At 32.7% G+C, this 72,089-nt stretch overlaps 6 protein-coding genes and 1 non-coding gene across 7 annotated transcripts; 2 read left to right on the top strand and 5 right to left on the bottom strand.

Moving 5' to 3' along the window:
• Nucleotides 1–648: 648 nt before the first annotated feature.
• On the top strand, nucleotides 649–2,055 carry LOC133686751 (pseudo histidine-containing phosphotransfer protein 6-like). The gene is made up of 5 exons (XM_062106994.1): nucleotides 649–864; nucleotides 1,000–1,130; nucleotides 1,242–1,385; nucleotides 1,537–1,609; nucleotides 1,741–2,055. Exons 1-5 carry the CDS (start codon nucleotides 796–798, stop codon nucleotides 1,798–1,800), a joined length of 477 nt encoding a protein of 158 aa, XP_061962978.1. The 5' UTR covers nucleotides 649–795; the 3' UTR covers nucleotides 1,801–2,055.
• A 7,670-nt stretch (nucleotides 2,056–9,725) lies between these two features.
• LOC133681237 (small nucleolar RNA R71) lies at nucleotides 9,726–9,832 on the bottom strand. Its single transcript, XR_009836475.1, has one exon. It is a non-coding gene; the product is annotated as a small nucleolar RNA R71 (small nucleolar RNA).
• A 27,019-nt stretch (nucleotides 9,833–36,851) lies between these two features.
• Nucleotides 36,852–38,234, top strand: LOC133699557 (protein LURP-one-related 5-like). The gene is made up of 2 exons (XM_062122853.1): nucleotides 36,852–37,295; nucleotides 37,751–38,234. The coding sequence occupies exons 1-2, from the start codon at nucleotides 37,071–37,073 to the stop codon at nucleotides 38,129–38,131; spliced, it is 606 nt and encodes a 201-aa protein (XP_061978837.1). The 5' UTR covers nucleotides 36,852–37,070; the 3' UTR covers nucleotides 38,132–38,234.
• A 7,459-nt stretch (nucleotides 38,235–45,693) lies between these two features.
• LOC133681385 (uncharacterized) lies at nucleotides 45,694–48,238 on the bottom strand. Its single transcript, XM_062104425.1, has 6 exons — nucleotides 48,056–48,238; nucleotides 47,500–47,782; nucleotides 47,168–47,354; nucleotides 46,752–47,011; nucleotides 45,959–46,051; nucleotides 45,694–45,836 (listed from the first exon to the last, which is right to left on the bottom strand). Exons 1-6 carry the CDS (start codon nucleotides 48,236–48,238, stop codon nucleotides 45,694–45,696), a joined length of 1,149 nt encoding a protein of 382 aa, XP_061960409.1.
• Nucleotides 48,239–55,619: 7,381 nt separating this feature from the next.
• Nucleotides 55,620–56,635, bottom strand: LOC133681091 (cucumber peeling cupredoxin-like). Its single transcript, XM_062104188.1, has 2 exons — nucleotides 56,353–56,635; nucleotides 55,620–56,199 (listed from the first exon to the last, which is right to left on the bottom strand). Exons 1-2 carry the CDS (start codon nucleotides 56,531–56,533, stop codon nucleotides 55,739–55,741), a joined length of 642 nt encoding a protein of 213 aa, XP_061960172.1. The 5' UTR covers nucleotides 56,534–56,635; the 3' UTR covers nucleotides 55,620–55,738.
• A 5,722-nt stretch (nucleotides 56,636–62,357) lies between these two features.
• Nucleotides 62,358–64,981, bottom strand: LOC133670919 (glucan endo-1,3-beta-glucosidase 14-like). Its single transcript, XM_062091526.1, has 3 exons — nucleotides 64,351–64,981; nucleotides 62,746–63,782; nucleotides 62,358–62,644 (listed from the first exon to the last, which is right to left on the bottom strand). Exons 1-3 carry the CDS (start codon nucleotides 64,553–64,555, stop codon nucleotides 62,564–62,566), a joined length of 1,323 nt encoding a protein of 440 aa, XP_061947510.1. The 5' UTR covers nucleotides 64,556–64,981; the 3' UTR covers nucleotides 62,358–62,563.
• Nucleotides 64,982–65,248: 267 nt separating this feature from the next.
• LOC133670930 (methyl-CpG-binding domain-containing protein 11-like) lies at nucleotides 65,249–70,220 on the bottom strand. Its single transcript, XM_062091532.1, is given in 4 exon segments — nucleotides 65,249–66,352; nucleotides 66,354–66,474; nucleotides 66,535–66,607; nucleotides 70,040–70,220. Coding segments are annotated over 4 exon segments (543 nt in total). The 5' UTR covers nucleotides 70,047–70,220; the 3' UTR covers nucleotides 65,249–66,010.
• Between the last annotated feature and the right edge of the window lie 1,869 nt (nucleotides 70,221–72,089).

Raw genomic sequence — 72,089 nt, 5'->3', positions numbered from 1 at the left:
AATATTAAATATTTCATTTGATTATTTTTTTAATTTTAGTTTGATAAATTTAGTCTATAAAAGCTAAAACAGCTTGCTGTATATAATAACCTTTTTAAAATTAACACCACTTACTTCACAATTCAAATATTCATGGCATGATCATGCATCTTAATTCTTATTTTTAAATTAATTTTTAAAGTAAAACAATGAAAAAGTTGTGCGATTAGTCAAAAGTTTCGTCATCTTTAACGTATCCATAGTGAATTCACTTTAAATTCCTTGGTTTATATAAGAACATGAAAAAAAATTGAAAGAAAGAAACATGAAACAATCTTAATCCATCCAAGTAGGAGTACTTGATAGCGCACTAAACAATTTCATGGAAAGAGAGGAGATCAGAAAAGCGTAAACATTGAATAAAGATGAATATCCTTTTCTTTTAACACTAAGAATGTTCAAGGAGTAGTTAATATTTTTATACATGCGCCTTTCGCCTCGGTTTGAGAACATATTCTATTTGATATATAGTTAATTAATTAATTTACCATTAGCAAATGAAAATTCTTAGGAGCTATTTTACTGTAGCATGTGTTGGGGTCGAAGGCAGCAGCACCCTTTAAATACTTGTCATCCAAACTTCAGGCCCTCAATACATACAGACTTACAAAAACCAGATAAAACCCTAGCTAAACCCACCCCTGCACGTATTTGATTAATGCAAACTGTGTTCTAGGGATTACTCATAGCCATCAAGAATTTCAGCGCCTTGTGGGATCAACCAAGTAAGTAGCCAAAACGGGTCTTCCTCTGTGGATGCTTGGGTGGGGTGTGGATCGGTTACGAGCCGATATGAGCCGTTTGCTGGCAATACTATTCCACCAGGTAATTAACCTCTGTGTGTGTGTGTGTGTGTGTGTGTGTGTCACCACCTTTCCATGTTTCTTACAAATTTTCCTTAAAATTTGTTCTCATTTTAAGAGCTCGACCATGACACCAATTTTGGGTTTGCTGTGTTAGGGAGTGCTAGATGAGCAATTCTTGCAGCTCCAGCAGCTTCAAGATGAAAGCTCCCCAAATTTCGTATCTGAAGTTGTCACCATCTACTTCCATGAGTCCGAGAAACTTCTACGTAATCTGAGGGGCCTCTTGTAATCATATCCTCCTCCCCTCTCCTGCTACTCACTTTCTTCTTTCTTGCTCCAATGGGCTTTGCTTTAATGGGGTGTGTAGTGCAAAACTGATGGGCACTGCGATTGCAGGTTGGATAGAGAGTTCTCTGACTACAAGAAAATGGGAATCCATTTGAATCAGTTCATGGGAAGCAGCTCCAGTATTGGTGCCAAAAGAGTCAGAAATGTGTGCGTTGCCTTTCGCGCCGCTTCTGAACAAAACAACCGTGCTGGGTAGGCCCCCCCCCCCCTCCCCTCCAATTTCCCCTCTTTATTCGTGCTCATTTCTTTTTTCTTACCTACTTCCATAAAGTGCACGCACACATGTGACCTAGAGAGAGAGAGATTGTAGCTAACCAGATATGTTTTGACTTTGTTAATTCAGGTGCTTGCGAGCTTTGGAGTTGCTGGAGCACGAGTACTGCTACCTCAAGAACAAGTTGCACGAACTGTTCCAAGTACACTGCTAACATTTCCAGTACTTTTTAGATCTTTTTGTTTCTCACTTTGCAGTGTATGTCTTGTACACTGATGGAGACCAACAGAAACATTATTATAATCATGACTTGTATCGTTAATTTCTGAGCAGATGGAACAGCAGAGAGTACTGGCAGCTGGTGTCAGGTACCCACTGCATCAGCAGCATTAAAGCGAAGACGATGACTTTTGGTTTCAATCAAGCTTGTCCACCAGAACCATTCCTAATGCTGATGCTACTTATATATATAGGGAAAGAAAATCAAAGGGGCTATAGCCACTGTTACTTGTCTTTAATGTTTTTTTTTTTTCCTTCTTTTCAAATTTGAATCTGTTTTGGTTGGATGGATGTTTGACTGCACAAGAAATGGAGTTGAAGTTGCAGTTTTAGCTCTGATATCAAATCAATCTTCTTCTTTTCGTATTATTATTATTATTATGTACGTATTCTATGATGGGCTTTCATGGCAAAAGTCATGCATGAGAAAACGGAAATTAAAAATATTTTCTTTTTATTTTTAAAAAGTAATTATATCACTGTTACACATAACCTCTTTTCATGAAACTATGATAAATAACCTTTAAAGAATATATAAAAAATATTAACTTCTTTAACACCTGTCTTGTTTTATTACGTTCACATTTTACAATTTCCATCTCTCAATACATTATAAGAATATTTCAGTTCTATTATGATCAGTGCTCCTGCAATTAGAATTTTAAATTATTTTTAATGAAAGAGAAAAAAGGCATTAGTATTATAAAATGTAGTTTTGAATATTATGATTTTTTTAATTGAGAAATAGAGAGTTATTTATGTTTAATAAAATAAAAAAATATTAACTAATAAATCAAAAAGGAGTTGTTAACACTAATTAAAAAATAAATCCGTACAAAAATATTTAACCACAACATTCCTTCTTAATTTATACGTTTTTATTAATATTATGTTAGAGGTTAAGTCTAGTTGCTAAGTTTTATAAATTAATCAAGCAAATATAATTTATTTATATAAAATATAAAAGGAAAAAAAATTAAAGGTACATTACAATAATCTCTTTGAGGTATTATAAAATTAAAGAAAGAAATTAAAAATATTATTTATTATTTAAAAGGGTGAACTAAATAATTTTTAAAAAAAAAGACTATTAATTAAAATGTAAATTAAAATAATTATTCAAAAGAAAAGGAGAGAGATGCTTTTAATTAAAATTTAAATAAAAAAATTAATCAAAATTAAAAAAAAAGAGGTCAAGCGTTCTTAGGTCTAGGACGTTAGGAGGAGCATATGACTGATTATTTTTTTAAAAGGAGTTGCTCCAATATTCTTTGTCTAAACAAATGACATATCTTTCATTCTTGATCAAATAATAGATAAAGTACAATTTTAGGGAGTAAATTGAAGTTTTCTATACCAATATTCAAATGGGTTAGTTTTTTTTGGTTAAATCTAGTCCTTTCTTTTTCTAATTTATTTTCTAACTACAAATAAAATTTTTATTTTTTTAAAAATTGATCTTTAATTCATCATCAAAATATTCATTGACACTTTTGATGAGGTTCAAAACTTCCCCTTGAGATTGTGGGCCAAGACTTATGTCTTGGATAATTGGTTAATTTCTTGGTTCTGGTAATCTAATTTACCAAAGCGGCTGGTGGCTAGTGCTTGATCCATGTAAAAGGTCACATTTGATAAATTTGAACTCGTATTTTTAAGTAAATATCGTTTGAGAGAAAATACAATCATATTTTAGAGAAGAATTCTAAGAATAGATATGCCATAAGGAGTTGAAGAAAAAATCAAACCTTTTTGAAGGACTTTCATGGCCCCTTTTATATCCTATATGGCTTTTTTTTTTAAGGGGCAAAAATATAAGTAAAATATCTTTTGACTTGTTAAGGAGTAAAATATCTTTTGACTCATTAAGAAGTAAAATATCTCTAACTTATAGTCCAATTATGAAGCCTAAGAATTCATGGAGCCAAAAAAAACTATAGGCTCCACGCTTGGTTGAGCCTAGGGATGGTGGATCTGACAACTTGTTAGACCCACATATGCCTACGCCCAGCACTTGGCTATGCCTAAAAAAATGGGTTTATCACCCTATCTTTAGTCATTCCTTAAAAAAAAATGATCTAGGTAAATATATAAAAAAACATTGATCTATTAGTAGCCCCTCAATATATTTATGCATTAAACATAAAGATTTTGGGAGTCTCTATCAGTAGTAGATGAGATTCTTTTTACCATCTCCATAAGACCTTGTGTGTCATTTGGGATCCTCAAGTCTAGGTTATTCATCTTTACAAGGAGGAGATGTTCCTTGAGAAATAAAATGGTGACTAACTTTCAATGTAGTAATTGAATAAACTTCTTGAGATCTATGATGACATGAAAGGTTTTGCATCTGACGGTGGGATTGAAAAGAATATTTCTTTATAATCCTAGTTGTTCATGCATCTTGACTTTACTTTTACTTTCACTTTTTTGTGATTTCTGAAAAACTACTCCTACAAAGAGACCCCAAATCATCTATACTTTAATATGAGAGGAGAAAAAACCCACTTTAGACGTTACCTTTACCAAAACCTTTTTCATTTTATTTCTTTTAAATATAATAAATGGACCCTAGAAATGTTCGATCTGTCTCCAAAAAGAGAGATGCTCCTACCCCAGAAGAGGATTTCAAGTTTCAACCAGAGCCTAAATAAAACGATAGGGGATAAGGGCCAATTAGACCAGATCCCAGAACAAAAGGGGTGGTACATCAGTATCCTTTTCTGGTAGGGAAGCGAGTAACCCTTCTTCTAAAAGTTGTTCTCTTGCCACTGTTAGAGATGCTCAAGACAGAGGAAGGTTGATTCAGACTTTAAGGATGATATTCTTAGTAACATAAATGCTGAGGACATAAAATATGTCTCACAACCAGTAGAGAGAATACGTGACTCAAATACCCGTCTCTACTAAGTGTATTAGCCAATAGACCCTAAGTTGGACCCAAGGTTACTTTGAAATCACTACCTTATCTGTATGTATGCAATAGGGTATTCTTTTCCTCTTTAAGGGTTCGCAAAGGAGGTGTTTAGTTACTACAAGCTGGGTTTAGGTCAGCTGCTTCTTAATAGGTGGATAATTTTGTCCTTATTCGAAAAGTTTTATAAGTTCTTTAGGTTTAAACCTACGATTAATATTTTAAAAAATCGTTACCACCAATTGGTTATTGGCATTGATGATGGCAATGACATGCATTGATTTTTTACCTTCGCCAATAGACCCACTAGCACCATGAAGGGGATGTTGTCTGGAAAGCCAACACGTGTCAAGAAGTGGAGGAGGAGATGGTTGGTAGTATGATACAACAAGATAGTTAATCCTAGAGAGGGGCTACAAGAAGTCTAGGGATGTTCCCATTACTAGAGGGTCCCCCCTATGAAGTAAACAACAAGCTTTGTCTGAGATCGAATAAGGAGAAAACTTGTGTTGTATTGGCCTTAACTTCAACTAAATACGAAGTTAATAAGATGGCTATAGGATACTACAAGGCTACCTTGTATAGTATGTTGCTTTTCCTATCTTTTTGTTTCTTTGCAGCTAAGTTCGTTTTTTCCTTTCTTTGTTGTGTTTTTGTTTCTTAGCAGGACTAATAGCTAAAGGAGAAGGAGAAAGTTCAGGAAGGTATGTTGAAAAGAGTTCACATAGAAGGTCTTTGTGTCTTATCATTGATGCAGGCAACGATGAAAAAATGATGGAGGATTACCCCATCATAGTTGGTGAACCCCTCCTGCTGATGGTTTTATCTTTGAGGAGACAACGGTGAGAGCCATAACCCCCATAAAAGTTAGGGTAGTGATTTCTCCCCAGCTAGGAAAGAAGCTAATTTGACTCCTCTTACAATGATTACGGGTGTTATCACCTGCTTTAAAAAGAGGAGGGTTTATACCCTATGGAATCCTACGTTCTAGTCTCATCTATTGAGGTTCCCTTGGTGGAATTTTCTTTGCCTTATTTCTCTGTTCTACTGGTATAGAAAGAAGCAATTGGATCTTCCATTAGGGCTGGCCTTGAGGAGTTTAAGGATGTTTTTTCCTATTTAGCTCTTAGTCGTGTTACCTTTAATTTTCCCTCCTTAGAGGATAAAGAGAGGCAGGTCATGAAGGTTATTGTTGGTTGAAAGTTAGGTCTTAGAGAGACTGACCTCAAGGTGGTGAAAGTGCTAAAAAGGATCCTCATCATTGCGTCAAACATCTCTATGATGTCTAATGAAAGGTTTTATCGCCACTTGGCTTTAACTGGCCAAATTACATTTAACATAAAGGATCTTTCTTTTTTTGGTTTCATGATGTTCTTCCATTCTAGAAGGTGCTGAGTAGTTGAAAAGAGTCATATAGAAGAGGTCATGGTTGCAAAAACTACAAATCAAGCCGTCTTCGAACGACTTAAAAGGGAAAAAGCTATTATAAAGGTCGAACTGCAGAGCCTTGAGGTGGCCTATTCTATGTTAAAGGACCAAGTATAGGGCATTTCCCTTTAGCTGAGCTCTACTTAAAAATTGCTTCAGGCTTCCTATAACCAAGTGGATCTTCTAAGATAGGAGATCCTTGAAGGGAGGACCACTTAAGCTAGTCTGCGGACTAAGCTTACTGTTGCAATGGAAGAAACCCAGCGTTCCCAGGCTAAACTAGAGGCTTTAAGGGACTCTCTTCAGGAGTTCTAGGAATTGTTAGAGGGTCAGTGGCTTTAAACGAGACAGTGGAAGATAAGATATTTCTTGTCATGTTCAACATGTATTTCTTGAACCTGTCAAGGGGGAATGCAAGTGGCTTTTAGTGTAGCCTTTTATCTAGTCTTGGTTCTGGATTTTGCAAATGTGTTCCTAGTCAGGGCCGCTGCTGCCTAGTGTAGGGAATATCTAGCCGAGGTGCTTGAGCTAGATTATTAAACCCCTATTCACACACACACACACACACACACACACACACACTAGCCCCGATCTTGTGGGATTTATTTATGTAACATGTACATCTTTTTTCTTTTATAGAATTCACTTATCTCACTATTAATTTTGAGTTGAAATTGTCTAGAGTTTTTATAGAGATTTTATCTTGGTCCAACGCCCATACTTATTTAAGCATTTATGGGTCTAAAGCTCGTAATTAATTAATGTTTTTAGGTCTGACGCCTGTAATTAGTTAAACATTTCTGGTTTTTAAGTTTCAAATCATCTAACTTAACAAGATTTAGAAGGGTTCTACCTCCTTTTTGGAATTGAGAAGAGATCTTGTAGGCTTCCATTTTTTAGTTTAGATGTATCTATAATAGGTTGTTAAGAAGCCTTTAGGTAGTAAGTTGCATTGAGAAACTTCAAATTTAATTTGTGAAGGAGCTTATTGTTATCTTTCTTAGAAGAACACAATATATTTGCTAAGGCCTTGTTTGTCCTATCTTTGGAGGAAGAGTAAGTGTATCAGGTGAATGGAACTCATTCCTACTGTTGTAAAGGTGTTTGTTCTATCATTGAAGAGATTTATGAGTACATTAGGAAGACCATGTCAATCCTTTTCAAGGTAAATTATATCGGAGCACCAGAGAGATGTTTGATTCCTTCCAAAGTAAATGTGCAATATCACTATGATGCAACCATATCATTCAATAGTTTCACCCATGTTTAACTAGTATTTTGCCTATGTTTTATATATAAAATGCCTTGATATTCTTTGTTTTATGTTTTGAAGGCACTTTTGGATGAAAGATGCAAAAATGAGTAAATTGGAGATAATTGGCAGATTTGACCTTCAGTCGATGTTTTGTGCAGAGCGTGAGCTCTAGAGGTTGAAATGAAGTGATTCTAATAGCATTAAAAAGATAACATCCATACCTTTCTGGAAATCTAAGGCAAGAAAATAAAATAAGGAAGAGGATGGAAATCACAGCCTTCAAAGTCAAATCTCGCAATCTGCTAGTGTTGACCTTCGGCCATTCCAACTTGAATATCTGGAGCTACAGAAGTCCAATTGATGCAAACTCAATTGTTTTGGATTCATGACTCGAAGTTCTATAAACTCTCCAAATTTCAGCCCAAAAAGATGTCATATGAGGGAGATATGATTTTTCAAAGATGACATCTGAATTTTGCCAGCAAATAGGTTTCATGAAGAAACGAGTCCAAATTACATTCCGAAGCATCTAAACTGATATCCAAGTTTTTATTTCAGTAATTTAGCTCCTCTAAGTCAAAGCTTGAAGATTTCGTGCAAGGCTATTTCCTCTTTTTTAGGAAAATAGTTATTGAAGTACTTAAATGTAAACAGTCTACTTAATGGAGGACTATTTTGTAAAATAGAGACCTGGAGTTTCCTAAGATATAAAAAGAATGAGAGAAGAGAAGGGGGGCAGCCAGCTAAGAAGAGAAAAATGCCCCCTTCCTCTAAGAAACCCTAAATTATGCATTCTTCCTTCTTTTTTATTAGTTGTTCAACAAACATGCAAGGCTAAACACTTTTTCTTGGTTGCAAGGACACGGAAACCTTCGGATTTCAAGAACTGTGAGATTTATTTTACCTTTTCTTTTCAATTTATATGATGAATATGTTTGTTCTCCTATGCTTATTTTTCCTATGATTGTTTATTTGAATTGTTATAGCGGACTCTAAGTTATTATTGTAGACAATCTATTGCTAAGTTTGATATCAAAACCAGAGTTGTGGTATATGAACTTGTGAAGCAACTGAGTTTAATAATTGTGGCGAATCTACTTTATTAATCTTAGGGAGAACATTTAATCAAATCAAACATAGACTGTGGACAATTATGTTTTCTTTATTAATTAACTTATCTAGTTCTTAAGGCTGCCATTGAATTAAATTAATAGTGCGAACACTGTGGTTGTTTGATGGTTAGGGTTAGTTATACGGCGGATCCGTTAACTAACCAATGTTAAGAAGAGATAAATATTCAAAATATAAATTGATTTTTCGTTTCCATAATCAATTCTGATTTCTGTAGGTGGATGTGTGCTTGTGACCAAGGTTTTGTTCTCTTGATAATTTTCTGATTTTATTAAATTTCATTTGATAGTTTTCTGTTTTCTTTTGCTTTAGCCTAGATAACGTCCAAACCCCCCCAAATTACATATCATCTAGCATAAAAATCTGACTTGAATCTTCCTCGTGGAATCGACCCCTTGCTTGCTCTATACTATCTTGTGTGTTGTGTTTGAAGCTAGGATAATTAATTTGTGCGACCTCGACATCGCAACAAATTTTGGCGTCGTTGCCGGGGAAGTAATTTTAGTTAATTCTTGTGCTATTATTTTTATTTTCTGTGATTGTTATTTATTTTTTTGGAAAAAAAAACAGAATTTTTGCTTTCTGCGGTACTGTTCATTACGGCAGCGGTACTGTTCAAAACAGATTTTTTGGTGAAATTAGGTATCATCCTTTTGTTTCCTAAAAGGAAACGACGTTCTAAACAAGACTAATGGTAACCACTTACCCCACTCTATCAAGGCCAAATTCCGTTGTTTTCTAGGGTTTTTAGGCAGCTTTAGTTTTCTAGCGTAGAATTTTCATACAATTTGCATTGTTTTCGATCTCTTGTGTGGTTGGTTTCTATTGAGTTTTCTTGATGATTTATGCCAGTAACCCATTCTACTAATCAAAGTCAAGTGCAGTTGGATCTCAAAATAGAAAAAACTTTATGCAAGTTACGAAAGGAAGCTCGCCTCAACACCATGGCTATTGCAGGACAACAAACACTAAAGGAGCTTGCTGCTCCTAACGTGAAAAATCAGCCATTATGCATAAACATCGACAATAATGTAAACTACAAAAAAATCTGGTTTTATACATTTGCTACCAACATTCAATGGTCTTGCAGGTGAAGATCCTCATACCCATCTCAAGGAGTTCCATATGGTTTGCATTGGCATGAAACCGAATGGAGTTGACGAAGAACAGGTTAAGTTGAAAGCTTTCCCTTTCTCTTTAAAAGGGGCAGCAAAGGCATGGTTTTTTTCTATTCTCCCAGGTTCTATTGGAACTTGGAATGCCATGAAGAAGATTTTCCTTGAAAAATATTTCCCAACATCTCGAGTTGCCAACATAAGAAAAGAAATATGTGGGATTCAACAATCTCATGGAGAGACACTTTCCGAGTATTGGGAAAGATTTGAGCAACTGTGCATTCAATGCCCTCATCATCAAATACCCGATTAGCTGCTTATTCAATATTTCTATGAAGGATTGATGCCTACTGACCGTAGAATCATTGATGCTTCAAGTGGAGGGGCATTGGTAGATAAGACACCCGAGGCTGCATGCCAATTGATCTCAAACATGGCAGCCAACTCAAAACAATTTGGCACTCGTGGAGACTTCTCCAACAAACAAGTAAATGAGGTAAGTATTTCTAACCTTGAAAATAAAGTTAATGATCTTACTTCTCTTGTGCGTTCTTTAGCTTGTGGAAATGTGCAGCAGGTTAAAGTTTGTAGCATATGCTCCTTACAAGGACATGCTTCAGATATGTGCCAAACAATACAAGAAGATTACAATGAACAAGCTAATGCAATTGATGGAGCATTCAACGGACAGCCCCAGCGTAAATATGATCCATTTTCCAACATGTACAATCTTGGATGGAGAGATCATCCTAACCTACGGTATGGGAACCAGCCTCAACAAGGCAATCAAGGTCGACAATTCCATCCCTATAGATTTCAGCCCCAACAGAATTATCAAGCAAGACAACCCCCTCCATTCACAAACTCCAATGTTATGGGGTCGTCATCCAATGATGATCTTCGTGAGATGCTGAAAACTTTGGCTTCTAATACTGTTAACTTGCAACAAAATGTCATGTCTTTTCAACAGGAAACAAGGTCAAGTATTCACAACTTGGAGAAGCAAATGGGGCAAGTAGCTTCAAGTGTGGGGAAATTAGAAGCACAAATGAATGGAAAATTGCCCTCCCAAGCATTGAATCCAATAAAGAATGTTAGTGTGATCATGCTACGAAGTGGGAAAGAACTTGAAGAGAAAAGGTCAAAACAAATTGAGATGGAGGAAGAAGAAGAGATAGAAACCGAATTGAGTACAAAGAAGGAACATCCTCCTCTACAAACTGAAACATCGACCAACACTCCAAAGGTAACTCCTTACTCAATGAATTCTAGTTTTAAAACAATTCCACCCTTTCCTATGAGTTCTTCTAGGTCAAAGAAAGAGAACAAAGAAAAAGAGATTTTAGAGGTTTTCAAGAAAGTAGAACTCAACATTCCTTTGCTTGATGTTATTAAGCAAATTCCTAAGTATGTCAAATTCTTGAAGGAGTTGTGTACCACCAAGAGAGCTTTCAAACTGAAAGGTCATGAAATGCTAAGTATGGGTGAAGTTGTATCTGTTGTTGTTCAAAAGAATATGCCTTTGAAGCAAAAAGACCAAGGTGCGTTTACTATCCCATGTGTTACTGGCAATGCTAGTTTCAAAAGGGCCTTGTGTGATTTAGGTGCATCTATTAGTGTTATGCCCAAACATGTTTATGATTCTCTTAGTCTTGAGCCTTTGAATAAAACTAGCATTGTAATACAGCTTGCAGATCGTAGTTTTGTTTACCCACTTGGTGTGATAGAAGATGTCCTAGTTAAGATTGATAGTTTGGTCATTCCATGCGACTTTTATATTCTTGATATGGAACATGATTCTTATGATTCATCAAACAGTACTCCTATATTGTTTGGGAGACCATTCTTGAAAACTGCCAATACAAAGATTGATTGTGGTAAGGATACTTTGTCTATGGAAGTAGGAGATGAAAAGATTGAATTTAATTTTCATGATGCAATGAAATATCCTTATAGCAATGTTTATTCTATCACATGCTATGACCAAGTTGATAAGTGTGTGCAGCAAGTTTTTGATTTTGATTGTGAGGATGGATTAAGCGTAGCTTTGAGCTATGGCTATGATTTTACCAAGATAGAAAAGATGGAGAGGCATGCATGTGTTCCTCGAAACGTGCATGACTCAGCATTGGATTTGCAACCTTTGCAAATTGTCCTCCATAATGCTAGAGTCATTTACCTCATCACGAACAGTGAATGGGTGACGCCTATCCTTTTGGTGCCTAAAAAGATTAGAATTACGTTGGAAGAAATACAAAATGATGCTTATGAGAATGCAAGGATTTACAAAGAAAAGACAAAGAGTCTCCATGACCGAATGATTACAATTGAAATTACAAGTTTAGAAACCAATAAAGTACTTAAGGTCAATTGGCATCGCTTGAAACCTTTCTATGAAGGTTGGATGGCAGAACTCACCGCTTCTGCAGAGTTAGCTGAACCAATCTATGAAGAATGAGCATGTAACATGTCGAGCTAATGACATAAAATAAAAGCGCTTACTGGGAGGCAGCCTAGCACAAAAAAAAACAGATTTGCTTTCTTTTTCCCTTATCTTTTATTTTTCGCATTTTACTTTATTTTTGTCATTCTTCAATATTCCTTTTCTTTTATTTCAACATTGAGGACAATGTTGTATTTTAAGTGTGGGGGTATTGGGAGAATGTTGGCTTTCTAATTTAGATTTTCTTCGTTATTTTTCAAAAAAAAAAATTATGTTTGATTTTTTGAACTCCCATTGGTTTTTGAGAATATGAGTATTATGTATGAGAATTAGTTGAGATAGATGAAGATATAAATCAAATGAATGAGTGTGCATGCAAGTTTTAATGTTTAATTGGTTTAGGGATTGACTTTGAGAATATATCATGTTGACTTTATAGTGCTATACCAATGCAAGTTTTTTAGCCTTCAACATTATATTCTTTGATTGTGCCTTCTTTCAATGATATGTATCTCTAGAACTTGCTTCATATCTTGTTGAGATTACATTCACATTACATATATACATGAAGATGATAAAGGCATTAGAAATTTTAACCACTTGAGCCAAAAAACCAACCTAAAGCAAATTATCCTTAGTAAACCCCTTTTGAGCTTGTTTATCTTTTCTTTGCTTTATCCATGTATAAGCCTTAACTTTATTTATGTTTTCCTTTTCCCTTGGCCAAGGATTAGTAGAGCATATACTAGTGATATTTCATGGAATTATGGTTGGAAATTATGTGAAAAGAAAGAAGAAGAAGTGATGCTTGATGAAAACATGGGCAAAGTTGCCAAAGGTTAAAAAAAACAAAAAGAAAAAGAAAAGAAAAGAAAAGAAAAAGAAAAAGAAAAAAAAGTGTTCCTTTATGTTCTTAAGATTTTACGTTGAAAAAGCTTGAAATCAAAAGAAGTTAAGCATTGGTGATTAAAGATGGAAAATTTATGTACTTTGATGGAATATCTTGTTTGAAATATTATTTTTCAGAATGATCTACTTTCTTTGGTTTGAACTTTTTCTTTTACTCTCTTTTACCTCACCTTAACCTTAGCCCCATTACAACAAGAAAATAAGACCTTTTGATTCATGCATTGTTTGTAATATGTTAGTAATGGAGATGAGATTGAAGAGCAAGCTTATGGTAGAACATATTCATTGATTGAATTTGAGAGATTTAAACACATAAGCCCTAAACACGTGAGTGTTGGAGTGTATATCAATGAGAGGACCTATCACTTTGGCATGACATAGATTTCATTTAAATCTCGACGATTAATTGAATTTTGAAGTTTGCATATAAATAAATTCATGAAAATTTATACTCTTTATCCTTCTTAATTGCGTTCTTGTTTATAATGCATATTTTCTTGGATATTGATAGGAGATTAGATTAGTCATAGTGATTTCATTTAATTTAACTTCAATTTGATTTTACCTATCCTTTCTCGAGGACGAGCAAGAGTTAAGTGTGGGGGTATTTCATGCAACCATATTATTCAATAATTTCACATACATTTAACTAGTGTTTTGCCTATGTTTTATATATAAAATGCCTTGATATTCTTTATTTTATGTTTTGAAGGCACTTTTGGATGAAATATGCAAAAAAGAGTAAATTGGAGATAATTGGAAGATTTGACCTTCAGTCGATGTTTTGTGCAGAGCGTGAGCTCTAGAGGTTAAAATGAAGTGATTCTAGTGGCATTAAAAAGCTAACATCCATACCTTTCTAGACATCTAAGGCAAGAAATCGCAGCCTTCAAAGTCAAATCTTGCAATCTGCTTGTGTTGACCTTCGACCATTCCAACTTGAATATCTGGAGCTACAGAAGTCCAATTGATGCAAACTCAATTTTTTTGGATTCATGAGTCAAAGGTCTATAAACACTCCAAATGTTAGCCCAAAACGATGTCATATGAGGGATATATGATTTTTCAAAGATGACATCTAAATTCTGCCAGCAAACAGGTTATGTGAAGAAACGAGTCCAAATTACGTTTCGAAGCATCTAAACTGATATCCAAGTTTTTATTTCAGCAATTTAGCTCCTCTAAGTCAAAGCTTGAAGATTTCATGCAAGGTTATTTCCCCTTTTTTAGGAAAATAGTTATTGAAGTACTTAAATGTAAATAGTCTACTTAATGGAAGACTACTTTATAAAATAAAGACCTGGGGTTTCCTTAGATATAACTACTTTATAAAATAAAGACCTGGGGTTTCCTTAGATATAAAAAGAATGAGAGAAGAGAAGGGGGGCAACCAGCCAAGAAGAGAAAAACGCCCCCTTCCTCTAAGAAACCCTAAATTATGCATTCTTCCTTCTTTTTTATTAGTTGTTCAACAAACATGCAAGGCTAAACACTTTTTCTTGGTTGCAAGCACACGGAAACCTTCGGATTTCAAGAACTGTGAGATTTATTTTACCTTTTCTTTTCAATTTATATGATGAATATGTTTGTTCTCCCATGCTTATTTTTCCTTTGATTGTTTATTTTAATTGCTAGAGCGGACTCTAAGTTATTATTGTAGACAATCTATTGCTAATTTTGATATCAAAACCAGAGTTGTGGTATATGAACTTGTGAAGCAACTGAGTTTAATAATTATGGCGGATCTACGTTATAAATCTTAGGGAGAACATTCAATCAAATCAAACATAGACTACGGACAATTATGTTTTCTTGATTAATCAACTTATCTAGTTCTTAAGGCTGCCATTGAATTAAATTACTAGTGCGAACACTGTGGTTGTTTGATGGTTAGGGTTAATTATATGGCGGATCCGTTAACTAACCAATGTTAAGAAGAGATAAATATTCAAAATATAAATTGATGTTTCGTTTCCATGATCAGTTCTGATTTCTGTAGGTGGATGTGTGCTTGTGACCAAGGTTTGTTCTCATGATAATTTTCTGATTTTATTAAATTTCGTTTGATAGTTTTCTGTTTTTTTTTGCTTTAGCCTAGATAACGTCCAAACCCCCCCAAATTGCATATCATCTAGCATAAAAATCTGACTTAAATCTTCCTCGTGGAATCGACCCCTTGCTTGTTATATACTATCTTGGGTGTTCTGTTTGAAGTTAGGGTAATTAATTTGTACGACCGCGATATCATAACACACTAAAAGGAGTGAATCCATCCCATCCTTGAAAGGTTGAAAGGCTATCACCCTGAAGAGATTGTATCCATCCTCGTTGCTAAGTGATTAGTGCTTAAAAGTGTATTTTTATCATGGTTTTATATCATCATTTTGCACTTGAAGTATCAATAACTCCTTAACTAAAACATGTTTTATAATAACAAGGCTGATACCATTAATTTATGGTAAATGTTCATCTTAAATGCAGGCCTATCACATAAATGAAAGGATTGATTGATGAGTTTAAGTACGGAAATTGAAAGGATAAAGAAAGGGCCAAACTTAGAAAAGAGATGCTGGTTCAATCCAAACTGGAACACTTTTCGGTCATTGGGTCATATCTGGAGCTGTAGATCTTGGATTTAGGTCTGCCTTATATGGATGGAAAGCTAAGACATAGGCCTAAAACTTTCATGGGAGTCCAAGATTTAAAAAGGCCGTTTTCAAGTCCAAATTGTAGAAACAACAAAGAAGTCTGAATCTGTCCTGCAGCCCAGACACTGTTCAGTGTTCAGCCTATATCTCGAGTTCTAGAAGTCCAAATGACCTCAACTTTTTTTTCCTGGAAAGCTGAGACAATTTCCTAGAAGTTTCATGATTTAAGTCTGTTCAAATTATGACATTATTAATGATGTTTTTGGCAGACAAGAAGATAAGGATTGTTACCAAGTCAAGATGTGGCCACCCACTCAACAGTTAGTCGACAAATCAATAGTTCTGAATTTTGACCTATAAAAGGAGGCATTTTCCATGTATGTAGACTTTTTGGTTTTCAGATCAAGATCATGCTCTTGCTCTCTCTTTATATTTTGTAATGCTTAAGTTTTGCTTATATTAATCCCTTGCTTATGCTTTTTATTTCATTTCCTTGTTTATTTATGTTTCTCTCTTTTATTATGTTTAGCTAAGTTTATCATATCAAGGTGAAAAGCTTACACTAATGGTGTAAGAATAAATATAATATAAACTCAACATGGACTTTAATGTTTGATATTAACACGTTTTATATTTGTTATCTTGTTCACTTTTAATACTTTGCTTGTTAAATGGTTAATCTAGATTTATGTTGTATAACCCTTGGTACAACAAATACTTGGCACTTTCATAACCCAACCGTATGGTATAACTGACACATATGCTATGAAAGGAACTTGATTTGTTGTTAACATAAGTTATAATCATGAATGCCTGACAATATTTACAAGTATTAGCATTATTCGAATAAGATAACTAATGTAATTATGTTAATAATTTATAATCCGATTGGAACCTCCTTTGTGTGTGGTTTCCAGTTGAGTAAGAAAACGAGTTTATACTATACTAGTTTGAAATACCATTAGTGGATCCTCTAACCTTGACAATTATTTTATCTTTGTTTAATCCTTACATCAATATCACATCTCAAAGTTCTCTTTAACTTATTGTTGTTGTTGTTGTTGTTATTTATAATTTATATAGTTAACCTCCCTATGGTTCGACCCCGGTCTTGCCGGGTTATTTATTACTTCGACACTCCTACACTTGGGAGAAGACATCAATCTTTTGGTCGTGTCACTAAGGTAGTGTTTATCACATCCTTGGAGAGATGTGTGATTACACCAAGAAAACCATGTCAATCCTTTTCATGGTAAATTGTGTCGTAGCCTTATGGAGACATTTGATTCCTTTCAAAGTAAATATGTAATCACACTAGGGCGAGTGAATTCATCCCATCCTTGAAAGGTTAAGGGGCTATCACCGTAGAAAAACCGTATCTATCCCCGTTGTTGAGGCAATTTTTATCCCAACCTTAGAGAGATATGTGATTGCACTAGGGAAACTATGTCAATCCCTTCCAAGATAAATTATGTCATAGCACAAGGGATATGTTTGATTCTTTACAAAGTAAATGTGCAATCACATTTGGGGAAGTGAATCCATCCCATTTATGGAAGGCTGAAGGCTATCGCCTTAGGGAGACTATATCCATCCATGTTTATAAGGCAATGTTTATCCTATCCTTAGAGAGATTTGCGATTGCACAAAGGAAACTATATCAATTCATTCCAAGGTAAATTATGTTGTAGCACTAGGAAGACGTTTGATTCCTTCCAAAGTAAATGTGCAATCACACTAGGGGGAGTGAATCCATCCCATCCTTGGAAAGTCGATGGGCTATCACTCTAGGAAGAACCTAGAGAATAGTAAACATCGTTACTTTGAACAATTTAATTTATATATAAGAAACTTATATTTTTAGTCATAGACCATAATACATTTCTATTTCCCCTCGAGGTAAAATCAATTTTAATAATATTTTTGCTAAGATCATAGTCTTAATTTTAAGAGGATGATGTGAACCTTTTGAATACGGGGTCAATCAACCCAGATGTAAAGATATCAATTCCCGAAAAGCTAAGCAAATTAGGTTTGATATGAGTGTGACACAAAGATAACTTGTACGTAGGCACCAGCATTATTGGAAATCGAAACCCCCACCTAATGAATATTGATTCGAGAACGAGAAGTATAAGGATGATACCACGAAGTCAGTTCTTTTATAAGTCATTTTTTTTAGTTCTTTAGAGAACCATTGAAGAGAAATTATCCCATCAACACATAACACGTGCGGCAACAAGAAGTTCTATTAATCTGAATTGTCTAACTTACATGTTTGGTTATGCTTTATTTATACTGACTCTAGACTGAAAGAAACCCTACTAGACCCCTTATGTGAACGTATATTATGCCCATTTATAATTAAACCAAAATAATATAAATAAACCTTAAACTAAAAAAAATAATAACAATAATAAATCCAAATTTAATATCCTAAATATGATAGGATCAGATATGTTGTTTTTTAGAAGTCCCATATAAGTTAGGAGAATCAAATATGGAAATTCCTAAAACCAGCTGCCACATCATTGTAGAAAAAGAATTCTAACCAAATAGGAAGTCCACAAGTTAAAAGGAAGTAAATAACAAAATTCACACAACCTTTGTTGACCAGTATTGTAATGCCTTTCTGAACTAAAATTGACCTGAAATTTTAACCCAGTGTAGGACAACATGTAAGGAGACTCCATATAAAATGCCAGCCCAATCCAATGGTTGAATGGAGAATTATGACTATTTATGTGAAACTGGACAGTTGCGTATTTTCCGTCAGAATCCAAATCTGATTGTTTTTTCGTTGCACGGATCGTATCATTCCATCACTTTTTAAGATAAATCATCGTCAAATCATTAACAAGGATAAGGGACAAAGTTTTAGCCTCTTTTTGGAGCCTTTAGAATTCTTTTCTTAGCAACAATCGTCGCCAAGAACTTTGAATAAAGGTAGCAGCCATTCTCTTTCGTCTCTCATCATTGCGACATTTTTGCTCCTCTCTTTCTGAAGCTTGTTGGGCATCGACTAATGTTGTTAACACCTCAAGTTCTTGTTGTATCTCCCCTAGAATACGAGAAAGACTCTTGGTTTCTTTTTTGAGAACACTAATCTCTTTATTTCTCCCCTTTTGATACCACCTCTCCTTTTGAATCCTCCTATTCTTTCACCGTAATACCTCATCAGAATACATGAAATCCTGATTGTAATACTCCCTTTGCATTTATGTTTTTTATATTAAACCTAAAACAAAAGCTAATGACAATAAAGAAAGTAAGAAGACACTGAGGACTGAAAACTGAGTCAAAATTACATGGACTTTCAATTGACGAACGCAACAAATCCTTTTAAACCCAAAAAAGGACCCTAAACCAAACAACTTCCAAATTGTATGAAATTTGATATTTAGAGCAATTTCATGCGCAAAAAAAAACTAGAATATCAAGCTTGATTTAATTCTGAATTAATTTGATATATAAATGCGAAATTAACGCGAATCAGCCCCTTTAAAACCTGAATTTGGAACCTAAACCAAATGATGTCCAAATGTGTTGAAAATTGATATATTGTGCGATTTCACCCTAAATAATTAGAATATCAATTTTGATATAATTACAATACGGTTTGTTAAGTGGACACAAAATAGAAGCGAAACAAACCCCTTTGTCCTACATAACGTTTTCTTATTTTTTTTTTTACTCTAAAAAGAAATTATGGAAAGAAAGAATAATATGACACCATTTTTTTAATCCCTAAAAGACTCAATTCAACGCAACTAATCAAGAATAACATAGGAAGAAGATTATCTAACCGAAATTGATTTTAAACAAGATAAGACCCGAAACAAAGACAACACAATGAAAAATTGACGCGGAAGGTATATATATAAAAAAAAAATAAAAGGATATAACCTGATTAATAGAGCCAAGCTTTCATACCAAATGATGCAAACCCCTTAAACACGCAATTAAGCAATCCACATACAAAGACACCAATTCCTGAAAAGCCAAGTAAATTAGGTTTGATAAGAGTATGACACAAAAAATAACTTATACCTACGCACCAACATTATTGGAAACGAAAACCCTTACCCAACGAATATTGATTCTTGAACAAGAAATATAAGGATGACACCACGAAGCAGTTGTTCTTCGATCAGTCATTTTTCAGTTCTTTAGAGAGCCAAGGAAGGGAGATTATCCCATCAACACACAATACGTGCGATAAACAAGAATTTTTATTAATATGAATTGTTTAACTTACATGTCTGGTTATGCCTTTATTTATACTGATTCTAGACTGAAACAAACCCTAATGGACCTCTTATGTGGACTTATATTTTATCCACTTACAATTCAACCCAAATAATATAAATAAACCCTAAACTAAGAAGAAAATAATAATAACAATAATAAATCCAAATTTAATATCCTAAATATGATAGGATCAAATTTCTTGCCCTGTAAGAAGACCCATATAAGCTAGGAGAATCAAATATGAAGTTGCCTCTTCTTTTCTTAGTTGACTTGTAAACTTATTTAATGATAGATTCCTACAATAATAAGGATAGAATAATTGTTTTCATACACCATAAAGATTCCATATTATTATGGAGTCCATATCACACATGGAAACTATGTTGTTACCCATTAAATATCCTTGCAAGACTAGAAAATTTCTAAAATCAGCTGTCACATCCTTGTAGAAAAAGAATCCTAACTAAATAGGAAGTCCACAAATCAAAAGGAAGTAAATAACAAAATTCGTACAACCTCTGTTGACCAATATTGCGATACCTTAACAAACTTCGATTGACCTAGAATTTTAACCCAAGGTAGGAAAACATGTCAGGAGACTCTACATAAAATATCAACTCAATCCAATGGTCAGATTGGGAATTATGATTGTTACCATCAAACTAGACAGTTGTGCATTTTACGTCAGAATCTGAATTTGATTGTTTTTTTATTGCCAGGATCGTATCATGAGAGGATAGAGTTTTTCCAATAGATATATTCTAGGCGGTCACCAAATAGACTTCTTAAATTATATGGTTTGAACCAACACTCCACTAGTACTTATTGAAGGCATTTCAAAATCTCAAGGCTCCAAATCCATTTATAGAGTTAACATACGTATAACCTGGATTTTCTCACCTTGCTAAGTCCATGAGCAAGTAGAAGGAAATCCTACTCTAACTTAGAGTGATTAAATCATTGCATAGACTTTCCTATGTAATGAAGAATTGTTGATACACCAATGAAGCAAATATGCCAATAGCCGTAAGAAAAGTTATGACACATCTCATGAAAAAACAAATGATGGCCTTTCGATTAGTCCCCACAGATGATACCACTAATGAGGTTCAAAACTTCCTTTTGAGATGATAGGCCAAGGCTTATGTCCTGAATAATTGTTTAATCTCTTGGTTTTGAAAATATGATCGATTTTTCCTAACCAAAAGGATCAGTGGCTAATGTCTTTCTTTGATGAATTTAAGAACTCTCTAATGTATAAATAAGCATCGATTGAGAGAAAATATAATCACACTTTAGAAAAGAATTTTAAGAATACATATGCCATACAATATTTCCTTGAAGGATTTTCATGGTTTTTTTTATAGCCCATATGGCTTGTATCTTTCTAAAAAGAAAGGGCCAAAGTGTAAGTAAAATATCACTGACTTGTTAGAGTAAAAAATCTTTAACTTGTTTGAGTAAAATATCTTTAACCATCTGATCAGGGATGGTGGGTCTGCATCTCGCCAGACCCACATATGTCTGGGCTCAACACTTGACTAAGTTAGAGACGTAGGGTTATCACCCTATTTTTAGTCATTCTTTAGAAAAGAAGATCCACATAAAAACAAAAAAAAACCATTGATCCATCAACTTCATATATGCAAGATAATACAGATTAAAAGAAATCTCAATATAGTTTTATGTTGATGTAACTTAAGAAAGAGAAATTACAAAATAAAATAAAATTTGATGATCAAAATGAAACAAATTGCACTGTCTGTATTACTAGTCCAATGAAAAATGTATTTGGATAAAGAGGAACACTATAAAACATAGATTTCACTGTTTCAAATCTTTTAATATATTTTGTATTAGTAAGGACATGTGACCATGGAATCGGTATCAAAATTAGGCGAGAGCTTCGTTGTCTAGTCAATGCATATATCATTAACTGGAGTTACTTAAGCTTTAAAGGGAACAATTAGGTCTTGGTGCTCTAAAGGGTACTATAGGTTCAAAATTTCATATTCTTCAATTTTAATGTGTAAAGGAAATTAAGAATAAGAAACTTGTTCTTAAGAAAACTAAGAAGGTGTTGTTTGAACTCCTAACCCTAATGCCTCTCAGTCTTGTAGCTAGTATTGAAAATTGTTTAGTACATTTCATTAAAAAAAAAATAAAACTAGGAGATATAGAGGTTTCATGTAAAAAAGAAATATTGTGTAGACACTCATAAATCATTGTGGATTTTAGTAGTAATTGTTTTTTCATTTTAGTTATCAAACTTTTTTATTTTTTATTTGAGCTTTTATTGGCAAAATTGATGGGCAATTAAGTATAATTTGTTAAGATTAAATATCAAAACATAGAGAATAAAGTGAAAAGGTGAAGAAACTAGGTGACACTTTCATATTTATAATTTCACTTAAAAATGATATAATTGAATGATTTTTGAAACATTGTAATTATTTATTTAAAGAAGAATTGATGCAAACCTCATGGATATAAAGATTTAAAAACCCATAAGGAAAATTAACCCAATCCTGGAAAGCCAAAACTTAGATTTCATAGAAAAGTGTGACAAAACTATTACCTTGAACTGAGACACCAACATTATTGGAATTTGCACCACTACCCAAGGATTCGCTTATCACGAATGAGAAGTTTAAGGAAGAACACAACAAAATCAATTATAGTTTGATAAGTTCAATTATTTGTTGTTTAAAGAAAGATAAAAATGTGTTGCTTTAAGCAAAACACAAATTTTATTCAATAATTCATGACTGCCTCAAATTTGACAGTACTAAATAATTTAAATAAACTCAACAAACAACCTTAATAAACCTCATGTATGATTGACCCAAGGCCCAAAAAAATCCCAACAAAAACTAAAGCCCAAAATACTTAATAAACCCTAAACAATGACTAATGGTCTCTCATGAACCCAAATTAAAATAAAGTCTAAATTAAAACTAAAACAAGTTCAAAATAATGAAAATAACCCAAAACCCAAATAATAAATATAGTTCTTTATGAAATAATTTTTAAATAGCCCAAAACAATTGCATTCCTTGCTTAGAATCCCTTATGGTCAAATTTAGCATCCTAGAAGGCCTAAGATAGTTGTAGCCTCCCCTGATGTTCCAAATTAGCTAAGAAAACTCTTGCTTTAATTATTGAATTAGATCCCCTGTTCTAACACCCTTTTAATTTCCTTATATAGCACAAAATCCTTGCAATTCATAGAAAGAAAATGAAACATATTAAGTTCTTTTATTGACACCTCTTTTACTATTTTTTTAATAAGAAAATTTCTGAAAAGTATTATGCCAATAAACACCATTAGCCCTAATTTCTTTATGTAGCTAGAATAGATAATGAATCTTTTTATGAAAAATATTTTGGAACATTAAAAGAATCCTTTCCACACTTTAAATCTATGTTGTTATCCATTCAAGATCATTGTAGAACTTGAAAAATCCAAAAAATAAGTTGTTAAATATCTTTGTATCATTAGCAAAAGAATCATTTTTAAATAAGAAGTTCACAATTCAAAAGACAACAAATAACAAAATTCATACATGACCTTCTGACATGTATTGCGATGCCTTCTCGAACTTCGATTGACTTGAAATTTTAATCCAATAAAAAACAATACCTTTGAAAACTTTTAGTAAGATTTTAATCTAATCCAAGTTAGATTGAGAGTTATGTTCAATAAAATAAAACTAGATGGTGGGCACAATTACACTAGAATCTAAATTTTCTTATTCAACATTTTCTTGATTTGTATCATTCTCTCTCTCTTCAAGATGATTCATCCTTGAATCACCACTAGGTATAATGGATGTTTCATAGGCCTTTTTTCTAAGCCTTTAGAGCTATTTTCCTGCCAACACTCGCCTTCAACAACTTTGTATAAAAGCAATAGTTTCTTTCATCTTTTATCATTTCAGTATTGTTGCTTTTCTCTCTCTAAAGCTTGCCATTCATAGACTTGTTCTTTTAACTTATCAAATTCTTGCCTCAAAATCCCAAACATATGAGATAAGTATTTGCGTTCTTGAGCAAGAACCTTTATTTGTTCCCTCTCTCTTAGTGGATACATGACACAAATAAGAAAAAAAATGGAAGAAAAGAAAGATATGATATAAAAATATTGTGGAATAGGAATTTTGACCTAAAACTTCAAATTTAAAACTATAGGTACCCAACTAATTTTAATGAAACCAAAACCTGAAAACTTCAATTTACTTTGTTATCTGAATAAATCAGCCCCTATTGAATTGTGATCTAATTGTTTCTTTTTTTTATTTAACTCTAAAAGGATAAATTGGAAAAAAATAAATGACTTAGATTTTTTTTTAAATCAAAGACCCAATAATTCAAACTAGACAATAGAAAGAAAGAAAAACCCAAATTATAAGCGCTTGACACCAAGAAACTTGAGCTGAAGCAAATAAGAAGATAAACTAAAAGAATTAGTGTGGAATCCAAACAAATCATAAAGAAATATAGGATATACCTTGATTTTTATAGGCTAGCTCTTATACCAACTGATACGAATCTCATAGAGATAAAGATCAAAAAACCTATAAGCAAGATTGATATAATCATAGAAAGTCAAAAATCAAATTTGATAAAAGAGTATGACCAAACAATTATTTTCAACTGAGGCACCAACACTATTATAATTTGAACCTTTATCTAATGATTAGCAAATTGAGAATGAGAAGTATAAGACAAAACACCACAAAACCAATTGTATTTTTATAAGTGTGATTGTTTTTTTGTTTAAACAAAGAGGAAAACATGTTGCTGTAAGTAAAATACCAATTTTATTCAATAATCCATGGATGCCTTCAATAATCCATGGATGCCTTAAATTTGACAACAATAAACAACTTAAATAGACTAAAAAAACAATCCTAATAGATCATATACCTAAAGACCGAAATAAAACCCAACAAAAACTAAAACCCAAAACACTTAATAAACCCTAAACATTGACTAATAGGCTTTCATGAACCTAAATTAAAGTAAAAGTTGAAATTAAAATATGTCTAAAAAAATAACACAATACCCAAATAATAAATATAATTTTTCATGAAACAAGATTAAATAACCCAAAACAATTTATTTTCTTGCCTAAAACCCCTTATGCTCGGATTTAACATCCTAAAAGGCCAAGGATAGTTGTAGCCTCCCGTTGATGTCCCAAACACTAGTCCAAAACCACATACTCGACCAGCCTTTGACAACATGGGTGTAGAGTACTAGTTTGCGTTGGCTTAGCATTAATGGTTGGGATGAATCCTAGAGGACTTAATGGTCGAGATTTGGCTCTAAATGGTAGCGAACACTCCTCCTTCATCCCCTATAAATAGGGACGATCCACTCTAGCATCAAGGGAAGAGAAGAAGAGCACCAAAAACCGACCCCCTGGACCAGTTTTTTCTTTTAAATATAAAGAAAAAAAGAAACCACCATTATTCCTATATGGAGCTTCACATCCCTTTAACAAAAGAACCTATATAAAACCAAACATCGACTCAATATCAAGCCACTCTCTCTTCATTTTCATTATGAAAGAACCAAAAACAAAATATAAATAAACCTTACCCTACCATTACAACTAGCCCTAATGTTTCATTTCTTTCTTCCCTAGCAGTCCCACCACATTTTCTTTTTGTTTACCAACCAATATAGATAGCAATATTATTGGGTGTCAAGTTGTGCACTCCTTCTGCCCCATTAGAGCATTGTCCAGCAACTAACAACCCTCTCTTCTCTAAAAAAATGCCACCATGGTTTGCCACTGCTAAGAACCTCCACCATGAGACTACCAAGACCACCAGCCTAGCAACATCCCCTCCCGACCAGGAAACCCTCTTCCTCCTTCCCTTCCTTCATTGGCTTTTTTTCTTTTTGTGTTAAAAGCATGTAGAACATGATTTATTTCATCAATGATGTATGAGTCAGCAGTGGATGATGTTAGTTGAAATCTTATGTTACCAACGACCCACTTATCGCTAATGAATTCCAAATTTTGAATTCCATATGTCAGCCGAGAACTAGTTTTCGCTGACAATTCTATGTTACTAGCAACCCAATTGTCGCTGATGAATTCTAAGCTCCATACTCTAGCTGAGAACCAATTTTCACTAAGGATTTCTATGTCACCAGCGAATCAATTTTCATTGATGATTTTTTATCACTAGCGAACCAGTTTTCGCTGATGATTTCTGTGACACCAGCGAACCAGTCTTCGCTGATGACTTTCTATGACAGAATTCCATATTAGAGATGATTTAATGCTTATGACGACTTCGGCATCGGTCTGATCTAATTCACTATGAAATTCAAGAATTAAACATTAGGATTTCCGTGAATGGTCATGTTTAAAATAAAGAGAAGTGTCTTGATATGATGATGTTCATTGTGTGATTGTATCATATGTGGAACACTCGAATGTGAATATATGTATTCTTGAAGTATGCATGGTGATGAATTATGTGATTATCGAATGCAAATGTGCTGATTTATGATTATTTGATGTGCCAGGTAGGGCAACCGGGATCAGACCTTCGAATAGACGAGAACACCTCATGGGAGGAACAGGTAGGTGGTTTCCACCCCTTTCTAGCATTGTGTTAATTCTTCTAAGTGAATTCATTACTAAAGATCTAGTATTGTGTTGTGGTGAATACTAAACTATTATGGAATGTTGAATGAGTATTATGATTAGCTTCGACTAATGGCATCCTAGAAGGATGGTTGGGTTGTGTTTGATGATTATCTTTGGCTAATGTCATCCTAGAAGGATGGTCAGGTTATGTTTGATGATTAGCTTCAGCTAATGACATTCTAGAAGGATGGTTGGGATAAGTATTATGATTAACATCGGTTAATGGCATCCGAGATGGATGACCGGGCTTCAATATTATAATTAGCTTTGGTAGTTGATGAAATAATAAGGGTTATATTACGTATGTAAGGAATAGTGAAAGGACTATATTCTTTAAGGCTATGAACAAAAAGTAACATTAATATTCCTTTAATTATCTATTGCTATGTTTAAATTGTTTATAATTCTTGTATTTATCTTTGTACAGTTACAGGGACGTCACCCCAACAAGGTGCGTAAGGAAACCCGATCTACGGGTCGATATATTTTGAAAGGAACTATGTAATCACATGTTTTAGGTGTTATGTATTTGGGTAAAATCAAATGTATTAGTTGTATAGTTGCTGATCGACACTTTTGTTTAAAGTCATAATGATAACAATATTAGAATAGGAATGCCAACTTATGTATATATTATTGTGATGTAATGTAAAGTTATGCATATGTAAATATGATATTGTGGGTATGTGTATGGAGTACTTGTTACATGGAGATGATGAATTACGCGATCATATAAGTATTGTGTCATGTTAATGAATGGAACTTATTTATTAATTCTCGGAATACTATTGTGGGAAGCACGAGAATGTAATGACTTACAAAAAAAAATTACCATCAATTTCAGCTTTGAATTATTAGGATATTACACTTTGAAGAATATAAAAAATCATTTAATAGGTGTCACAACAAGTTTGTGATGATCTATTAGACTTTGCCTAAAATTTCAAATAAAAACCTTTCTTTATCTTGACCTTTAGAATAGTTATGTTTTGACTCGATAAGTTTTTGACTCGATAAGTTAAGAATCTTCTTACTGAGAATGACTTTTCTTAAACCTTAAATAGACTTTTTTGGGGAGGCTTTAGATTGGTTAAGTTCTAACCTGATGAGAAAGGGATCTCCTTAATGAAGAGGACTTTTCTCAAACCATAGATAGACTAACAAATAAAAATATGACTTAAAACAAACCACAAAGCAGCTTACCATAGGTAGGGTACATTGAGGATGATATATCTTTTCCTTGCACAACCACTCTCCTTACCTAAACTCTCGCGAACCATGAGGTTTCCTAGTGACTATGATACTAGGTGGCGATTTTTCCCCTTTTTTATTGATAAAAGACAATAATTCCTTATCCTTTCCACTCATATCTACCATAACCAACCCTAATAACCATGACCTGGAAGGATGATCGTCGCAGCACCGCACACCTAAAACAACATGATAATCTCTGCAATCTAGGTGTGATTGGGAAGTATCTAATTTTTCTATATGCAACAAGAGTCCTTCCCCTGCCAATCATGAGTTTATAACAAGAATGCTTAAATGTACTACACTCAGTCAACTCTGCATTTTCAAGATAGTACAACATGTAGAAGTTTGGACATGAATAAGACAAATTTGTATAAAACAAGACAAATTTGTATAAGAAAAAACTATAAAACAAGTAGACACTCAAACAAAATACATATACTATAAAAATATGCAAAAACAAATAATATTATAAAATTGAGTTCAAATAAATAAAAAAGGTAGATTTACTAACTTAAAGTGGAGAATCCTCTCTAAAATTTGAATCATGACACGGATGCTGACAAACTAGGTGATATTGTGGTCGAATTTGTTGTGGGAGGCTGAATTGTGTTAAGATTAGGGGGGAAGCAAGTGGTTGTTTGTTGTAGAAAAAAATACATAAGGAAGAAGGAGAAATAGAAAAAATGAGGGTAAATCGTCAGGTCATAAATAAAAAAATAATTGAAGGCCTTACCAACATAATTATTCCATTAGTAACTTTATCGGTCATTCTGTCAGTAAAAATACCATGTCACCATATGATTTGTCTTTTTTGAATCCCATTATAATACCCTTCGTAATTCCTTTAGTATATATTGAAAAAAATTCCATCTATATATTTACGGATGTACTTTACTATTGGGTTAATTTCATAAGTAATGTTGTCTGTAAAAGTTATATGTCATTGTACTGTTTGACTTTTTTTTCATTCTTTATTTTCCCACTGCAATTCCCTCAGTATATACCAAGAGAATTTTTCTATCGATGTTTACTGATGGATACAAGGATGGAAAAAAAAGTGCAAGAAAAAAACCTAATATGAATAGTGCAAGGAAAAACAAACAAAAATGAAAGCATTAACCAAATATAGAAAAAACCAAAACAAAAACTACATTGTTCATATAAATAATAATGTGGTGAACAATATAAACACTCCAACTTTTTTAGAGACCATTTTTACCATAACAAAAAACATTGAGGTTGTAGTTGTTATTAAATCCCGACCTAGCAGGCCAACAATGAAATCTCTTGATTTGACTCCCTATTTAACCTGGGTTTAAAATTAAATCTTATAGGAGTTTTCCTAACGTGACTCAATCGACTTGGCTGGTCCAAAAACAACCTATTTGATAGGTAAAGAAGTCTACAGATGAAATGGAGAAAAATAAAAAGATGAAATTGAAAAAGAAATAGGAAAATGGAGAAAAGGGGCTGACTTAAAAAAAAAAAAAAAGAATAGAAACTTCATTGTTCCATAATGAAACCTGTGAGCTTTTCAAAGTCCTTTATATATTAGGTAATTACTAGAAGTGGGCCCGCGCTATGCTGCAGCTCCATGTTTTTTCTATAAGAAATGATGTTTAGGCGGCGTAATTGTTTTTTTTTTAAAGAAGAAAAACCAATGACATAGGTTATAGCCTTGATGGGGTCTAATATATTGGTTTTGTTTTAATCAGACAATAAAAAAAGAGGCAACAATCGTAAACAAACAAATATTTTTTAAAAAAAAACCGATCATGACAACTTGGAAAAAAAAATATATGGAAGGATAAATTTGGATAAAAAAGGGGGGAAAAGGGTCTCGATCAACATAGCATGATAGACATGTAACTTGAGTAATAAAAGGCGAGTCAACCCAAATTAACTTACCAAATTCTCGACCTAGGTCATGAGATTAAGATAAGCCGATAGAAAATAAAGTGAAGAAAATTATAAAATCAAAAAAGAAAATAAGTTTTAAAAAAATATATTGACTCACATTAACTTTTTAAACCCGTAATCCAGGTTATCAGATTGAAAACACCTAACATGAAAAAACCGTGAAATTCAATCCCTAACAACTTAAATAATGAAGGATGAGATTGGAAGAAGAAAAAAATCAATCACACAAAAATATTCAAAACCAAAAATAGAGAGCAACCATAAATTTTTGATTGAAAGGTGAAATAGAAAAGAAAAATAACTTTAACAAAAGAACAAAAAAATCAAACCAAATTGAAAAACAATAATAATATACTATATATTTGTTTTGGGGGATGAAATTGAAGACCAATAAAAATTACACAAAAGAGGTTAGAAAAAAATCAGAAATCAAAAGAATGAGAATCAAAGTGGAAAAACAACACATGACAAAATGAGATTGAATAATGAAATTAAAAAATTACAAAAATCCACAAAAGGGACAAGAAAAAACAATTATAAATAAAAAGAACATGTACCAAATATGAAAAAAAAAACAAAAATTAAGGGGCTGCTTTGAAAATTTAGGGGGGAAGGTACAAAAATCGAGGAGGAGAAAGAAAAAAAAAGGGTTGTTAGTGCCAAAGTGGATATCCATCGATGACAAGCGTCATTTAGGAATAGAAGGGACGCCAAGAAGAATCAAATGTTGTTGTTTGGTTGTTAGGCGACGTCGTACGTGCTACTTGAAGACAATGAACAACAATCACGTGATGTCGCGTTTAAACACATGCATTGACATGGGCAAACACACGCGTCATTAAATTTTTTATATATAATATTTATTATAATGTAAAAGACTAACTTGCCCCTTAACGCACTTAATAATAACCAAAAAAATCAATGAAAAGACAAAATTGACCTAGGACTAAAGACAAATGGTTTTCTTTTTACTTTAAGAGCAATTAAGTAAATTAACTATGCATTAAGAAAGAAAACATGAAATTGTCCCTATACGTTTGGTCTCTCTCTCTCTCTCTTGTCTAGGAGCATTTTTATACTTACTATTCATGAAAATAAAAAAAAATCAAAAAGACCCTCCTACCCTGATCAGCCATGCCAAAAGTTTTTGGTTTGAGAGACAATAATATAAATTTATTGTTTCGATCCATAATATAATGTACATGATCTACATGCAATGTTCTTACCCCTTCTCTTATAGTATATTTTGTTTATTTGGTGCTTGAAATGTTAGGAAGAAATATTTTTTTTTTTTTACTTTAAGAGCAATTAAATAAATTAACTATGCATTCAAAACAAAAACATGAAATTGTCCCTATAAATTAGGTCTCTTTCTCTCTCTTTCTTTCTTTTTTAGGGTCTAGGGGCATTTTTATACTTTTACGGTTCATTAAAATAAAAAAAACCCTCCTACCCTCCCCAGCCAAGCCAAAAGGTTTTGGTTTGAGAGACAATAATATAAATTTATTGTTTCGATCCATAATATAATGTACATGAGTCAAGATCTACAGTAACCTGCAGTGTTCTTACCCCTTCTCTTGTAGTATATTTTGTTTATTTGGTGCTTGAAATGTTAGGAAGCAATTTCTATTGTTTTTGGGCTGGCCACTTTTTTTTGGCTTTCTGGTAACTGGTTCAGAAACTTAAAAGGCTGGTTTTTTATATAATGACCAGGAACCTTTACTTATGTAAGTTTTAAATCATCAATCCATATTGCTTTTCTACATTTGTTCATGTTTTTTCTTTTTTTTCTGGTTGTTCACAAAAATATATATATAAAAGAAAAATAAATAACCTCTAAATTATAATATTTATGATAATATTTCCTACATTACCCTAAGAGTACAATTGGAAATTTATTATTATCCCATAATGTGAAAAATATTTAAAATTTAAGTGAAGTTACAAAAGTGAAAACTTGTTCAGAACTTAATCATCTTCATTGGACATGCTTTGAATGGGTAAACCCTAGACATCGCCCTTTGAGAAGCAGACAACATTTTGCCTTGTAATGTTACGAGCACACGATGGAGATGGTTTGAATTTATGGGTGTGGTAGGGCATCACCTCGTCGAAATCAGCACCACGTGACAGTGAATTGCTTGTTAAGTAGGGTTGTAAAGAGCCGCGTTGCATCTACTAAAATCATAAAAAAAATAAAAAATAAAAAAAGAAGCCGCACTCCAACCACATGAAAATAAAGAGCCGCGTTGCATCTATTCTATTCGATTCCGGTCGAAATAAGGTAGCTAGCTGTCCCAGATTCTTCCACTCCGGTAACACAAAGAGAGGCAAAATAAAAATATATATATATTAAAAAATAAAATATAAATTCTATGTTTTCAGAATGAATTATTCACATAACTCTAAAACACGTGAGTTTCTACTGTACATAAATGCACTGTAGATTTACTATGTATGCATGCACTATAGACCAAGATACAATTGATTGTGGACTTGCACAGTTGCTTTGCTATGTATTAAAATGTATGGAGATTTTTTTATTGTACATGCACTGCGGATCAAGATACAATTTACTGTGAATGACACTGTAGTACCCTGAGGGGTGTTCATTTCCTGTGATTTTAGTCAAGAATTGCGGCTGGAGGCGTGACCTTCTCTACCAAAAGCCGCTGAGTCTGGCTTTGGTAATCGGGCCCAACGTTGTTGTGTATGGTTGACAAACCAGGCCAAAAACACTTCCAAAAAACTACTCCATAAAAAATCTAAAGACACTAATGTTATAAAATAAAAATATCTTCTATTACCCAAAATAAAATTTCTTATATAATACCAAAAATTTATAAAGTATATGATGTGAATCAAAAATTTATTGAGAGCTACATCAACTTTAATATGACAATATTAGAGAATTATTTACTCAGTCAGACACAATCTTAATATTTTTTAAAACAAATTATAAAATTATGAAAAAAATATTATTTTGAAGCAAAACAAATTCAAATTTAAAAATTTCTTGGGTCTGGCGTCTCAACTAAACACAATGCCAACATTTTAAAAAAATAACACAAAAACATAAAAAATATATATATTAATTTGAAGTAAAAAAAAAACTTCAAAATTGTCAAAAAAATTTCAAAGAATTTTTGAAACGCAAAATCAAACATGATCTAATTAATTTGAAGTAAAGAAAAAAATAAAAAAAATTTCAATTTCTTGAGACTTGCCTCTCATCCAGACACAATCTCAATATATATTTTTAAAAAAGATATTTAAAAAATAATACAAAAACATGAAGAAATATTTTTTTGAAGTTCAAATTTAAAAATTCCTTGGGTCTGGCATCGCAGCCAGACACAATCTCAACATATATTTTAAAAAAAATAATACAAAAACATAACAAAAATAATAATTTAAAGTAAAGAAAAAAAACTTAAAAATTATCAATTTTGTTTTCAAAGAATTTTCAAAACACAAAATCAAACATGATTTTATTAGGAAATTCAACCCAACCTAAAACAGGAAAAAAAATTATCATCACCCGACTTTTGTATAATATAAAAAAATGTCATCAATTTATTTTAAAAAATAAATTTAAATCAGAGAAGACAACAAGAAAAAAATTTAATTGGGTATAGTTGCTGGTCTGGAAGCTGATTGTCCTTATTAATCAATAGTCTTGCATTAATATTCAATGGTGATATGATATTGTAGTGAAGAAGATACGCGCACACACACGATGTGCAGATACGTAGAGAGGCATGGGGGATTGAATTCTCATGGACATTATAACATGGATTCCCAATCCGTCCACTAAAGGAAATCAATTGTATTTTTATTTTTTTTACAATCTTCCTATGTTGATGTCCCTAGGGTGGATTGCTTAAACTGTAGCTATTTTGGTCCTGCACCCACAAAACCCAACACCCACTACTACTACTGGAAGAAGAAAGCTTTTATACCTGATAATGGAAAGAGCTTTTTTAAATAATCATCCAGTATAGAAAAAATAAATTGCCCCAGGTTAATTATTTTGAATGTTTCTTTACAATAATTATGACTGAGAAAATACCAATTCAATTTGAATGGATTCAAAACTTTGTTACTGTACGAATCGTGATTAACAATTCTACTGTTCTCATCCATTAAATGATATTTTAGTACTTCCTCTTAAAATGTTTTTTTCTTTTCTTTTTTTGATGTTTTTTCATACTGTAAATACAAGAAAAATTGATGTGACTTTTTTTTATTGTACAAAAGTTAGATGATGATAAATTTTTTTTATTTGAGGTTGGGTTGAATTTTCTAATTGAAACATGTTTGATTTTGCGTTTCAAAAATTCTATGAAAACAATTTGACAATGTTTAAGTGTTTGCTTTATTTCAAATTAATACTTTTTATATTTTTGTATTATTTTTTGAAATTTTTAAAAAATATATATTGAAATTGTGTTTGGCTGCGAAACGAGACCCAGGAAATTTTAAATTTTAAATTTTTTTTACTTTAAAATTATTTTTAAAAAATATATATATTGTCATTGTGTCTGGCTGTGATGCGAAACACATGAAATTTGAAAATTTAAAACTTTTTTCTTTACTTCAAAATTATATTTTGATGTGATTATATAAAAAATAGATTTAAAAAAATAAAAAATATTATCTTAATATATTTTTTAAAAAATATTTTAAGATATTTTTTTTCTCTTATTGATTTTTTTCATACTGCAAAGAGGATAAGCTCTCAATAAATTTTTGATTCACATCATATATTTTATAAATTTTTGATATTATATAACAGATTTTATTTTAGGTAATAGAAGATATTTTAATTTTATAACATTAGTGGAGGAGATTCAAAGTTTTATCAATGTTTTACTGTTTTTAAATTTTTTATGCAGTAGTTTTGAATTATATATATTATGAAATATATAAATAAATAATCCAATTGGATATTGGGTCTTACAGAGTGCACGACCCAATTAGGTGTTGGGTCATGTTGGGTGTAGACCCATATAGGAGTGGGGTCCTACCAGACAAGACCTAGATGGATGTTGGGTCCTGTCGAGTGCAGGACCTAAAGGGATTTTGGCTCCTGCATCCGGCTGGATCCTGACTAGATTGTGGATCCTGCTTATGCAAGACTTAAAATCCAATTGGATCCTGATGGGTCTAGGATCCAAAATAGTTTTGGGTCTTGCCTGGTAGTGTAAGGTTTATAAGTTTTTATTTATGTTTGTTGCATGTGTTATTTTGTTACTAACAAATCTAAAGTTTAATTTCTTGAAATATAAGGTTTCGGAGATTAATAAGATAAATTTTGTGGGTGTGGATTATATTAGTTGGCTGCGAGAAATTAAATTCGAGTTTATAATTTCAAAGGGTACTCAGAATTTAGTTGAAACTTCACAATTCTTCTTCCTTCTTCTTTCTTTTTCAGAGCTTATTATTACTATTATTATTATTTTCAATGTTAGAAGTAGATTAGTCTCCATACAAATAAAAAAGATAAATTGTATATAATTTCCTTCAACTATAAAAATATATTTATTAAATAGAAAAACAAGTTTGAGTGATAATAATATAAAAACTAAATTACCCAAATAATTATTCTTATTAAACATAAGTTGTTGAACAAAATTCAATATTAGTGTTAGTTACATATTGTAGTGCTCATTTTTGTTGATGTTTTTTAAAATTAGTTTTTCTTTTGAAAAAATATTAAATTATTTTTTAAAAAAATTTATTATTATTTTAATATATTAATGTTAAGAATTAAAAAATTGGATCCTGTTGCCACCAGGATCCAACAGCTTTGGGTCCTGCCTACCACCATAATCCAACATCCAATTGAACCCTTCTGTCACTAGGACCCAATATCTTTGGATCCTTTTATAACCAGAACAAAACATCATATATTTTATTTTGTTTAGATGTTCTTTTAAAATGTTTTGATTATTTGATCTGCGGCGGAGCGCGGGTCACATAGCTAGTTATAACATGCATATAGCTTAACAAAACTAATTAATTATACTATTATAGCTTGTTTGGAATTAAATTATACGTTGAATTAAATTTAATTTTTAAGCAGATTTGAATTTAATTAATAATTTATTATAATTTTATATTTAAAATAAAATATTAAATTATAAAATTAAATTCAATTATATTGTTTATAATATCTATGAAAATGAATTGAATTAGTGATTTTAACTATTTTACTCTTAATTTAGAAATTATTTTTGTTACAAAAATCTTCTTCTTTTTTGTTTAGAAGAACCCTTATATTAATTTAAAATGACATAAAATTTAAGCATTTTAAAGAGGTCATCAATAGACATATGTCATAGTAATTGTTTATTAAATATTTATTGAAAGATATTATAAAAATAAATTTGTTAAAAAAAATTCGATCAAAGTTTTTTCATATCTAGGATTATAAACCTAAACCAACATGCCAAGATTTTGATAGAGGAAAATTCCTTGATTTAAGAATTCTAGCTAACAAGGAATCATGAAAATTATGTAATTTAGCCTCCTATCATAATAGAGAATGAGGTTGTGGTGACACATGGCATTACTAGATCAATCCAAATTAATTGATTGAATCCCATCTTCAGTATAATTCCTCACAGAAAATACCATTCTAACCTTGTATTGATTTTTTGTTGAAGAAAAGATGGAAAGAGATTGGGGAAAGAAGATATGTTAGAAGGAAATAAAGAAGGGGTGTTTTTGGAAAATAATTCTCAATGTTAATTAGAATTGAGTTCCTTGAGTAACTCAAGAGTGTCTCCCCTCTTATTTGTGTTTTAGTCATTATTTGTTAATTAAATTTCATTTAAAATTAAAATAAATACTTTAAAAAGAGAGTTTCAAACACAAAAATTAATTTAACTCTATGAATTCAATTTAATTCTTAGAGTTTGAGACAACCTGTTAATTTCAAATATTATACATTCAATCCCTAAATTTTATTTAATCATGCTCTTTCATCAATTCCATGTTCTCCTATGATTTATTTTAAAAATATATATAATAAGAAACTAGTAAATTGAGCATGATTAATTCTAGTCAAGGAGCGTTTTAAGAACTTTGGATATAGGAGGGACTAATTATTTATTTTCAATAAATGTGAGGGACGAAATTGTAATCAACTCTCTAGAGAGACAAGACCCCATGCTTCCGCAATGATGGAAAAAAGCGTTTGCAGCGAGATATTATTATATTGCACAATCCATCTTCCCTCGAGGCTCACCACAAGTCTCCCTCTCCCTCTATCTCCCTCCCTCTCCCTCCCTCTCCGTGCCTTTAACGTTGACAGCATCTCTCATTTCTTCAGCGTCCGTAACATTTACTGTACAGAACCTGACCTGACTTTTAAGATAGTCAACCTGTTTTATAGAGATCATCTTCGAATTGAATAGAAGAATCCAGAAGAGAGAAATGAAGGGAGGCTTGGTCGTGGATGATGGGTTTATCTACGAAGAGGAGAAGCTTCTCACAGTGCTTAAAACTAGTCTGTTTTTCGCTAATGATGGCTTCACTGTCTATGATTGCAAAGGTGAGTTAGTGTTCCGAGTTGAATCGTATGGGCCTGACACTCGTGATCAGGGCGAAATCGTTCTCATGGACGCCCATGGACGCTGTCTTCTCACTGTCAGAAGAAAGGTACTCCTCTCTCTCCCTTTATATATCTGTATGAACGAGTTCACTCAGCTGGTCATCTCTCTCTAGACTGTTTAATCGGCCCGATTAACTTGTGAGTTATTGAGCTTTACGGATCTGGCTGAACATTTTCTATAACTTATTTTTTCTTATAAAAAAAAAAAGGGAATGCTGAATTGGATTGTGTTCGTTCAATTAATTAATGTGATTCTATTGGTTTTTAGATTTAAATGTAACGTTGATTTCTAGCCTGACCGATACCGAGTCAACCCGGTGAGTTAACCGCCTGAAAGAAATTAACTTGCCGGTTATAATTTTGTGTCTGATTTGTAAGTAAAAGAGGTGGCTTTGGAATAAAACTTACACAAAATACACACTTTTCGTTACATACGTGACGTATAATTATCGTAAGTATACTCGATAGTATTTGTGATCTGTCAATCACATGGTACGCGCAGAGGCCGAGCCTGCATCAAAGGTGGGAAGGGTATATAGGTGAAGGAACGGACGGCAACAGACCGATCTTTAGCGTGCGTAGATCATCCATAATCGGACGGTGTAGCGTGACGGTGGAAGTCTATGGGAAACCAGGTGCGGAGTACCAGATAGAAGGATCCTTCGCGAACAGATCATGCACCATATTCAATGCAGAGAAGGAATCAATGGCTGAGATCAGACGCAAAGTAGATGCCTCCACAAATGTGCTGCTTGGCAAGGACGTCTTCTCCTTGTGCCTTAAGCCTGGTTTTGACGGGGCATTTGCTATGGGGCTGGTTTTGATTCTTGATCAGATTACCGGAGATGATGCCGTTGACGGGCACCCCACCACCGATGATTAGAAAGTCTTTGTAATCTCATCTACTGTATAACAAGTGGGCCCGTCTCTCTTCATCAAGCAATGTAGACCTTTTTTACTCTAAAGTTGATATCATATTATAACAACACTTGCTAATTTAAAACATTGAAAGAGACATGGGGATTCAGAACCAACTACTATATTGAGAAGAAGATTTCATGATATTTATGGATATGACAATTGCAGCTTGTCTATAAAATAGCATATGATGTAAACAGGATGTTTACGGAGATTCAAAGTTTATAAATATATATTATTTTAAACGAGCAAGATGATATTTAGTTCATTATAATAAGGCATGTTATGTAAAGTTTATAGTTCATATACAGAACAAATATAGAACAAATATAATAATTAATTTAAAGTTTTAGCACGTATACTAATAATAAAAATATTTATATTTAAATTTAAATAACTGGGTATTAACTTGTTGAAACATTTTAAAGTAATAAATATTCTTTTGTTGTCGTCAATGATGAATTATTTATCTTTAAAGTTTTATTAATAATCATTTGTGCAACTAGAATGTTTGCAACATGACTCTCAATATTCCAACAACACAATCTTTGTTTAAATGCACTTCTAAACAAAATATTTGAATCTAAAAATATAAAACTTGATTCTCTTAAAGAGAAAATTAAACTCTAAATTTGGAAGAAAAACCAAATCTTAAAATTAAAAGAAAACACTAAAATATATGGTTAAGAAGAATATCTAAAAAACTAAAAATTTAAGTTAGAAACTCTTCTTTCACCCTACTTTTTGTAGTGAATTTAGGAAGCTAAAAAGTTGAAAATTAATTCTTCCCATTATTAACCATTAATTACTCATCATAAATTAAGAATTAAATCTAGAAAAACCAATGATTCTTTAAGATTAATATTTCATTCATCCATAATTTATTTAAATAATGTTAGTTAAAACAAATTTCCAACAATTCTCTATATGAATAAAAATTGTCTTGCCAATTTAAAAACAACTTAAAGATTTATGGAATATATTAATTTGGTAGATTACTATATCAGGATATGGAACTTTTGGCTTTAAATCTTTCTTGGTGAAATACTATCAGATTTACTCTGCTGCATAGCGAACACAATACCTTGAACTATTCATCATTTTGTGCAAATCAAGACAATAGTACTCGCAAAGTTCTCTACCTAAAGATTTTCTTTGGTTTTAATTGTTGTGTTTATTTTGACTCTAAACAACTCTTGAAATTATGAGTGCTTTAGATAATTCAACGTTTATCGTAATTCTTAAATAAACAGCAACATTTCTCACTCATTTAGGTAATCTTTCATTAAAAGCTTAGCTCACCCTTTATCATATTGCACCTAGCACCTATCTCATCGTAGGAACAAACAGAAAATAATAATTTTATAGTGGTACCGAGAATATTATATAACTTAGTTTTACATTTGAACCTAGATCTTGAAATCTCCAATCAACTAGGTATGATTACCATCATTACATTCTTTCATTTTTTTTCTCATATAGGTAATCTTTCATTAAAAGCTCAGCTCACCATTTATCATATTGCACCTAACACCTATTTCATCGTAGGAATAAGCAGAAAATAATAATTTTATAGTGGTACCGAGAATATTATATAACTTAGTTTTACCTTTGAACCTAGATCTTAAAATCTCCAATCTACTAAGTATGATTACCATCATTATATTCTTTCATATTTTAAAGGATTTAAGCTCATCCTCCTCAATGACACAAACTCTCTTGAAAAATCTTTGGTTAGCAGATCTACAATATTTTCCTTTGACTTTAAATAGTTAATGAAAATAATTTCATTCAAGAGTAAGTATTTAACGATATTATGTCTACGACATATATGTCTAGACTTCCTATTATACAAATTTTTTTATGCCCTTCCAATTGTTGATTGATTATCATAGTGGACACAAATAACTAAAATTGGTTTTGGATAACATGGAATATCCTCTATAAAATTATGAATCCATCCATCTTCATCTCTAACTTTATCAAGAACAATAAACTCTGATTGTATCATGGATCTAGCGATATATGTTTATTTGGAGGATTTCTATTACATATATATTTCATCAAGTGTGAAGACATATCCACTTATGAATTTTGAATCCTTAGTGTTGGATATTTAATTAGCATTACTATACTATTCTATTATTGTTGGATAACTAGTATAGTGTAGTTCATAGTCCAAGGTATAACTCAAATACTTGAGTAACCTTTTTATTGCTTTTTAATAACTCATAATTGGATTACTTGTAAATATACTTAGTTTAATAACTAAATAAGCAAAATCAAGCTTTATGTAGTTCATAACGTATATTAGGCTTTTAATTATTTAAGAATATTCTAATTGATTAGTTCCTTTTCCTCTATTCTTGGAAAGATATACATTTATATCAATGGGTGTTTTGACAGTGCTTTGCTTTGATTTGGTTCGCATGAGATTCTCTTCATCGGAATCTAGCTATATATATATATATTTATGATAATTTGTAATATTTAATATAAAATCTTTTTAATCATTAATTAAAATATAATGATGATCTTATAAATAATCTTACCTTATTTTTTTTTTTTTCACGTGAGTGAGGATGTAAAATTTTATGAACTTGTACATTTTAAGATATAAATTGTAATTTTTGAAAGAATAGAGACAAAATGAGAAAATTATTAAACTACAAGAGGGTCAAGGTAATTTCCCCTTTAATAATAATAAAAAAAGAATAAACATACGATGCGTTGTCTACATTTCCAAATTCTGACCACTAGAGAGATGGTCGAAAAATTAAGCCATGGTTTTTTTAACTCTAATTTTTTCAATCTATTTTAACCTTAAAACACTTAGGAAAAACTTAAGAATCTCAATTAACCAACTTCTCAACCCAAATCACCCATAAATTGGTCTAAAAATAAGAATTAAACAAAAAACAATTCTTTCTCAACCCTATTCTATCTTTCGTGGCAAGTTCAAAGGTAAAAAAAACATATCAAATGAACTCATTGACTCTAACAATAGCTTTCTTGTTGCTAGAATGTGGACAACCAACAACTTTTTTTCTCTCTCATTTTATGATGACTTTCTCTCTGCTTTCTCTAACTCAAGGACTTAACATGAGCAAAATGAGGTTTTGTCCCAAAATAATAGAAAAACAATCCAAGCTATAGGGATCTAAAAGAAAGTCAGCACAAAATATAGGGACTAAATAATAACTTTTGTGTGAACTTGTGATAGACCACCATGAGTTTGTTTATTTCTTGGTTTGGTCTATAATCTTTTAATTGTATCTTAATGTTGCAGATCAACATTATATCTCATTAAATTGACCTACAATTAAAACCTAAAATCTTATCAAAACCTTCATACTTCAAGGAAATATAAAGAATAGATACTATCACTACAAGATTTCACAGTTTTACCGACGAAAACATTCCGTTGGTGTGTGATTAAAAGTTCGTTGGTGATTTATTTACCGACGTCTTCACCAACGAATTCTATCCATCGGCTTTCCCTTTGTCGGTGATTCCCTATTCTGTCGCTATATCGGTCAGAAAAACAAAAAAACCATTTGCCGATGGTTTTACAGATGGAATTTGCACACAAAAAAAAAGATTCCCGCTTGAAATATACCGACGGATTTTTATTCTGTCGGTGATATCGTGATTTATCGACGGCTACTTACCGTCGGTAAAGCTGTCGGTGAGTGTATGAAATACCGACCGAATATATCCGTCTGTAAATTCATCGGTAAGTGTGGCAACTACTGTCAAATGCCGACGGATTAAGTCTGTCGGTAAGGCTGTTGGTGAGTGTTTAAAATACCGACCGAATATATCCGTCTGTAAATGCGTCAGTGAATGCTACTGTCAGATGCTGATAGATTCATTCTGTCGATAAAACCCTTGGTAATAGTTTTTTTCTAAATTTGTTTTTAAAAAATTATTTAGAATATATAATATAAAACTATATAAATTAATGGTAATAAAAACCAATTATGCAAATAAAATTTATATTAAACATAAAAAAAATCAAAGTTAAATAATATTCATTACATGTTTCAAAAAAAATATTAAATGAAGTTTTAAAGGTAAATAATATTTATTACAAATTAATATAAAGGTGGAGCTGGAGGAGGAGGCTGGTGGTTATACGGCCAAAAAGGATTAGACGCACATGTTCCACTATATCTTGTCATGTTCATGACCATTTCGCGAAGTTGTTCATAAGCCACTTTTTGTTGTTCATAAGCCGCTTTTTGTTGTGCTTGAGACGCTTTGATTTGTTCAGACTCCGCTCTTTGTAGTGCATGAGACGCTTTGAGTTGTGCGTACTCCGCTGATAAGTGGTCATATTTGTCGGTAAGTTGAGCCGTGTGTTGCTGTAAGGCCACGAACTCCTTAGATTGGGAGCTACCAACGGTGAAACACTACGGTCGACCGCAAGTTGTCGGCCGTAGTGTTGGAGAGCCCGTAAACCCGCTTTTTATCTGGTCCACCTGACGATCCAACCTCCATCCATAAATTCGGATCGAATTCCAGATGGGTCAAAATATTGTCCCCGTATCTCTCCCTCAACCGATTATTATAATTCTCCTGAAAGTAAAAAAAGTAATCATCATATTCAATTAAATAAACATAATAACTTACAAAATAAAATGGTTGAACAAACATACCATGAAATGTTGAGCACGGTTATCAACGAACTGTTGCGCCCCCTTTTGGCGGTCTTGACTTCGCACGTGCGTCTCTACAAACAACTCCATCGGGCTCGGCTCACGTCCAAAAGATGCAACCTATAATGAAAAAAGATATATTAATAACAACTTAATTTAACGATATATTTCATTTAAATTAATCTTACCATCCCTTTCGCATGTGTAGCAAACGGAACGGAGTCGCCAGTGTGCGTTGTCACCGAGCCATGAATTGACCGATTCTGGTTGCCAACACCGCATTGTGAGCGTCGTGTGAACCGCTCAGACGTCACGTGCTCAAGATAGTGCGGCCATATATCTTCTGGGATGTATATCGGTTTGAAATCCCTCCAAACCGCAATATCGTTCTAGCCTTGAAAACCCCTATGCCTCGCGGTTTTTTTTGTCTTTTTTGTGCTTCATACCAAAAATCACGCAACCTACTTCACGCAACCAAAAATTACATTTCAAAATATAATTTTTTGTCTAAAAAACATCTTGTATTGTTTTCGATCTTACCTAGTTACCGCGTGATTTTCCCACACCCTCCTCACAACAGTATATGCTCACTGTCCCAGTAGAATTTGTGTTGTGTATAAATAAACAAGTTTAAATAAAAATATTAATTTATTTATAATTATATTAATAATTTATTAGAAATAAGCTCAAAATTATAAATTAACACCAACCTGAAATCTGTCAAACCATGCATAGTTATTAAACCCGACCTGGGGGTTAACCCGGCCAAGGGGCTAGGTCCCGGGTTTCATAGGTCAACCCGGGTCAACCCGGATTAACCCAGAAAAATTAAAAAAAATTAAAATTTTAATACTTCATATGAAAAAATCCATGTAAATATAGATTATACATATTATGAAATTTAAAAGAATATTTTAAAAAGTTTTTTATTACACATTAAAAAGATATTATGTTAAGGTTTTAAGTTAAAGTATTTAAACTAAAAAAGTTTTTATCCCACATTGAAAAAACTTAACTTTTGTCATGGGAACATAAAATATATATATGAAAAGGCTTATATATATATATATATATATATATATATATATATATGAAAGGGTTTGAAATCCCACATTGAAAAGATAATATGTTATCCTTTTAAGTTGAAGTATTTAAACCAAAAGATTTTTTATCCCACATTGAAAAAACATGATCTTTTTCTTGGGAATATAGAGTATATATACTAATGAGTTTCAAATCTTACATTGAAAAAACATGGTTTTTTTCATGGGAACATAGAGTATATATATATGAAAAGGCTTCAAATCCCACATTGAAAAGATATTATGTTATCTTTTAAGTTGAAGTATTTAAACCAAAAGATTTTTTATCCCACATTGAAAAAACATGATTTTTTTCTTGGGAACATAGAGTATATATACTAATGGGTTTCAAATCCCACATTGAAAAAACATAGTTTTTTTCATGGAAACATAGAGTATATATATGAAAGGGCTTCAAATCCCACATTGAAAAGATACTATGTTATCTTTTAAGTTGAAGTATTTAAACCAAAAAGTTTTTTATCCCACATTGAAAAAACATGATTTTTTTCTTGGGAACATAGAGTATATATACTAATGGGTTTTAAATCCCACATTGAAAAAAACATGGTTTTTTTCATGGAAACATAGAGTATATATATGAAAGGGCTTCAAATCCCATATTGAAAAGATATCATGTTATCTTTTAAGTTGAAGTATTTAAACCAAAAGGTTTTTTATCCCACATTGAAAAAACATGACTTTTTTCTTGGGAACATAGAGTATATATACTAATGAGTTTCAAATCTCACATTTTAAAAAAAAATCGAGTCTCGTCCGTGTTCGCCCGGGTCACCCGGGTTTGGTCGGGCTGTTGCCACAGCCGTTCTTTTATTAAACCTAGACCGGTCCAGCCACCAGGTCCCGGGTCGACCCGCTGGGTCGGGCCAAGCCGGGCCAAGTTTAATAACAGTGAAACCATGCATTGATTTGAGGCATCCATTCAGGATGCTTGGATATCTGACTCCATTGAAACAATAGAATCTCCATTGACGATTTAAACACCGATGATATTACTCGGGCGGCCTCAATGTTTATGAACCTGAAAATAAATGAAATAAATTAAATAGTGATTACTTCATAAATTATGTTGTAATTTTTTTTTTAAAAAATAAAACCTTAACAAACTTACATTGAAAGGTCGTCTTTCCACTGTGTCTCGTACTTACGGGTAAATTGATTCTGCTGTGAAGGGACCCCGCCTCTGTGCTGTGAAGTAGCGCTGGAAGAGGCAACATCGGTTGACGGCGTAGGTGGTATAGGTACGTCTTCTTGAGAGGCACCTAAGGAAATATCATCATCGCTGCTAGACGAATTAGCTGCGACCGTACATGAGCGACCAGCTCTGGTTTTCATTCTACGCATCTCCATAATTTTATACAAATATTTATATAATTAAATTCAAATGAAGAAATGACTGATCTCCGTGAGTGCATCCTATATTTCCTTTGGCAACAAATCACGAAAAGCTAATGAGATAAGTGTTTGCATAAACCATAGTTTTGAAAGCCGACCCAGTCAAGTGATCGGGTCACGGGTCAGATGGGTTGACCCGGGTCAACCCAAAAAAAAACACCTATAAAAAAAACACATAACTAGTTACAATGCAACACTTACATAAACCAAATTTAAATTATAAACCAACAACATAAATTTAATTCAATATCCAAAACACAAACAAAATATAAATTTTAAAATATTTAAAACAAAACATCCAACCACATAAATTCTAAAATATTTAAAACAAAACATTCGACAACATAAATTCTAAATCAACAACACATTCACTTTTGTTGAATGAACACATTAAGTTCTTCTGTGTCCATAGAAGCAAAATTTGGATCAAATGTCGATGGAATTGAGCCAATCTCGTCAACACCTAATAAATCATCAGCATGCTCTTTTGAAACTTCATCGTCACAATCATCTTCAATATCATTAACATTTATAACACCTACATTTCAAACACAATTAATAAATAAATATTATGTGTTAAACAAAACTTTATTTTAAATAATATTTATCACTAAATAATCAATCATTAATTACCATCATCTAAAGTATCTTGTATGGTCATAGTTGATAGAGCTTGATGAAAACTCTCTGCTTCTTCAGTTGTCAAGATTGATGGGTCATCTTCTACTATCCAATTTTCAATGTCACAAATTGTCTCAAAATTAATTGGATCATAATTTCATCCTTTCCAATAATTTCTATATATTAAAAGTGAAGATAAACACGATATAAGTATTAATAATGTTACTAAACAAGATAAAATAATATTTGAGGAATTAGAGAAAAGAAAAATACTTTTGTTTCAATCTTAGATTGCAGTGGACGTGAACAAGGTCATTAAGCCTTTGGTGCTCCAATCTATTTCTCTTCTTGGAATGAATATGTTCAAACATACTCCAATTTCTCTCACATCCCGAAGAACTACAAGTTTGACTTAACACTCGTATAGCCAACTGTTGTAGATTTGGAGCACTGGTTCTATATGTCATCCACCATTCATCTATACAAAAAAATAATAAGTAAAAGAAGACTATGTCAAATAATTTTTTTAAATATAAAAATTATATACCTAGAGGCATAAGGGTGCGATTATTTATTGCGGACACTCGACCAAAGTCATGTTCAACATTCCTAAACAACTTCATCTCACTTGTAATCTTACTTTGCAATGGTAGATTTTCATATGCATATTTCTCAAGAACATCTAGAAGTCTAGAAATGGTGCTCATATGTTTATCCATTATATTTGCATCATATTGAAATTGAGGATTTAACCAAAATGCCGCTGCATAAAGATTTTTATAAAATTATTCATCCCACTGATTACTGATAATATCTATGAAAGGTTTCACTCTAGCCTTTCTCTTTTGAAATCTCCTCATCATTTCTTCTTTTGCATGATGAATAGCATCATACAAATATCCCATCGAAGGTCTATCATCACCATCAACCATTCGTAGAACTCGAATTAAAGGCTCACTCATTCGCATAATTATTGCACATTCTTCCCAAAACAAAGAGTCTAGCACACTCTCAACAAATATTTTTCCTTTGCTATCTTTAGCATAAGTAGATGAGACCCATTCCCTAGATGTCCATAGCTCTCAACTTATCTTTATGAGCTAAAATGCTTTGCAATGCAATGGAATTGGTAGCAAAACGAGTAGGAGTTGGACGAAGTATTTCTTTTCCTCCGGTGAACTTCCTCATCAAATACAATGATAACAATGATTATAAATATACTTTGTGATACCAAAACCATGCTCAACAACACAACAAACTGACTGCAATTTACCAATGTCATGGAGTATGAGGTTGATGCAATGAGCAGCACAAAGAGACCAAAATATTGAAGGAAATTCCTCCATCAATAACTTGCTAGCAGCAACATAATTTGCAGCATTATCAGTCACCATATGCACAATGTTTTCTACCCCAACATACAAAACAACCTCTCTAAACAATTGATACATCCACAGTTTTAAAAAAAACTGTTCCTTTAGGACAATATACTAAGAAGTTAATTAAAGTCCTCATATTCTGATCTGTTCATCCATCAGCCATTAATGTGCAACCAGTCTTCTTCCAAATCTCTCGATAAGTCTCAACATAAATCTTGACTTCATCAATCGCTTTTGCCAAGTAATAACCACGAATAATATGCAAGTTTGGTCCTTTATAACCAGGACCCATGGCTGTTACAGCATCTATGGCATGCTGATAATACACAGAGTTAAGAGCATTAAATGGCACACATGCATCAATCATCCACTTCGCTAAAGCAAGATCACACCGTTCAACTGCTTCCTTTCTTTGCCAACAATTCTGAAGAGACTTTTGAGCACCAGGAGTTGTTCTCTGCATGAAATATGTCCCTATTGTTGCAGATATCTTCTGCTTTCCATAACTTAGAATCGATTATTTTACAGTGCTGGTGCTTTGAATCTTTTTCTTTTTTGCAGTCTTCGGTGGTAACATATGTTTTTTAGTATTGACATCCTCATCATCATCATCACCACCACCATTATCATCTTCTATGTGCCTAATCATCATCTCTTCATGCTCTCTTTGTTGTGCATTAAATGGATTGAATTCTGCTTGCATTTCTCTAACTTTTTTTTTTGTCAAAACCATTTGATGTCGAACATCAGGAGGACATTTGCGACATTGTTCAACTTCTCCTTTAGCTCCAGCTAAACGTTGCTTAAATCGATTACTACCACCACCCGCAAATACTTTAGCACAATACAAACAAACTAATATAGTCTTTTTACATCCAACACTAAGTTCAGGAGCTTCTCTACACGACCCCATGCTAAATCTATTCTTCCTCTACTACCACTTGACATAGAAATTGAAGGTTGAGATGATTGGGCTGTTGAAGGATCACTACTTGAAGTACTACCATTATGTGAAGACATTTTAAGACCTGGCATAATTTATAAGAAGGAATATAATTTCAAGCCAACTCACTTTGCAATCCATTCATAAATTAACAATGACAGTCCCATGGTTTTCATTCAATGCAAAAGAATTAAAAATAAACAATTTATCAAAATAATACTAACGAAGGACCACAACAAATTAATAGTAGAAATTGTTCATATTCCACCCTTGTTACATATATAAGCAAGCAATGGTGAGCTAGACTGCCTGATCTTAGAAAATAAATATTCCCCCGATCTTCATCACCAACCAAAATATCACGCAGAGAAATAGAATCCACAAATTTGATCACTCAAAAACTTTATAAACATAAACTCGTAAAAAAAAAAAAGCAGAGTAAACTTTTATGCTGGGTCAACAATATAAAAGAAACAGATCATAATTAGCATGCCAAGCTCCTCTTTCTTACCCACAAAAGAGCCAGAGTAAACTGCTTTTAAACTTTTTGACAAAAAAGCAACGAAAACTAAACCTATTTGGGTGTTCATTATCAACCTCATTCAAGCTAAAAACCGTGGACAAAAACTATCAAGATTTAAGCTTTAACCACAATTATTTATGCTTCAAAAATCCCAAGTCTAACAGTGATATGAGACAAAAAGAATGAAAGAAACAGTAGTTGAAAACTTGAAATACTAACCGGAAGAGGCAGCCGGTGCAATAAGCCGGGACGCGGAGGTCGAAGGAAGAGAAGAGGCAGAGGCAGGAAGCGGCGGGAAGGTGACTAGATAGAGAGATGTGAGAGTATGAAAATCACTGTGTTTCAGAAGGAGATTCAAAGATGTCCTTTGCTCCTCAGCTCCTCAGCGATCAATAGGCCGGGATGTCCTCTGCTCATCTGCTCCTCAGCTGGGCAGCTGGGTTTCAAAGAGTGAGTAAATTAGGTTTGCCAATTGTAAATGATTTTGCTTCATTCTTCTTCACATTGTCTTCAGCGTTTTGGCATTTTAGAAGGATAAAAATGACATCGTTTAATGACTGGCAATAAAAAAAATTGATCGGGTTTTTCCCGGGTTTGACCGGGTGGACCGGGTTGACCCGCCGGGTCGACCGGGTTTCACCGGGCCAATTCCTGAGCGGGTTTTTGCCTCCACCCAGACCTATCCCAGGCCCGGGTCGGCCGGGTCCCGGGTCAACCCGTCGAGCCGGTCCGGGTTTTAAAACACTGGCATAAACATGTGGCAGTCATGACTCTTCATTCCATACAATCTACAGTCCTCTATATTAACTAGCCTTGATATGTTCGATGCATGTCCATCCAGAAAACACAGACTCTTAAGCCATTTGTAGACTAGCAGTTGTGCATTTTTCTCTAACACGAAGCTTGCTCTTGGTTTTTTAACCCGTGACTCATCATAAACCAACTCCATATTTTTACGGTTATAGTATAAATCTATATCCAATCTAGCCTTGATGTTGTCCTTTGTCTTCCCTTTTACATCCATGACGGTGTTGAAAATGTTCTCAAACATGTTCTTTTCGATGTGCATGACGTCAAGGTTATGGCGGAGTAGATTGGTGTTCCAATAAGGAAGCTCCCAAAAGATACTTTGTTTTACCCAATTATGGGTCAAACCAAAACCTGGAAACTTTTGCTTACTTGATTGAAGGCCAAACACAATGTCACCGTACTCTGAGACAACATCATGCAATTCTTCACCAGAAAGACGCGAGGATGCAACATCTTTTTCAACTCTGCTAACAAAGAAATCTTTTCTGTTCTTTCTGTACCTGTGATTAAGTGGCAAGAAGCGACGGTGACAGTCAAAAAAAGAAGCTTTACCTCTGTTTGCTAGCGTGAATGCTTTATTGTTTTCCATGCAGTATGGACATGCGAATTTCCCATGCGTGCTCTAACCAGAAAGCATTCTATAAGCTGGAAAAGCATTGATAGTCCACATCAACGCCACCCTCATAAGGAAATTTTGTTTCCTCAATATATCATAAGTCAGAGCTCTGGAGGACCACAACTGCGTCAACTCATCAATCAACGGTCGAAGACAAACATCTATATTCCGCCCCAGGCTGTTTGGACCGGGTATGACAGTAGATAAAAACATGAACTCTGGCCTCATACACATTCCCGGTGGCAAGTTATAAACTGTGAGTATGACCGGCCAACAAGAATAAGAAGCAACAAATAACCCAAATGGGTTGAATCCGTCTGTAAACAACCCAAGATGCACATTCCTTGATTCAGCTGAAAAGTGAGGATGCACACTGTTAAAGAGTTTCCACTCTTCGCCGTCACAAGGATGCACCATCACTCCATCAACCGTATCATGTGCTTGGTGCCATGTCATGTGCTCAGTAGTCCTTGGTGACATGAATAACCTCTGCAGTCTAAGTGTGATCGGGAAGTATCTAAGTTTTTTATATGCCACTAGAGTCTTTCCCCTACCAGTTCTAGGTTTGTAATGGGAATGCCCGTATGTCATGCACTCGGTCATCTCAACATTTTCAAGGTAGTATAACATGCAGCAGTTAGGACACATATCAATTTTCTAGTATCCTAAACCGAGGGGTTTCATCATGGACTTCGCAACATAAAAGTTCTCTTTCAGCCTGTTCCCTTCAGGTAAAATGCTTCTTGCCCATTCAATAATCTTTTCATACCCGGCCTCACTCAACCCGTGATCTAATTTGATGGTGAACACCTGTGCTACGGCCGATAATTTATTGTGGTTCGTGCAGCCATCCCATAATGGTTCGTCAGAATCTTTCAACAAATAAAAAAACCTAGTTGCATCTGCATTAGGTTCTTCTTCTACGATTGGACATTGACTGACATTACCTTGATTCATTCTCATTGCATCCATAACCATATTTCTGTAAGGATTAGTGTTGTCATTTGCCGTTTCATGCACGTTGCTAGCACTAGAAGTAGACCCAACCACCGTTTCTTCCATTCTCCTCTTACTAACAAATACTTCTCCATGTGCATACCAACATTGGTAATTCTCCATAAACACTTTGTGTAGAAAATGTATCATTACAACATCTGGATGCAGATTCTTTTTATTTTGACACTTTCTGCATGGACACCTAATACCGCCTCCAGTAAAATTTCTGGGAATAGATGTTGTGAAATTAATAAAACCCCAAACCCCGTTACAATAATCTATCCTCCGCAATCCTTGGGGTGAATCTCGATACATCCATGAATGATCATCCATGACTTATATCAAACCTCTATAAAATTATAATGACATCATGTATTAATTAACTAAGTTAGGTAAATAAACTTGCAAAAATATTACTTTACCTTGAGGTTATCTAACAAACCAATCACAACTTCTCATAAATATTAAATATTCATTATCATTTATCAACGCCCATACAAATTAAAATATATAAATTTATAAAAATTACCACTCCGCAATACCATTGATAAAACTTTAAATAGACCCATTAAGCAAGCTATTAATTATTTCAAAATAGCACATGTACTTCGGTAGTTCCATAAAGTTTTAACAATTTACAAACAAATACAATCTTACAAAATCTAAAACAAACCATAACAGGTATAGAATTATACATTCATATACTACAAGTTTGTTTGAGAAATAACAATAAAACATTTACATATACTAACAAAATACATATACTAAAAAAAAAAAATTGACATTTAATTAAATGTTAAAATTTAAAAAGATAGAATTACTTACAAAAATTGATAAAATCCGTCGGTAAATCAGAACACGGATGTTATGACCACAAAACTTCAAGAAATATAGCTTGTTGTGCTGATATGAGGGAGATTTTTGTTTGGGGGGAGGGGGGTTGGTTGTTTGCAGATGGGGAGAGTTGGGATTAGAAAGAAAAAAGAGAAATAGAGGAGGAGAGGGTCGGCAGAGCTCACATATATTAACTTTTTCCGACGGTTTCACCAACGGAAACTCCGTCGGTGATTCTGACGGAAAAATCAACACGTCACCGTACGAATCTACCATTTCAAATCCCTTGGTGATTCCGTCGGTAATTTAAACGGCGAACCAATCACGTCACTATATAGGCTGTTGTTTTGAATCCGTCGGTGATTCTGTTGGAAAAAATAACCCGTCAAAACCTCCACGTCAACGACCCGCCTTTTTTTTTAATTCGAAAACTTTTCTGTTCGTAATTCAGTCGGTAACTACCGATAGAAAGTAACTACCGACGGAAACTTTCTATCGGTAGTTACCGACTGAATTACGGACAGAAAAGTTTTTGTCGGTAGTTACCGACTGAATTACGGATGGAAAAGTGTTTGTCGGTAATTTCGACCTCAAATTACCAACAGACATATTCTGTCAGTAAATCCGTTGCTATTTATCGAATTTCTGGTATTGTATTAACTGAAAAAAAACCAAAATCAAAATACAAAAAAAAAGATTTAATGATAAAATAAAAAATAATTATCACAATCCATAGTGCAATATGAGATGATCTATAATGTATGGGTGAACAATATTTTATTCACACTTTTAATTGACCATGGACCTTGAGAAAAAGACATATTACCCTCTATAGTCAGTTTATTGATTATTTTTTTTAATGGTAAAATTGTTAATAAATTGTTCTTTATTTTTTAAAATGGTAAAATTATTAATAGATTGTTCCAATGAGCAGTGAATCCTCTCAAAATGAATACTAACTCTCAAAATGAATATTATTTTTCTCTCACCAATTAACTTTTGTTTATTTAAAACCTCTAAATTATTTAGGGCAACGAATATCACAAATAATTTATATTTTTGGATTGTTATATTTAATGTTAGAAGATATTTTATAAGCTAATTATGTTTGTTTTATAATTTATAAAATAATGCCATGTAATATTACTTGTAATGAAATCAAGTCATGGAAGAATATTATTTTCATCGGACCATAAAAACATGAAGTGAAATAGATAAAATTGTAAAGTGAAAATAGCATATATCACTCATGTTTTAAATACTTTTTAGCATACCATTAAAAGTAACTTAATTTCATAGGATATCATGAAGGTTTAAATAACATCTTAATCAGCATGTTTCATATGCTAAGGACTTCTACCATATTAGTTATGTGACTTGCGCTGAGCTGTAGGTTAGATAAAGTTTTTTGGCAAAAAAACAAAAAAAATATGCTAAAAAATAAAGCTTTTCAAATTTATTTATTTTTTAAAAAAATATAATCATAAATAAAAAAAAGGCGATGAGAATATTTGTATCAAAAAATACAAAAAACAAAGTTTTAAGACATTTATTCAACTTATCTAGCTGCAAGTCAAATAATGTTTTTTCCAACGCAAAAGAATTAATGTGCCGACGTTATTAATGTGCTTTTTTACATCAAGTAAAAAATATAACCGTGAATCAAAAAGTCAACGTTTACATATAATAAAATATAATAAAGATCATATGCATCAACAAAAATTTATAAGATCTCAAGCTAATTTTTAACGTAGTCGAAAAACATAACAATATTGCAATTGCCACAATAAAACATCATTTTCTTAGTCTGTGCAGAATAAATCTAAAAAAAAAGTTTAAAGAAAAAAATTAAAAACAAATTACAAAAGAATTAAAAAATAAACAAAAAGAATGGTATATATAAATAGGCCAAGTGTAAAGAATAAAAAAAATATTAAAAAAAACGTGTAAAGAAAAAAAACTAAAAAACATAAAAAACATGAATTTGGCATGCAAGTTATAATTTTTTAAGAAAACAAATACCATGTATGCTGATTACTCCAATGTGTTTTTTACATGAAAAATTAAAAGTGTCATTTGAAAAGTCTATGCAATCATTCAATTAAATTAATCAATAACCATTATTTACCTGATCATGTTCACTAATTTTTTTTTAATAAATAAAAGATAAATTCACACTAAAAAACTCATTGCTTACACGATAAATACAAATGAAAATAACTGAATAAACCTGCACCATAAAAATATTATGAAAAACCGAACACATCAGAAAAATATAAGGAGTGGACACCTGCTGATATGATGGAAACATATAAAAAAAAGCTTTGAACAAACCTGACAACCAACTCGGGTGAACAAATTAAACACATGATCTAAGACTTGAAATTGGGATGATCCCATAATTACACCTTTAAATGATGGAATCACTAATGAATTGAAAAGTTTTCGATGATATTTGGTGGTTTTTTAAATTTTTTTATTAAATTCAAAATTTAAATTAAATATTATAGACAGAATCACCGACAGAATGATTAAAAATATTAATATTTAATTATCCATAGGTAAAACGCCTCAACAAAAAGTCTAGAATTCCTAATTTCACAACAGACTCGTCTCCTTTCTTCTTCTTCTTCTTCTTCTACTCTTCTCTCCTCAGCTCCTTCTCTTCTCATCCATGCTCGGGTATGTTTTCATCTCCTTTCTTATTTTTTCTTCTCAGTTTTTTTTAATTAGTATACTTTACAAATTTGTTTTTTTTCTCTTCTTAGCTTCACTTGCAACTACATTAAGGTAAAGAAAAAAATTTCTTCTTTTTTCATGTTTTTTTCACTATATTTGTTTTTTATTTTATTTTTAATTGTTTTTGTTCTTAATAATTGTATGAATGTTGTTGTAGGATTTTTTTTATATGAGATCAATTTTTAATTGATTTATTTATGGGATTTTTAAATTTTTTTCATATGAATTTTTTTAGTTGAATTTATTTTTTTCATGTTATTTATTTGTTGCAAATTTTTTTGAGTTGATTTTCTTCTTTTTTTTTCCAACCATTTTGAGTATTATAGAGTGTTAATTAATATTAATTTAATTATTTTATAGTTTTGTAAAACATATTTTTTAAAAATATTTTTAAATAATTAACGACGAAATTACATACGGTTTGTTTCCGAGAGAATTACCGACGGAATGAAAAAAAAATTTGCTCGCTTTTTCCGTCAGTAAATCCATCGGTAATAATATTTTTTTTATTACCAACGGACTTACCGACGGACAAAAAATTACCGACGAAAGATTCACCGACGGAGACTTTCCGTCGGTCATTTCATCAGTAATTTTTTTACCAACAGAATAGTAGTGCAACTACCGACAAAAAATTCTATCGGTAAATCTAAACATTGTGGTCATGAAAATCAACCGAGCTAATCTTTTACATCTATGATCTGGGTTATGAAACTAAAATTACCCCATTAAAAGCAACTACCCCAAAGTTATCGACTACATGCATGTATAAATATATAGGAAAAGTAGTAACTTTATTTTAATACTAAATAAAAGACAGAATACATGCACTCTAAATAAATCACCACTTTTATTAATAATGGAAAAAGATAAACTCGATAACAATGCCAAAATAAATATAAAAATTAATTAATTAAAAGCATTAACTATATATAAGCCCCTCTCCATAATCTCAAAACACCAAACCAACGATAGCAGCTAGCATGGTCATCAAGAAACTTGCCAAAACATTAGAAGACGATGAACCAGGTGGAGGAGGGATAGTTGGAAGTGACCCTGGAGCCATTGAGCTCGTGGGGCTTAGTGCTGGTGTTGGAGCACAACCATCCGAGGTATTATTTGAAGACGGTACTGAAGGAGTAGCTGTAGGACTTGGTGGTGGAGATGGTCTAGGGGTGGTGGAGGGTGGTGATGCGCCTGTTGTGCGTGATGAGACAGTGATAGCTAGCTTCTGTCCAAATTGACAATGCCTGCCAATAGTACAGATATAGTAGTGCTCTCCAGTAGAATCAAGGGTAATGTTAACAGGACCAGTAGAAATTACGTCTCCAATAGAGTTTGAAGATGTGCATGCATCAAAGGATTCTTTTTGAACTCGGAGAACATCGTGATTGTTGGTGGTGAAATCAAAAGCTGAAAGGAAGAAGAAAAAGAAAACAAATTAAGATGATGATGATTCATACCTATATAATTTGATCGTACTAAGAAAAAAACAACACATCAAGTCTCGGAATATTTAAATCATCATGATAGATACCGAGACGAGAGAAGAGGACATGCACTTACTTAGGGTATCACCAACCATGAAGTTCTTGCCACTAGCCCAGGTAATGTATGCCTGAGCACCGGCCTGTGGAACAGTCCAACCGTCGTTGTCTCCGACCACATACACTGTTTGTGCCACAGAGCGTTGAAACAGAACCATCATGGCAAAACCAAATGTTACACCAATATTAAACATTGCCATTACTCTCTCAAGCCCAATATAATATGATGTTCAATTACTCACTATATTTCAGCAAGTGTATTGGCTGTTGTGCTTGCAATATTCAAATGTTATGGTCACAGAAGATCTAGTGCGAAGCATATATAGAGAAGAAGGCGATTACACCGCTGCTCGGGCCCAACAAAACGCGGGTTGCGAGATGGCAAGCAAAGAAGCCGGTCTTCCTTGAACATTTGCATGCACGCAGGGTCCACTTTGATTGAGAACAAGGGTTCACACTTCACAGTTGATACCCGTTAGGTGGGAATTTTGAAACTTTTTTTTATTTCTCGAGACAAATTTTAATGAGGATAAAACATCGAGCTAAAAAAAAAAATTACTAACAAAAGGGTATTTAATTTACTTTCTCATCATTCTTTTGTGTTATGCCACCACACAAATCATTCTTTTAATTATATTCTTAATTTCTATAATTTTTCCTATAAATTTATTCATTTACTGGATATATATATCAAATTTTGGTATTTTTAATATCTTTGCTTCTATATAATCATGGCAAAACAAGATTGAGACGGCATGCTATGACATTCTTTAATCAAAATTTAAAAAATACAATATTACTATACAACTTTGATTAATTATATGATTTCATTTTATTTTCTTGACCCGCGCCCCGCATTTACGTTCTTGAAGAAAACTATATCACAGCATTTAAGTTCTTGGCGGAAAATATTGTTCAATTGTTTTAGAGTCAATAAATTGGACTATTGAATGTTCCAAGTAAGAAGATCCAGAATGCTTGGAGGTTGGATATTTCGTAGCTCATTCCAAAGTCAAAATAAATATTCTTGTTCATATATATATATATATATATATATATATATATATATATATATATATATATATGACTTTATTTTCTTCTAACAAGGGAGACCTTGAGACGCTGGCACCCAAGTCTTGTTCCTCCTATGTTAGGTGGTGGCGAACCTTCACAACTTGTTCCTTCTTAGTGCTGTTTTGAAAGTACTCCTTTTTTCCTCTTTGAGACTTTCTTGATGGAGATACGAGGACAATTCATAAAAATATGGCCTCTCTAATAAGATATTTATATTTGATAACAAGGACTACAAAAATGAAAATAAAATTAATTTTTATTCTAATCTCATTCGAATGAAGTAGGAATAAGAATGAAGAATGTGAAAAGAAATATAAATTAAACATAACTTCATTTTCATGAAAGAGGTTGGGAAAAAATAAGAAATGAGAGTTAATCTTTTAAAAAAAAAAGATGTCCATAAGTTATATTAGTTTTGCGAGATAAGGAATATCTCTCAAACCATATATCGGATCAAACTGAAATTTTATAAGGAAATATTAGACACATGTAACTATATTTTATAAAATTTTAGGTCAATTTAATGTCAGTAACATATTATTTAATTTGGTCAAATTGTTGTTACTATTTTGATAGATTCATCAACAAAATATTTTTTTTCTTGGTTATTCTTAGCTCAATCAGTCCAGACTTGTAATGGGTTAGTTTTGAACAAAAAATGAAAATTAAATGAAACTTATTTAGACCCTAAACTTATGCATGGGCATGGGCATGGGCATGGGCATGGGCTACACTGGTTTATAATGCGGTTTGGATTAATTGAAGAATTAGAGTCTCTTTTTTTTTAAGTTATGTGTGATGGCTAGAGGCTTTATAAATATTTTAGTTTCATTTTTCTTTTATTTCTTTTGGCTCTTTTTAATTTTCGACAGCTTAGAGAAAAATTTTAACACTTAGTTTTTTATTCTTAATTTATGCTTTTGGGTTTGATTAATTAAATAAGATCTAAGACTTGTTTGGGTCTATACTTTCGGGTTTATTAATATAGTTTTTAGTTCAATTTTGTAAGCGGATCAATTTAGACCACGATAGTAGATCCATTAGGGCTTTTATTTTTCAACAATATGAATACTCTTTGTAGGGATAAAATATTCAGACTTGATAATACTATAGTTGTTGAATTTATTCAGCTTATGTGAGAGAGATTCTCATATTTTTTGGTTCTCTAATGACCGAAATTGATATATCGAAGATTAATTGGTTTTGTGGTGTCTTTTTTATCCTTCTCATTCATGAATTGGTATTTGTAGGGTAGGGGTTCTTATTCTGATAGTGTTGGTACTTTGAAGTAGATTTTCATTGTATCATTCTTCTATCAAATATGTTTTTACTTTCTAGGATTCGTTATCATTCTTGCTGTGGGTAGCGTGACAATGTGATTACGAGATTCGTATCATACTCTCTCTCCTTAATATTATAGAAGGGAAAAAACTAAGTCAAACTCAAATAAAATTTAAAAAATATATATCATCAATCAAATGTAATATAAGATTTTTTTAGAGAATTCAACTCAAATTAAAGGTAGAAAAGAAAAGGAATTCTAGTAACAGAAACTCGCACTTATTAAAATTATCTCTTTACCCAAAATTCTTTGTACATAAGGAGATTATGAACATTAGCATAAAATGATTTGGGAAAAAAAGTGTTCATTTACTATAATGTCCCCTTTTGGTCTTTCGAATTTCTCTTTTTTTTTTCATTTTCATTATTAAATTTTATTTATTTTTAATTAAATCATTACAAGAAAAACATGATTTTATTTGTTGTTTTTTTATTCAATTTGCACGTTCTCATATGCCTTATTTATAGTTAAATATTACAATATTGAATTAGAGACCAATCTTACAAAAATTGATTTTATTTTATTCTTAAATCTAAAGTTGAAAGATCAAGGATCAAAGTTGATATTTTTTTAAAAAAAAAGAGAAAAACTACACCTTTTCATGCTTTTGCTGCTCAAATGGCATATAAATATTCAATTTGAATCCTCAAATTTCACTTTTTTCATATGTTGTCCATTTCTTTCAGCTTTTTACGTTTCAATCTATATTGTTTTTTACATTTTAATCATTGAATGTCTAGAGAAGAAAGAGAAAATTGCTAGAAAAAAAATATTCTCGGATGATTAAATTTTGGTCACCGATAACTATGAGTTTGGTGTTTTTAGATTTGTCTTTAAAAGAGTAACTTAATAGAAGTGATTTATGCCTTCAATGATGCCCATCAAGGTAAATTAAGATTCTGATTTTATTTTTTTAATATTTAGTTTGATTTTGAGTTGAAATTTGATATTTTAGATTTTTTAAAATGTTCTAAAAACTTAGACACTAATTTTTGAATCACGGAACTAGCTTCAATGGTTAGGAAATGTTGCAGACGATAAAAAAAAAAAATATTAGGAGCTTCATTCACTCTTTTCTTTAATATTTTTTAATAGGATTGACTTTAAATAGTTATTCAATTATGGTATGGTTTTCTAATATTATTACAGGTTTTATGATAGTATTAACATTTATTTTTTTAATAATTATATATGAACATAAAAAACTTATTTTTTAAAAGCAAATTACCTCATGAGCATTTAAATGTCTATTTAATTATTGTTTTTTTGTAGATACTTTATATGATTTTCTCATATTTTATATTTTTTGATATTTCAGATATAAATTATCAATTTATGTTTATTTTATCCAAACTTTCTTTTCATATTATAATAAATTTTAATTAAAAATGGTCCTTAAAAATAGAAATTTTTTGTACAAAATAAAAAACATTAATAAAAAAGGGAAGTTTTGATTAGAGAGATATATTTTTTACTACTCATTTCAAATCAATAGATTTTTTTTAATTGCCTTTATTTTTTATTCAATAAACCATATTTCTAATAAAGAAGTTATTTTTTAAAAAACAAAAAATAGAATTTATAAGAAAATAGAATTTTGACAAAAACAATTTCTCTCCAAAATTTAAATAATTATATTTTTACAAACATTTATTTTTATTACCGCACAATTAAATAATAAAAAATTAAAGAATTATCCATGTTATTAGATTAAATATTTATATGTGAATCTATCTTTTGTTTCTTACAATGAAGATTAATTTTCTAACCTTTGATCAGCGTTAGCAACTTTTTTTTATGATTTATGAGTTTATATATTTTTGTAAATATTATCTTTCTGATTTTTAATTAGAAATTTTTATCATACTAAAAAACCATAATCACAGGGCCAAAGCCTTCTTCTCTTATATTGTAAATTAATTTGGGATTCTATCCATAACAAGTACATGTACTCGTAGCTAGTGACCTCTAATACTAATGCACAAAATTACGAACATAAAAGGCAATTAATATTTTACTAATTTTTATCATTTTCTAAAATCTAAGTTGTGGAGGTTGTGAGGATAATCTTAAGGTGGTTTTTGGATGGAGTGGTGTAGAAATAAAGCTTCAAATGATATTGAAATATTAGTTGATGGACAACATGTCATTCAGCGGAGGAGCATGCGAGAGAGCAAATCCCTGACAGGAGTAATTGACTCTTCGTTTTTTAAATAGTTTTCATGGTTATAGTTTGAAATAAATAAATAATTAATTGAAATTTGTTGGATTTAAATACGTATTTGGTAAAAATTATAATTAAAGTTTATATGAAGCAAAAAACATTACTAAAATGTTTAATGGTTGTGTAATTACAATTGCTTTTCAAAGTGTTTTTTACTTGAAAATACATTAAAATAATGTATTTTTATTTTTAAAAATTATTTTTGATATCAGCACACCAAAATGATTTAAAAACACCAAAAATATATTAATTTGAAGCAAAGAAAAAAATAAAAAAAAATTAATTTTTTTCAAAAGCGTTTTTGAAACGTAAAAACAAATAATATTTTACAAAACTCAGTTAAAAAAACATGTAAAAACTGCTTCACGAAAATTGCATTTAAAACTCAATTTTTTAGTCAATCTCACAGTATAAAACGTATTTTTTATAGTTACTAAACACCTTACTGTGTTTTTTACACCACAAACGTAAAAGTAAGTGCAAAACAAACACACCCGAAAGCTCTTGGGCTAGAATGGTGTTTTAGGTTTGAATTCTTTTGTTTTAATTGGGCTTTAAGAGTTATGGGTTCTTTCTGGATTCTCATTTCAAGCTCACTTGCAAAAACAATCGGAATTCTTTTTTAAGAATTTCCCAACAGCAACAACTCCATTTTATGTTTTGAGCAGAATAATATCATAGCTTCAAGGATAGCACCTTGGGTGTTCTAAACATATGGAAATCAAGATTAAAGAAAATGGGAATTTCAGTCCACTTTCCTTACTCCGTCTAAGGAAACGAAGAGGGATTTTTCGTTTTCCTCATTTTCTTCCCTTGCTCATTTTAACGGCAAACAAACCCCTCCCCTCCAGTGAGAACTTTTTCTTTTTTCTGGGTTTTGACTTGTGGATGATTTAAGAGCAATAGTTGAGTGTCCAAAGTAAAACTCCGCTGATAAAGAATCAAAGAATAAATCTGTTAGCAGCAGTTGGGATCTTTGACCCAAAAGCTGGCTGAGGAAATTGAACCGTGCATTCAAAGGGATGGCTTTGTAAATGATTTTCTCATGAGAATTTGATCTTCAATGTCACATTAGCAAGTTAAGATGGATATCTACCAGGTTTGATCATCTAAACAAGGAATAGAGAATAAACTGTTTTATTTAGTCCCCGTGTTCTTAACAAGATAATCAGTTAGTCCCTCTTGTTCAGAGAGCACAAAACCACATCCCTCTGTTTTTATTTCCGTTTATAACTTCATTCATGTCAGCCAGTTGAGTTGTTCTTCTTCTTAACTATATGGCTGTTGGAAGACACCTCAGGGTAGCTTGGATATGTAGCTAAGAGATTAACCACGTACGTAGCAATTGTAAGAAACCTAGGGTTTTGAAACCAGAAGGACTCAATTATGGTGAAACGACATCAGAGCCCTTTTTTCCTTATTCAAGAATTCATTCATTTATGATACATTTCTGAAGATATTTATACATGTCTCATGAGATTCTCCGTTTTCAATTGATTCAAGAATTACTGTCAAAACAATAGAAAATGAATCGAGTATGTTACAACTACGTGCATCAGCAAATTCTAGACTGTTGGCCTTTTCAAGAAGTCAGATTAGGAGCACAAGTGTGATACAAGTTGTAAGAAGCAATGCACAGGATGACCCCAACCAACCATATGCTCCAATAACCTGTCAGATGAAAAGAAATTCTTCATCATAAGTGTCTAAAACGGCAACTTATGCAGCAAATCAAGAAACTAAAATGCAAAAGGTGACGGGGGGTCTCATACCTTGAAATGAATAAATGATGAAACTCCAGAGGATTCCTTAAGCCCGGTGAATCCGATATCATAAGAAATGCTTCCATCAGGTTTAAACAATCCAAAGTTCCTCTCAGAAGTTGGCCCGGGCTTCAAATTTTCGTTGAACAGTGCAAAAATATACGCTTTTGCCACAAACTTTGGTCTGTATGGTGTTCCCTTCTTTTTAGCTAGCCGTTTACGCAGATTACGATTGTAAGTCCTGGCATTTTCTAAATTGGCACCTGCTTCATTGTCATCCCCACGAGAAGCCCAACCTGTTTCAGAAACGATGATTTCCATCTTGGGAAACCCAGCCTTTTCTAATGCAGCGTAAGCTGCATCAACCTGAGCCTCAAACATGTTATCATAATGCAGATTAGTCTTTGCATCAAGAATTCCCTTATTTGATTTGAAAAGAGCATAGTTTATGTCAATATGCTCAGGATCACTCTTGTAGGCTAGAAAAGGGTAGGCATTTATGTAAAAAGGAGAGCCAATCTGGGAGAAGAACTGCAACAGTGGTTTCATGTATATAGAAACATCTTCCCTGAACACGCACGCCGATGGTGGGAAGGAATTGGTGAAGACGGCCTCTGAATGTGGGCTTGAAACCTCGACAACCTTCGTCAAACCCAGCCTTCGAAGCGCATCATAAACATTTTTAACCGCAGGCAGTAAAACCTCCCATAATTCATGGTCATCGCCCCCCAAGATCTCGTTTCCCACTGCTATTCCAGCAATATTTGTTCCAGGAAGGAATGGCTGCACATTTTCCTTTATCCAATTCATGGCGCGATCCTCTCCTACAGCTATTTCTTTTAAATACCCATTGCCAAGTCCAACTATTATTCCAATGCCAGAGCCTTTGAAGGCCTTGAGGACTTCATGGTCAGCGTCGTAGATTCTGGTATTTTTAATCTTGGCTGCTTTCAGAAGCGTCACCACGCTGCGTGGTGAAGGTAAATTATCTGCTATCCTACCATAGTTTACTCCATATGTTCCCTTGAATGCGTACACTGTGAAAACTGCAGAACACAGCAAATAAAAAAGCACCATGCATTACACAGCTCAACCATTATAAGCAGATAAAATATCATTATAATTCGAACTTTATTTTTTTTGTAAAATGAAAAAAATAATATAGTAACTAGATCAAAACATTTTACAAAAATATTGATATAACAAATTAAAAAATTGATTTATTTATAAATGACTGGAAAATTAAAATTGGATCACCCTATACAAGGCAGGGGTTCGACTAGTGTCATTGAAAATTGGGGCAAAATTATTGGTTGTTTTTCCATTATTCTACAATGCACCCACTCACATTCCAAAGAGAAGAGAGCAGCTAGCATTCCTAACAGTTAGAAAGTTTTTTTAAGTACATCCCAGAAGTGTAATCTTGTTTTTCCAGAATAAAAAAACATATAGAAAAACCTTAACGTTGTTTATTGTTTAAGGATACAGAAATTCTGAAATCTAAATATCATGAAATCTAAATCAACTCTGTTGCATGGAGAATAATATATACTAATTTATATCATTCACTAACAAACTCAAGCTCAAGGAGGAAAGGTAAAGAGTACTACGTACCATTGGAAGAAATGACAGAGAAGAGGAGGAGGAGCCATAGAAAGAAAGAATAGAAACCCATAATTCTGGTGGAAAGATGATCAAGGAAAGTGCACTCCATTTGTAGAAAAGAAGTGAGTATGGCCCAACCTTTTTGTAGCTCAAAAGTGTCAAAAAGATAAACCCTTCGGATGACAATGCAATTCTTGTTCTTGAGGCATGCCATAAGACCCTAAAAAGATTCTTAACCTTGAGATTAAAGAATTTGTAAAGAAGATTCTTAACCTTTGTCCAAAGATGAAAGAGAATTCTGAGAGGATTGGTATTGATTCTTAGCTTTACTCTTCAAAGAATACCTTTTCTTGGGTTGTTATGGATGATGTTTCAGAACTATTATTCTCTTTCTCAAGAAAGAACAAAACATAAACCCCCTTTCTATATATACTTTTCTTGAGTCCGATTTTTTTCGAGTTATTTTAGAGAGGGGAGGTGGAAGAGAAGGCAGGTAAACATTTTGTTTTGATGGAAATCGTTGCTCATAGATAGTCACAACTTGGAAGCTTGAGACTGGTGTGGAATGTTTTGGGTCGGTGACTGGACCCCTTCGGGGGATCCATTGACAGATCTTTCGAGGGATCTTTCAGCTATTCCTGTCAGGTGTCTAGGATCAAACTTCTGTGGAAACGTAGGGAGAATAATTTCAACAAGGGTAACCATAAATCTAAAAGTAACACATACTTGCAACAAGCACAGCCATGGTACTGACCAGTCGCCACTCTTCTAAAGAGGAACTGAAAGAAAGGTTAAGCAATATGCAGACATTGTAGTCTGTCATTTAGCACTTGCATAGTTGAACTAGTCTCTCAGGCACTGCTCTAAACAAGGCGGATCTGAAACCATGCCATGCCAGACAACAAAATAAACATCAGTGCAAACATATATAATATTTTAGTCTAGTCACTAAACATACAAGTTAATTAAAGCCTTGCAATCTCGAGTCCTGCACAATGTATGCAACGAACAAATGCTGCATCAATTACAGCCTACTCTAGTGGGGTCAAGACTACAGGTAGGGCGATATCCCATCCATTTAAATCTAACATCAACATATTATCAAACTAGCAATGACATTAAAGCTAGAGTCACCCAAAACATCCGAGTCGCCTGAATTAGAAGAGAAGCAGATGTTACATAAGAGCTACGGCTGAGGGGCATCAGCTGGCCCCATTGGGTTTACCTTTTCCATTTTCAATGATCTCCCCATCCACTGGCTTGTCTTTCCCATCCATGGGAATGCTACACTTTGCATCGCCCTCCTGCAAACCAAGTTTCTCTTTGATCTCTCCCTCAGATGCAGAGACAGTTCCATGTGTATTCTCCTGTGCTCCACCATCTACATTCATCGCTACATTATCTGGGATGCCCTTGCGACCCAGGGCATTCTCTTTCTCTGAGTCAGTTTGTGGCATCTTTCCAGCCACGTTTCCAGCCACGTCTTCAACCTTATTGTTTCTATTTTCAGATACTTCACTGGAACCAGCTTCTTCAGCAGCTATGTACTTCAATGCTGCCCCTCCATGTTCTTTCTCTTTAACTTCCAGTGCGTGCTGGGCTTCCTTAGCTTTTCCTTCATCACCATTCTTGGTTTCCTAGGCATCCTCTTGGGACTTTATGTCCTTGTTCACTTCCTCTGTTGCAGTTCTTCCATATTGGCATCTGCTGACTTCATCCGATCAGCTTCTTCTTGATCCGTATCTCCATTCTCATCCTGATTTTCTTCGGTGCCATCATTTCTTTTTTCTTCCTTTGCATTTTCTGTTTCAGTTCCCTCTGCATCTTGCATTTGAACTTCATCCTTGCCCTCAGTAACATATTCCGTTTCATCTTTCTTTGAACCAGATGATTTTCGGCTTCCCTTCCTTGGGGGCTCCTTTTCAGGAGGAGTTGCCTTGGCCTTCTCGCTGATTCTTGCAGATCTTCTTGGGGTCTCACCAGTGCCCCAATCAAACTCAGATACTGCAGGGATTGCCACGGTGTGATTTCAGGTACTGCTGCAATTGCTTCCTGTTCTTAATTTCTTCCCCAGTTGGAGCAATGAACACGATTTCATTCTTCTTTGGTGTGCCTACACTCTTGAAAAAAATACTGCAAGGAACCAAGACAGTAAGTTATACAACAAGGAACTGTAAACAAAATATTTAATACCTGTCTGTGCTCCATGACATTGGCTCGATATTTAATTGATATGATTCCCTCACTTCACCTTTCATGATGCAACCTACCATACAAAACATAAAGTCTTAAGTATATTCATTACGGATGATAATTCTCAATTATTACAAACGAATAATCTCCAGTTTATGCACTAAATCCAGCTCTTCACTATTTCCCTAAAACATTGCATCTCGCTTCTAATAATGCAGTTCCCCTACCCAGCTAAAGTGATGGCAGGACTTTAGTTATTTTCGAATTAGAAAGAAATGAATGGATATCAGTTAGAGACTCCAGGCATTGGTGCCTCTACATGAGCACATAATGTGATGTTTTTTACTGGCTTCTAATGTTATTGAAATTCCACCTTTTCAACTCTATTGCTCCTCTTCTTCTTCTCTCAACAGATGTTCATCTCTCCTATCCCACATGAACTAAATTAGCAAAGCATTATCAGCTAAAGAACACAGGACAAACTGCATTACATGTGAGCGCCAAAAAGAGCTAGGACATCTATTATGCCCACATAGAATCACAATAATAATGATACGCAATAAACCTACAGAAACACAAAACTCGTTTACCACTCCACTGAGTGAGGTGTCCTCAAATAAGGTGTTTTCACCACTAGTGTCCTCAAACTAATTCCCTTGTTTTACCTTTTTTTTTTTTTCTGATTTTGGTATCTCAACCATAAATTATTGCATTTTTTTATTACATAAACACAAATCTCTATAAGCACTTCATCATTGGCTCCTCAAGCTAACACAAACCTTGATATATCTTCCAAATAAAAGATATTTTATGCATAGTACAAAACAAGGATAGAAAGAATATAGAAAAGTAGTAGTTTAAAAAAATGACCATCCATCCAAAATAATTTGATAAATGATTAATTTTGCCTCTAGAAAATGCAAACATGGCCTTCAAATAAAAAACACCACACAAAACAATTCAGCGAAAGTAGCAATACAATATGCCAGTCAACCAAAAAACAAAACACAACAATTCAGTGGAAGCACTCGATGCTGGTTGACTTGGCTATAAAAGAACTACCCCTGAAACCCAAACCAAACAGCCGGGGGGGGATAGTACAAATTTCAGTCAGTACGATAAAGGAGGCATGAATCCTAAAGGTTGCAGTATCTCTCCATGCTATCAATGAGACAGCTGAATGGGAGAATCCACATATTGTCCCAGAGAATTATATTAAAGGGGCAAAGAGGGCTAGAGAGGAGTTGCTGAACAACAAAAAGGTCGTATCATTTAGAAGAAAGGGTTCAGTAATAAAAATAATAGTAATAATTAGCGGCATGCTTCAAGCTATACTTGAAACCTCAAAGAACAAAATCAAAGGTCAAAGCTTTGAAACATTGACACAGAAGATATGGCATAATCCAATATTAGCATGAGAAGCATTATCCTACCTGAGACACAGTTGTAGTTTTAAATAGATTATAAACATGTAAAAATCACATACAGTATAACTGCAAGTAGAAAATTATGAAATAGTCTTACTGCAGTAAATCAAAGAAAGTATTAAATGATACTAACCACGAGGAGTTCACAGTCAGAAGTCCTATTTAAGAGTGGTATACTCCCATAAGATACAAAATGACACTTCTCTATTTAACACATCTGATGAACAGCTGAGTAGAACAATTGTCCGGTTTTTTTATGGCCGCGATGCTTTTGAGTTTATTTGATAATAAATTCAAACCAGACTAAGAAATGGACCATTTAGACTTGTTTAACGCACTTTTGACAAACATTGGTTAATAATATTTAAGTGGGACTGCAGATTCAACACAACAGAGAATGAACTAACTGCTTCACTGGGTTCAATGGATCCAATCTGCAGCTGTAGTCTACAGCAAACTACATTATCATAGGAGATCACATCCTCTCTCAATCAACAATCCCTAAAAATCCTTGATTTTCCCTTTTACCATCCACCATACTATGAATGTGAGGAGGTGTCAATATCCTTATTGGATGTTCTTTTGTAGGTTACAAATACCAGTTTTGATAACCAGTTTTGACACAAATTTCTTCAAAGTTAGTAACAAAATCAAAAGGAAGAAAATCAGCCCTTGCCATCAGAAAATGATTCCTAAGATAAATGATTTGATGCAAGTCCAAAGCATCATGATAAGGAACTATAAAATCATACAAAACTCTAAAATTCTTGAACCCAAATAAACAAAACGAGCAAGCATCTGACACCATGTTCCAGCCTTAAACCCCACCAGTATTTCAAATATGCCCCTTAGAAGATTCAATAGATTAAAAATAGCACAATTTTCATATAAAAATGAAGAATCAGAAAGTGCAAACCAAATTGCAAGGTCGGGTCCTCCAGACTCATCTAATAATACATCAAGATCAAGCATAAAAATTCCCAAGATAAACAGGATGGTGAGTTTTGATAGAATGTGATCATTGATCTAACAAAAATGGAAGAAAAAAAATATATCAGGCATCAAAACATAACGCAAGTTCCCAAGCATGCCCCAAGATAAAACCTCATGGATATACTTGACTGAAAGCAAAGGAGGACGCTGCGAACTTGGTACTATAACCCAAGCTAGAGTTTGAGTGGCAGGGACTGGGTAGGTTGTGGTATGCCCCATCTTTGTTTGCAAATGTTCTTTGAGAATGTAATACTAAGTGCTGATTAAAAGCGTGACCTTTTTATGCAACAAGACAAAGCATTCCAGATATCAGATCCAAACAAGCCAGACCATTGAAGTTTTACATATCTGATAATGGAAGGGAACGAAGAAGCAGAAGAAATAGACAGTAGGAGAGAATGATAAAGTAGACTTTTGCTTGCCAAGCTTGAAAGATTGCACCTGCTGAAACCTACCTCAGCTGTATCTTGGCCTCTAATCAGGTACAGAAAAGTCCACAGGAAAGAAAACACAAAAACCCTAAAACAGAAATCTACTTTCATAAAGATAAACAAATAGCAAAAATATGCACCTTCATAAATCAATATATGTCTCCAGGAGTTTTAGAGGTTGAAGAAAACTAGGACAGGAGCACACTTTGAAAAAAGAAGGGGAAAATATAATTTTCATTCAGTTAGGAAAAAGATACGTCTTAAATCACTCTAAAAGTTTTCAAACATCTTACAAGTCAAAATCACTAACTCGTTTTGTTGCGAAAACAAGAAGAAAAAAATTAGAATCGGAATTGAAGGCTTAATCAAGTACAGGGGAAGAACCCCAGCAGTTAACTTGAGATTAAACTGAAAAAATTTGGGACCCTAAAAGTTAGAACCTGGATTGAATCTATTAAAAACTCCCAAACAACAAACATAGCCTAAACCACAACAATTTGTCAATTCTGGCGTCTGAAGCAAAAGTAAGCTGCCGGTCATGTAGCGCACGAAACAGCAATTCTAACTTCAAATGTTTCCAGGAAAATTGCATTTCAGGGAAGGGAAAAAAAACATCAAAATGAAGGGAGAAAAATCACCAAAATGAAATCTTACCCTTCATTCTTTCTTCATAGTTTAAGAAAAAATGTGGGAAATTATTTACGAACCAAAGCCAAAATTAGCAGAAACATCACATAGAAAAATGGTAAGACTTTTCAACCAAAAAAAGGAATATTAACCCTAATTAAAACACTACAACCTCTATAAACTAAAAATACAGTAAAATTCAAGAACAATCTCCTAAGTACCGTTAAAAAAAAAAAAAAAAAAAAACCTACTCTTTTTTTCTGTCCTCGAGTGTCTGCCTGTCCTCCCCTCTTTCGATACGTTTGCCGCTGCTTTGGTTTCTCATGTGACTTTTCAACTCTATTACATCCTTCCCGTACACTTCACCTTTTGTTACTTAAAACACAAGTATTAACACTTTGCTAACGTAATTATTTCTTTTGTACCTTGGTAATAACAATTTATTAAGAGTGTTTAAAAAAATCAATTAACCGATAAAATAGAGTAAATTAAAAAATAATTAATTATAAATATTAAATTGAGAGGAAAAATTAACTAAACTGATTTAAAAACTATAAAATCTGCTCAATTTGGTTTTGGTTTCAAAAAACTAAAATTGTTAATCCAAACTGAACTGGAAAAAAAAAAAACACTTAATATCTCTAACAAAAAGGGTATAAATATTAAATACTTAACCTAACCCTGAAAATATTCTCTCTCATTCTTCCTTTTCCTCCTCAAATCTTGAAACTCTGTTCATCTGCATTTGCCATATTTCTGTTGTTCTGGAAAGCAAGCATAATAATCAAAGCGAGGCTAAAGGCAAGAAGTCATAGTAGCACATGCTCCAAGCAAGGAAGTGAAGAAAGACTCTTGTTTCAAGAACACGTAGCTTATGACACCCTGCTGACGTAAGAACCCATCAAGAGTGATAATGTGCTGCGGTGTTAGATAATGTTTTTTTTTTATACTCCTTCAGCATTTATTTAATTAAAGATTGATTTCATTTTTTTTATTTTATTTTTTTTATAGAATATTTCAATTATCTTAAAATGACTCCAGTTATCTTGAATTTTTTTATTTTTTAATTTTTGTTGGATTTTTTTTCTAATTCTTTAAATTGATATTTTTTTTCTAGATTTCATACTTTAATATTTGAAATAAATTTTTTAAACTATTTATAAAATTAGAATTCTTTTTCAATCTCATCCCCCTTTAATTTTTTAATCTTTTAAATTTAGTTCACATTCTTTTTATTTTTATTTTTTTTTATTTGAGATAATTTTTTAATTTTATTTTTCATATATAATTTTATCATTCTTAAGTTTTTTTTCCTATAAAATTGTATCCTTGTTCTTTTTATTACTAATTTTTTGCTTTGCAAGATTTTAAAAATTAATATTCTTATTTAATTCCATCATTCAACAGTAGATTAATTGGGAATTAAGTTTCTTAACTAATCATGGGTTTATGATTTCACGAGCTTTAGATTTTAGATATTAACCCAAGTTTAAAAGGTTCGTCTAGGTTTTTTTTTTTTTTTTCCTTTTCTTTAAGCTTGTGTTTTTCAAGTTTCATCATTCAATGTTTGTTCAATTAGAGACTCGGCTCTATTATTATTTTTTTCACTAATTTTGAAAATAACCCGAGTTTTCTTAGATCTTTTTATTTGTTGTTATTTGTTGGATTTACTTTGACTAATCAACATTAAAGTGTTTGAAAATTTAACTTCTTGATTCAACTCGTTTCTAGGATTTAATGGGTTGTAAGTTTAAGACCTTAACCCATGTCTGAAATGTTCACCCAAGCTTGTTTGGGTTTTTTTTTTTTTTAAGTTGATACTTTTTTAATTTTATTACTTAGCATTAACAAATAGGTTCTATTTTTTTTATTTGTTTTCTATATGCTTTTTTTATGAATTTTTAAAATGACTAGGGTTGTCTTAGATCTTTTTATTTAATGTTTTTGGTAGGATTTATTTTGGAAAATAAATATTTTTTTTATTCTTTTTTCCTTCATATAATAAATCGAAATCCTACTACCGAAGTCACCTTTATTTTTTTTAAAAAAAATAATATACAATGTAAATCAAATACCT

Source organism: Populus nigra, chromosome 1 (assembly GCF_951802175.1).
Source record: "Populus nigra chromosome 1, ddPopNigr1.1, whole genome shotgun sequence".
NCBI classification, from domain to species: Eukaryota; Viridiplantae; Streptophyta; class Magnoliopsida; order Malpighiales; family Salicaceae; genus Populus; species Populus nigra.
This window is presented reverse-complemented; position numbering and strand designations above follow the sequence as displayed.

Coding starts and splice junctions, on each gene's coding strand:
- LOC133681091 (XM_062104188.1), bottom strand. CDS start 56,533: ATGGCAATGTTTAATATTGGTGTAACATTTGGTTTTGCCATGATGGTT. Junction 56,200..56,352: donor CATGGTTGGTGATACCCTAA/GTAAGTGCATGT, acceptor TCTTCCTTTCAG/CTTTTGATTTCACCACCAAC.
- LOC133670919 (XM_062091526.1), bottom strand. CDS start 64,555: ATGGCATGCCTCAAGAACAAGAATTGCATTGTCATCCGAAGGGTTTAT. Junction 63,783..64,350: donor CTCTGTCATTTCTTCCAATG/GTACGTAGTACT, acceptor TGTGTTCTGCAG/TTTTCACAGTGTACGCATTC. Junction 62,645..62,745: donor CATCATTTATTCATTTCAAG/GTATGAGACCCC, acceptor TTCATCTGACAG/GTTATTGGAGCATATGGTTG.
- LOC133681385 (XM_062104425.1), bottom strand. CDS start 48,238: ATGGGGTCGTGTAGAGAAGCTCCTGAACTTAGTGTTGGATGTAAAAAG. Junction 47,783..48,055: donor CTGATGTTCGACATCAAATG/GTTTTGACAAAA, acceptor TATTTCATGCAG/AGAACAACTCCTGGTGCTCA. Junction 47,012..47,167: donor CATGGTTTTGGTATCACAAA/GTATATTTATAA, acceptor ATGGACATCTAG/GGAATGGGTCTCATCTACTT.
- LOC133686751 (XM_062106994.1), top strand. CDS start 796: ATGCTTGGGTGGGGTGTGGATCGGTTACGAGCCGATATGAGCCGTTTG. Junction 1,386..1,536: donor GAACAAAACAACCGTGCTGG/GTAGGCCCCCCC, acceptor TTGTTAATTCAG/GTGCTTGCGAGCTTTGGAGT. Junction 1,610..1,740: donor AGTTGCACGAACTGTTCCAA/GTACACTGCTAA, acceptor ATTTCTGAGCAG/ATGGAACAGCAGAGAGTACT.
- LOC133699557 (XM_062122853.1), top strand. CDS start 37,071: ATGAAGGGAGGCTTGGTCGTGGATGATGGGTTTATCTACGAAGAGGAG. Junction 37,296..37,750: donor TTCTCACTGTCAGAAGAAAG/GTACTCCTCTCT, acceptor TGGTACGCGCAG/AGGCCGAGCCTGCATCAAAG.